The 72,089-nt window shown below is 42.6% G+C and overlaps 6 gene segments (V, D, J or C); all 6 read left to right on the top strand.

The window, feature by feature from the left end:
- The first annotated feature begins 4,138 nt into the window (after window positions 1-4,138).
- On the top strand, window positions 4,139-4,761 carry LOC128099687 (Ig kappa chain V-III region PC 7940-like). The segment is given in 2 exon segments: window positions 4,139-4,187; window positions 4,433-4,761. Coding segments are annotated over 2 exon segments (378 nt in total).
- A 7,372-nt stretch (window positions 4,762-12,133) lies between these two features.
- On the top strand, window positions 12,134-12,746 carry LOC128099686 (Ig kappa chain V-III region MOPC 63-like). The segment is given in 2 exon segments: window positions 12,134-12,182; window positions 12,418-12,746. Coding segments are annotated over 2 exon segments (378 nt in total).
- Window positions 12,747-19,363: 6,617 nt separating this feature from the next.
- LOC128099685 (Ig kappa chain V-III region MOPC 63-like) lies at window positions 19,364-20,578 on the top strand. The segment is given in 3 exon segments: window positions 19,364-19,412; window positions 19,859-19,995; window positions 20,387-20,578. Coding segments are annotated over 3 exon segments (378 nt in total).
- Window positions 20,579-31,947: 11,369 nt separating this feature from the next.
- On the top strand, window positions 31,948-32,567 carry LOC128099684 (Ig kappa chain V-III region MOPC 63-like). The segment is given in 2 exon segments: window positions 31,948-32,003; window positions 32,239-32,567. Coding segments are annotated over 2 exon segments (378 nt in total).
- A 10,609-nt stretch (window positions 32,568-43,176) lies between these two features.
- On the top strand, window positions 43,177-44,018 carry LOC128099683 (Ig kappa chain V-III region MOPC 63-like). The segment is given in 2 exon segments: window positions 43,177-43,225; window positions 43,690-44,018. Coding segments are annotated over 2 exon segments (378 nt in total).
- Window positions 44,019-63,838: 19,820 nt separating this feature from the next.
- LOC128099682 (immunoglobulin kappa variable 4-1-like) lies at window positions 63,839-64,505 on the top strand. The segment is given in 2 exon segments: window positions 63,839-63,887; window positions 64,090-64,505. Coding segments are annotated over 2 exon segments (465 nt in total).
- Window positions 64,506-72,089: the final 7,584 nt, after the last annotated feature.

Below are 72,089 nucleotides of genomic sequence, written 5' to 3'. Positions count from 1 at the left end.
CTGGGGTGGCTCTGTGGGTAAAGTGCTTGTCACATAAGTGTGAGGACCTGCTTCACATCTGGGGAACCACATAAAGCCAGATGCAGCTGCACCACATGACTGTACTTAGAGTGATGTTGTGACAAGATGAGAGATGGAGACTGGAGAATCCCCAGAAGATCCTGGGGAGGCAGCCTTTTATGAGAAGTGGTGAACAAGAGACCCTGTCTCAGATAAGGCAGAAGGCAACAGCCACACCCAAGGTTGGCCTCTTATCTCTACCCATGTGCCATGGCAAGGAGGTGGCCTTCAAATAAGAGCAGACACAAACATACAAACATACACAGAAAACATCACACTGTAGATGTAACCAACCATCTTATTAAATAAGAAACACAGAACCAATGCAAAGAAGAAAGCCAAGAGGTCAGAGCTAAGAGCTAAAACCTTACCCTTCCTCCTGTGGTGGTCCTACCTCTCTGAAAGAGAGATACTTCTGTTTTTTTGTTTTTTATTTTTTATTTTTTGGTTTTTTGAGACAAGGTTTCTCTGTGTAGCTTTGCGCCTTTCCTGGAACTCACTTGGTAGTCCAGGCTGGCCTCGAACTCACAGAGATCCGCCTGGCTCTGCCTCCCAAGTGCTGGGATTAAAGGTGTGCGCCACCACCACCCGGCGATACTTCCGTTTTTAAAGTCTTTATAAAGACTTTTGGTTCTGCCTTCTCATTGGTTGTAAACCCAACCACATGACCGCCTCATCACTGCCTGTCTGTACAGACCTCCAGGTCTTCTGTGGTTGGTATTGAGATTAAAGGCGTGTGTCTCCAATGCTGGCTGTATCCCTGAACACACAGAGATCTACCTAGCTCTCCCTACCAAGTGTTGGGATTAAAGACGTGCGCCACCACTGCCCGGCTTTCCTATGGCTTGCTAATAGCGCTGACCCCCAGGCAACTTTATTTATTAACATACAAATAACATTTTAGTACAAAATAAAATATCATCATATTTCCCCTTTTCTATTTTAATAAAAGGAAAAAAGGAAAAAGCTTATAACTAACATAAGAAAAACTATATACAAAAGTACAATAACTATATACAATATATACAAGTAATAAATACCTAAACAATGTCTAGTCCATTTGTATTTGACAAATTCAGAGAAAATAATTCCATTGTCTATCCTATTTTGGTAAGTCCAAAATGTATCTAATTCACTTTCTATCCTAATTAATCTTCAACTATAACTAACTAATCTTCAACTCCCTCAGAGACCCAAGAAGGAAATAATATTAGCTAACAAAAATAAAAACAGGAAGTACATGCAAGTAGCTTCCAAAAAATTGTGAGTTGACAGAAACAGCCAGCTGCCTGGACAGTCACCTGAGGTTTCTCCACAGTGTTGGGGCATCATCTTCAGCCTATAGGCTTAGCATATCTGACAGACTCATTTGTGAAGTAGGATGTACACAAGGTCAACAGTTCAACCTCACATCAGGTGAGAGCAGTCCATGTACCAGAAACACCTGAATTCCACTAGTGTCATGTCATGATTCAGGATTTTAAATTCTGTAAATAGTTGATGTTTTTTGAATTCAGCTGTCCATTCTTCTTGGCTGTGTGTGTATGTGGCTTCATCTCAGCATCCCATTCTTCTCCACATCCCTCTATTAAATGCCATTCTACTATTGAGAGGCGTGAGCTTAATTACTCTTCAAGAATAACTGTTTCAGCTGTTGTTCCATTGCACATCAGAGGCCATCGGCCCACTGCCTGTGTACCTTTTCCGGATTTCGAAGGCCACTTCAGGGATGGTGCCATATTGTCCTGGCCTCAGAAGATGTCTTTTGATAAAGCCATAACCACACTTGTTTTGGCAAAAATCATTAGTCCTTTTTTTCGTGTCCTGTCTGTCCTGTTTGTCAGCAGTTGATTCAAGGATACTTTGTTGTCCAGTGGCTAACTTTTGCCACAATGAAAGTTAACTCCAATTGCAGTTTTTTCAATGTCCATATTTTCTCTGAGGTAGATTGGTACTGCCAGGAGCCGACATGTCTCATATTCATAACAAAAAAGAAAAATTTTCTAAGTTATTAAAACATTTTAAATGGCATATTCTGTAGATCTCTGAAGGGTTTGAAGATGACCTGTCTATCTAAAATATATCTGCTCAATCTTGAAAACATATCTAATATGACTACAAGTTCTATTATAATGTCTAACTACTAACTTTCATTTCTTTATATCCTAATAGTTGGTAATAATAACATTCAAGGATCAGAAAGTTGCATTACATTGTTAAATGAACGGTATAAGTACAATTAGAAATACACATATAGCATTTTCTAACAATATCAATTTCAAAATATATAATTTGTATACAATATAAAACAATCCAATCCAATGTAAAATATTTACATCACATACACTGAAACATAGACTTAAAAAAAATCAGGAAATATGCCAAGAATTAATTATGTAACTTTTCTTCCAGTCTTTATTCTCCATTCCCTCTTAGATAATACTTTTATTGGGTGTGTACAATTTTGAAGGAGCAAGTTGTTACTGAAATAACTTACATTCTTTACATGGTACATCCATAGTACACTCCCCTGTATCACACCTCAGAAAGGCAAGAGGATAAAGATTCAATAGAATAGGCTGCAAAGCTCCTTTAAAATATACTTGCCAAGACCCAAAGATACCACTCTTGGGCTTATACCCAAGGAATGCTCAATCATACCACAAGGACACTTGCTAAACTATGTTCATAGTACAATTATTCATAGTAGCCAGAACCTGGAAACAACCTAGATGCCCCTCAACCAAAGAATGGATAAAGAAAATGTGGTACATATACACAATGGAGTACTACTCAGTAGTAAAAAAAAAAAAAACAATGACATCATGAAATTTGCAGACAAATGGATGGAACTAGAAAATATCATCCTGAGTGAGGTAAGCTAGACTCAGAAAGACAAACATAGTATGTACTCACTCAGAAGTGGATACTAGATGTAAAGCAAAGGATAACCAGACTACAACCCACAGCTCCAGAGAAGCTAGCTAACAAAGAGGACCCTAAGAGGGATGCAAGGATTGCCCTGGGAAGGGGAAATAGAGGAGATCTCCTAAGTAAACAGGAAGTGAGGGGGGCAATAGAGGTTAGGGAATGGTGGATGAGAACATAAGGGAATGGTATGTTTGAGCTGGAACTGGGACAGAGTGGGAGAGCAATGAAAGACATATCTTGATAGAGGGAGACATCATGGGGATAGAGAGAAACCTGGTGCTAGGGAAGTTTCTAGGAATTTACAAGGATGACCCTAGCTTAGACTACTAGCAATAGTGGAGAGGGTGCCTGAACTGGCTTACCCCAGTAATCAGAGTGGTGACTACCCTAACTGTCATCATAGAACCTTCATAGAGTAACTGATGGAAGCAGATTCAGAGATCCACAGCCAAACACCAGAAGTCCAGTTGAAGAGAGGGAAGAGGGATTCTAAGAGCAAGGGACATCAAGATCATGATGGGGAAACCTACAGAGACAACTTAACCAAGCTAGTGGGAACTCATGAACTTTAGACCAACAGCTGTGGGACCTTCATGGGACTGGACTAGGCCCTCTGCATATTCAAGACAGTTGTGTAGCTTGGTCTGCTTAAGGGCCCGCCCCCTGGCAGTAGGATCAGATTCCATCTCTGGTGCAAGTTCTGGCTTTTTGGAGCCCATTACCTATGATGGGACATCTTACACAGCCTTGATACAGGGGCGAGGGGCTTGGTCCTGCCTCAACTGAATGTACCAGGTTTTGCTGACTCCCCAAGTGAGGCCTTACCTTTTCAGAGGAGGGAATCGGGTGTGGATTTGGGGGGGCGGAATTTTGGGAGGGAGCAGGAGGAGGGAAGAGAAGGGGATCTGTGATCGGTATGTAAAATAAATAAAAATTTAATAAAGAAAAAAAGATACACTTGCCATGCTCTGGTAAGTTTTCTGCTGACACCAACTCCCAGTGGGTGAAACAGGAGCAGGTGACCCTTTGAGCACCAGCACACACTTTTCTGTGCTGATTTGCATATTGAGTCATTATGCAACAGCCCAGGCTATTTAAGGGCAGCTGCCAGCAGCTTAAGAAACATCCTCTCTTCAAGCTCCCAGAGATGGAGTCAAACACACTCCTCCTATGCATGCTGCTGCTCGGAGTTCCAGGTGAGAGGGTGCAGAGAAGTGTTGGGAGCATCCACAGTGGCCATCATAGTTTACCATGCCTCCAGTATCTTGATCACTAGAATTAAGGCATTTGTAATTGGTTTTAAGTTCCCCCATTTCCCTTGATTTTCTGGTATCTTAAAGTGATGCCCACAAGTATTCTAAAACTTTCTAAATGAAAAAATTTCTCTGCTAGGAAGGTTTCTGAACATGTATAACCATGGACTTTGTGTTAATATTTCCAGGTTCCACGGGGGACATTGTGCTGACCCAGTCTCCAGCTTCTTTGGCTGTGTCACTAGGGCAGAGGGCCACCATCTCCTGCAAGGCCAGCCAGAGTGTCACTTTATTTGGCTTTACTTATATGCACTGGTACCAACAGAAACCAGGACAGCCCCCCAAACTTCTCATCCATGGAGCATCCAGCCTAGCATCTGGGGTCCCAGCCAGGTTCAGTGGCAGTGGGTCTAAAACAGACTTCACACTCACCATCCATCCTGTGGAGGCTGAGGATGCTGCAATCTATTACTGTCAGCAGACTAGAGAGGTTCCTCCCACAGTGCTCCAGGGCTAAACAAAAACCTCCTGGGGTTGCTGCTCACTAAAGCTCAGTCTCTGAGCACCCTGTTAGTATCTAAAGTCTCAATGCAGAGCTCTAGGCCTGTTTGGGGGGAGATCTTAAACAATGAAACAAGCTTTTATAAACATATGCATGGTTGTATCATCCCATATACTTTATAATTTAATGAATTCCCAACAAAATATAGACCTTTATCAATGTTTCTTTATTATTATTCATTAATTTATTTTTATTAACACATATTTATCTTTTGATGATTTTTCTCTCTTTCTCCCCTGTCTCCCTGACCACATCTCTGCCTGTTCCCTCACACCTTCAGTATTCCGACTTTGAATTTCCTATCACTTAAGATTTACTGTTTCTTATTTTTTAATGTGTTTTCAGAGATAGTAAATGCAAATTACTTCACTGGGGAAAAATTTAACCAAAGACATTTATTGTGTGTGTGTGTGTGTGTGTGTGTGTGTGTGTGTGTGTGTGAGAGAGAGAGAGAGAGAGAGAGAGAGAGAGAGAGAGAGAGAGAGAGAGAGAGAGAGAGAGAAGAAGGTCAGAGGATACCTGCAGAAGTTAATTCATTCTTTCTACCATGTGGTGTCTGGGAATCAAACTCAAGTTCATCAGTATTTGCTGTAAGCACCTTTCTGTTACCAGCTGAGCAATCTTGCCAGTCTGACCTACTATTTCTTTTTTTTTTAATGATTTATTTTATTTTAAATTGGGATGTAGGTGTATACATGCATGAGTGTCCATATCAGTCAGAAGAGGGCATCAGATCCTAGGGTGCAGGACTTTCAGGAGGTTTTGATCTAGTTGATGTGGGTGCTGGAAACCAAGCTGCAAGAACAAGGAGTGATCTTAACTGCTTATCTGCTTATTCACCTCTGATCTACCATTTATTAAGGTCCATTTTAGAATTTCTAACCCTTCTGCCTTGGGACAATGGTAAACTTAATGGAAGCTTTGTTGATCATCAGCTAAGCTGAAAAGAGCTTTGAGTAGTTAAGATTGTCAGTTAATCTTTCAGATGCAGGCTTACATTCTCACCCCAGGGTTTTCATTCTCCAATTGTTCTTGTTTACACTCACAGGCAGCCTGCTACAGTTACTTAGAAACATAAGGCTGTGCTGCGGTTATTTTTTTCTGCTTCTTTTCTGCTTCCAATATCTCTATCACTGTGTCCACCCCAAAATTAAGTATTTAGCACAAGATTTATTGGTTGACTTTTTGTATTTATACAATATTCATCATTTTGACAACTTCTATGTTTGTGGTCAAAGTCTTCCCACTCTTTCCTTTTCTTTCATCCTTCCTTCTTTTCTTCATCCTTTGTGTATGGTGTATAAAATATGTGAGTGAATGTGAGTGTGACACAGAATGCACATGGGGAACAGAGGACAACATCAGATGTTGGACCCCAAATTCCACCTTGTTTGAGGCAGGGTGAAATCAGGGAACTTTCAACAAATGGGGTTGGAGAGAAGACTTAATGGATACCTTCTTCCCTTTTCAGGTGGGCAAAGAGCCCTTATCAGCATGGATATCTCTAGAGCACTGAGACACTAGAACTTCTTGGATCCTCAGTCCCTAAGGGAGAAGTACTTAGTATTTTCCTTTGCTGTGGCTTTCTATGGCTAGAAGCTGGAAAACAGACTATAATACTACCATCCAACTAGACCTATCCAACCATGAGGCTGGAAAATGATCTGAGGTCCCCTATATGCAAATAAATTTTTTTCGCTTTCTGGGAAGATTTAAATCTCTATGGACATTATTTCATAGAATCTACATTCTAGCCTCTGCTAGTACTACATCTGTGGTGGATCAATGCCTCCCTGAGAAACAATAGGTGGGATTCTCTACTAATTAACCCCGATCAAGTAGTCCCTGATTCCTTTACTTTCCCCTTAAAGGAAAGGTCAAGACAATTTTTGCTCTCTGTAATACAAGTCCCCTTTCTTTGCAAAACTTAAATCAGATTAAATCTCACTTGAGCAGATTTTCTGTTGACCCTGGCCAATGTACTGAAACTTTCCAAAATCCACCTTGTTACTGGATATAACCGAGGAAAAGAAAGGGTTAGTCCTAAATCAGACAAATGTAAGTATAGGAAAACAAGTCGTTTCTAGGCTGCTAAGTCTTAGGCTGATGACCTTCTTGTATCCTATGGTCCATCTCACCAGTTCTTTTCTGAAGAGGATACCGACCCCCGAGTCAAGGAGGCCGTTTCCCAAGAAACCCATTAAAGAGGCCATGATAGTCATTTCATGGAACAGTAAGATAAACATTTTCAAGCTTGTATCACAGCAGGATTAAGAAGGGCCAGGGTCAAATCTTAATCTACTCCAAATTGTCTATGACAGGTCAAACAAGGCCTTGTGAGAAAGTCCTGTGCCTTCCTTGAAAAGCACAGGGCAAGGGAAAGATGCCTTTCCCTTCTTGACCCTGCCACCTGAGGTAGGCAAGGGAGCTGATCATCCCCCTCACCAACTGCAGCACTCCAGAAAGTGGACCCTACACCTCACCTGAGCAACACAGTACAGCTGACCCTACTGATGGGTGGAGCAGATAAAGTGTCCTGAGATAGTGAGCATGGGAGATCTGGGCCTGCACCTCATCTGCCATATGGTGGTGTGAGCAGGGGATAGATGCCCTTCCCCATTTCAACCCCTGGTACTCTGGCTCAGTTTCAAGCATCCACCTGACAGTTCACAGCCATCTGTAATTCTAGTTTGAGAGAGAATTCCATGACTTCTGGCATCCAAAAACAGCAGGCACAAATGTGGTGCACAGACATGCAGACAAAACACTCATATACATAAAATAAAAATAAAAACATTTTTAAAAAAATTAATTCTGATCTAGGCTTGGCCGACTCCAGAGGAAAAGCACAGCTCCACCCCAGTTGTTTAGACTTGGTGCAGGAAGAATTTCCCCCACAAACCCGCCCATCAGGCAGTCAGGCACCCTTACATTGAGTGAGTACTACTGGCAAGATTGGAGAGAGAGAAATACAGAACAATTCATGAAGAGGCAAAGGCAGTGAGGAATAGGCTGACGTAGATACCCCACAGCCACCCAGGGACAGATGTCCAGGTCTGGGCTGCTTCTGAGGGCCATGACTTGGTACATGACCCTGATGCAGCTAAGGGTGTCTGTGTTGATGTCTGTGACTCCTGTTAACCACCTAGGGCCCTGTGTATACCCTGAGTCTGGGCCACTACCTGTGACCAAGTTGATGTTCAAGGCGTGTGCTCCCACAGGGGCCATGTCAATCCAGGATTTCTGTGCCAAAACCCAGGACCATGGTGATGTCCAGCCCAAACTGCTGCCAGGGGAGATGTCTAGGTCCATGGCCCTGCTGTGGTTGGGCTCTGAGTTTATATGCATGGCTCCTGTTGCCAAATGAGAGCTATTCAGAGACCTGAAGTCTCGGGCAACACCTGAGACCATGTTGGTCTTACATGATCTTAGAGGGTCAAACTTTCACTGAGGCCATACACACCTGGATGACCCATACTGCCACCATGGTGTCATTCAGTCTCAAACTGAGGAAATATGCCATGTCTGGGTCCATGGCCCTACCATGGCCAGGGTCTGTGTCAACATTGGTGGCTCCTCTTACCATTGAAGGCTGAGTGGATACCCAGGAGTCTGGGCTGCCACCTGGGGACATGTTGGCATTTGGGGGACATGCCAGAACTTGTTCCATGCCCATCTGGGTGACCTGCAATGCCAACTAGGGTCATGATGACTTCTGGGCATGGGCAGTTGCCAAAGACCATGTGTGGGACCATGGTCCTACTGCAGCCTGAGTCTGTGCTGATGTCCATGGCCTGTGTTGCCACCAAAGGCCAAAGTGATTCCCAGGATGTGGGCCTCCACCTATGGCCTTCTTGGTGCCCACAGCTATGCTGCTGCTGTGCCCAGGCAGACCTGAATAACACATGCTGCCACCCAGGGCCAGGGCATTGTACAGGCCTGAGATGCGTCCAGGGCCACGTCTGGGTCTGTAGCTCTGCTGAAGACAGGACCGGTACTGACGTCTGAGGCTCCTGTCACCAATGAAAGCAGTGTGGATGTCTGGAATCTGGTCCACACTTGGGGCTATGTCTTGGATCAAGTGCCATGCTGGTATTGAGTCCATGCAAATCTAAGTTGACCTGTGCTACCACCGAGGATCATGGTGTCGTCCTGGACTGGGCTGCTGCCTGTGACCATGTCTGAATCCATGACCTGAATGCAGCCATCTCTGTGTTGATGTCCTTGGCTCCTGTTACAACTGAAAGCGGTGAGGATGGGGCTGCACACAATTAGCCCTGCCCCCCACCACCTACACCACTCTGTGCCGGCCCTGTGCCTCCCGAGGGTGCTGGCAGGGATGCTGGTGAGCAGGCCCTCAATATGCAGAGTATGAGAGCTAGTCCCACAGTCTATCACCGGTGGCATGGACAAGGGAGAGACACCCCCTTGCCTCTCGCCCCTTGCCACCTACTACAAGCTGGAAAAGCTGGTCCCTGCATCACCAGAGTGGGAGAGCAGATCCTGCCCCTCACCAGCTGCAGCACTCAGGAGTGTAGACCCTGCTCCTAGCCCAGGCAGCATAGTCAATTTGACCCCAGTGCTTGTGGGGGATCTGGCCTCACCCTTCATCTACCATATGGTGGAGGGGCTGAGGGAGAGATGGCATCCCCCTCCCCAGCACCTCACTGCCTGTGTCAGGTGGGAGATCTGGCCCCAACCTTCATCTGCCATATGGTGGAGTCCTCCTTCCTAAAGCCCAGCCCATCTTTCCACCGTACCCAGTGCTCAGACCTCCTGTGCATTTCAAAGGGCTCATCTCTGAGCTGTTTATGGGCAAATCTCTTCTCTCAGGGCTGGGATCAAGTACCTACTTCTCAGTGATCATCCCTGTTTGCACATCTGGGTTGCATTCCACACAGCAACTTATATCCCTGTCCCTTACATCTTCTGTTCAAACATCTTGTCATTCTTTCTGTCAGAGGGTACTGACTGTCCTTTCCAGATGAGAGGGTAGTTCTGCTGCACTCAAGAAAAGTACCAATGTTAAGGAATAGTTAAGTTATAAGCCAATAAAAACAAGAATGAAGTCAGTATAAATAAAATATATATTGACAAAGGAATATACAAAAATAGATGAAGATGTGGGTCTTGGGGTGAGGTAGAAGATTCAGTCATCAATGTAACCCAGGCTATGAATCCTGGGCTACCTGAAAAGTCAAGATCCTCCTGCCTCAGCTTCCTACCTGTTTGGATTACTGGAATACATCACCATGTCTAACAGAAGAGTGGTTCTTGACACCATAATACAAGGGAATTCAAGAGCACCAAAGGGCAACAGGAGAATTTCATGGAAGCAGTAGAAGAATGAAATCACAAATATTCACTATTGCCTCCCACCACCACCGAACCATCCTCAAAGTAAGAGCTATGTGATTGGGGGATTGTTTGAAATTACACGGCCCTTTGCATGGACTGTATAATGTACATTGTATAATATAGGAATTATATACATTGTATAATATAGGAATGTTTTTATTATGAGCATAAATAAGAAATATCATCTTACTTTCCATATTATAACAGATCAACACTCTAGTTTTGAATATAAAATTCAACTGTAAGTGAGCACACCTCAAAAATAAAGACAAAATGTGAAGAATAACATGTTTATTTCATGAGATGTGTACTTCTTTTGCCATGTTTCTCTCTTCTTTGAACTCTAGTTGGTTCACACTGAGCAACAGTACAGTGAATGTGCACAATAAAATAAAAGGAGCCAACTCTATAGGGCGGAGACCTGGAAAAACAAACAGTGAGTGTGAGCTGAGGAGTAGGGAATTGTCCATTCTTCTCTTTCTTTCCTCACATCTTTCCTTTCTTCCCTTCTCTTTCTTTCTTCCTTCTTCTTCCTGCCTTCCTTGATCACTCTACCTGTCATTCTTCCCCTCCTTCCTCCCTCTTCCCCTTCACTCCCTCTCACATCCTCCCCCCTCACTCCTCTGCCTCCTTTCTCCCTCTCCCCCTCGCCCCTTTCTCTCTTTCCTCCCCTCCCTCCTCACTCCCTCAATCCTTTCTTCCTACATATCTTATTCCATGGCTTCTTCTTTCTCTCTTACTCCTTCTTGTCATTAACTTATAACTTTTTTCAATTTGTTATTTAATTAAAATACTACTATGTCATTTTTCCCCTTAAAGTCTTGCTAGAAAATCCATCCTTCTGGCTAGGTAAATCAAGAAAGGGGTGAGGGTTCAGAATGAGAAGAAATACTCACTTCTGTATCTACCTAACTGTCTATCCATCTGTCTGTCTTACAATGTTTCTGAGCAAGAATCCACAGTTCTGCTAATTAACTTTTTATCACATGACAAGATGCAAGATACCTCTCTTTCAACAATTATGAATGTTTTAAAGAACTGTACAAAAGAATCTTTTACATGTATGTGGGCCCATCTCCTTTACAAAGTTCTTTTTCTTCATTTCTGAAGTCCTATATTTCCTGAAGTTTTACTTATGTTCAGTCTGAACAATTTCCTTTCAGTGTTTTTATTTTTAAAAAATGGGCTGGGGTGGCTCTGTGAGTAATATGCTTGCCACATAAGTGTGAGGACCTGCTTCACATCCCAGGAACCACATAAAGTCAGATGCAGCGGCAGCACATGACTGACTTAGGGTGATGTTGTGACAAGATGAGAGATGGAGACTGGAGAATCCCCAGAAGACCCTGGGGAGGCAGCCTTTTATGAGAAGTGGTGAACAAGAGACCCTGTCTCAGATAAGGCAGAAGGCAACAGCCACACCCAAGGTTGGCCTCTCTCTCTATCCATGTGCCATGGCAAGGAGGTGGTCCTCAAACAAGAGCAGACACAAGCATACAAACATACACACACAACATCACACACTGAAACACAGATTTTTTTTTAAATAAGGAAATATGCCAAAAGTTCATTACATTATTTTCTTCCAGTCTTTTTTCTCCATTCCTCTTAGATAATATTTTCATTGGGTGTGTACAATTTTGAAGGAGCAAGTTGTCCCTGAAATAACTTACAATCTTTACATAGTACAGCCATACTTCAATCCCCTGTATCACACCTCAGAAAGAGGAGAGGGTAAAGATTCAATAGAATAGGCTGCAAGGCACCTTTAAGATACACTTGCCATGCTCTGGTAAGTTTTCTGCTGACACCAACTCCCAGTGGGTGAATCAGGAGCAGGTGTCCCTTTGAGCACCAGCACACACTTTTCTGGGCTGATTTGCATATTGAGTCGTTGTACAACAGCCCTGGCTTCTTTAAGGGCAGCTGCTAGGAGCCTAAGAAGCACCCTTTCTTCAAGCTCCCAGAGATGGAGTCAAACACACTCCTCCTATGCATGCTGCTGCTCGGAGTTCCAGGTGAGAGGGTGCAGAGAAGTGTTGGGAGCATTCACAGTGGCCATCATGGTTTTCCATGTCTCTAGTATCTTCATCATTAGAATTAAGGCATTTGTAATTGGTTTTAAATCTCCCATTGCCTTTGATTTTCTGTTTTCTCAAAGTGATGCCCACAAGTATTCCTACAATGAAAAATTCCTCCATTGGGAAGGTTTCTAAACATATTTAACCATGGTTCGTGTGTTTATGATTCCAGGTTCCACTGGGGACATTGTGCTGACCCAGTCTCCAGCTTCATTGGCTGTCTCTCTGGGACAAAAGGTCACCATCTCTTGCAAGTCCAGTGAAAGTGTCAATTATTATGGCACAGATTTATTGCAATGGTATCAACAGAAACCAGGACAGCCCCCCAAACTCCTCATCTATCAAGCATCCAATACAGAATCTGGGGTCCCTGCCAGGTTCAGTGGCAGTGGGTCTGAAACAGACTTCACACTCACCATCCATCCTGTGGAGGCTGAGGATGCTGCAATCTATCACTGTCAGCAGGGTAAGCAGGATCCTCCCACAGTGCTCCAGAGCTAAACAAAAACCTCTGGGGTTGCTGCTCACTGAAGCTCAGTCTCTGAGCACTCTTATAGTGACTAAAGTCTCAATACAGGGCTCTAGACTTGTTTGGGGAAAGACCTTAAACAATGAAACAAGCTTTTATAAACATATGCATGGTTGTATCATCCCATATACTAATTTAATGAATCCCAACAAAATATAGACCTTTATTGTTGTTTATTAATTATTACTTATTCATTTAACTTTTTATTAACACATATTTATCTTTGGATGATTTTTCCCTTCTTTTCCCTGTCTCCCTGACCAAATCTCTGCCTATTACCTCCCACCTTCAGTATTCCGACTTTGAATTTCCTACCACTTAAGATTTACTGTTTCTTTTTATAATGTGTTTTTAAAAGATAATAAATACAGATTGCACCATGAGGGGAAGGCCCTGCCCCTCACTGGCTGCAACACTCAGGAGAGTGGTCCCTAAGCCTTGCCTAGACAACACAGTAGAGCTGGTCCTGAAGATGTAGGTTCTGGGAGAGCCAACCTTGAGGGCATGAAAGCAGGAGAACTAGCCCAGCCCCTTGCTCATCACTGAAAGGGGTGAACTAGGTGGAGCAATGGCTGGAGACAGAGGAGAGCTGGCAGGCTGACATACTCTGCAATAACCAATGTTATGAATTGGCCCACCCCAACATCCTGGATGGTCATGGTGTCTGAACACTGAGGCCTGAAGATAAGAGCCTGAGACTTAATCATCCTATTAGGCCACTTTTGGGTAAGGGTCTGGATGCAGAGAATTCTGCCTCCAAAGATAGTCTAGCCTCCAATGTTCCCCTTTTCAAGTTGGATGCAGTCATGGCAGCTTCCTTTGCTTACAAGGGTAGTCTTTCTTCCAATTTCCAACACCTCCACTATCATGCCAGTCCAAATTCATCTAAAGAACCCCATTTCTTTCCCTCATCAAAGACAATAACCTCTAAAATTATAATCTTAGAAGGGACTAGAAATCACAGTAGATTACTTAAAGTTACAGGGTCTCAAAATCAAACAACAGACCCTGTAAAACCCCAATATTGGGTGTTCAAAAGGCTGATTAGTAATGGGAGCCAGTAAAGCACCTCCTCCTCTTTAACCAGGCCATAGTCCCTACTTACCTAGGAGCCCCCAACCTTATTCTTTGTAAACACAAATCCCTAAGAGGACCAAATGTTTCCGTCTTAGGTTTAAGCGATGAATTTTTCTGCTTATCTTTGCATACTGATTACCAATATCTTTTTGCCTTTGTGGATCCTTTAAACCAAACCACCCAACTCTCTTACACTATATTGCTCCAAGAGTATCAAAACTGTCTTCACTTATTTGAATAGATACTGTCACAGGATCTTTCTAAATTCTCTTACTTACAAGTTAATGTCCTCCAATATGCAGATAACATCTTCCCTTGTGCTTCCATTGATGACATCTCATAGGATGGAATCACACAAGTAACTGGAGACTGCACAGTATCCTCTTGAATTACCATTGATGTATTGAGGAAATCAGTGAGAAAACAATTCCTAGAATCAAATGAAAATGACAGCACAGCTTTCCAGCGTCTTCAGGATACTGCTAAGTCATGGTGAGAAAAGATTATGGCTGTAAATACCCTCTTTAAAAAGCAGGAAGACCCCAAATAATGACCAAATTCAGAGAAATCTCAAGTAAGTACCTAATGATGAGCCTCAAGGTCTAAGGAAATGTTCAAGCCAAACCCAAAGTCAGTCAATGGCAAGAGGTGATAAATATTAGGACAGAAATTAATGAAATAGATATTAAAATAACAGTGCATAAAATTATTCAAAGACTTTGTTCTTTGAATAAATCCATAATCTACAGCAAGAGAAGCAGACCTACATAAATAATATCAGAGATAGAAGAGAGGAGCTTGCAATACATTCAAACAAAATCCAGACAACCACTGGGTAGTACTTTAAAATTTTATATTCCCCCAAACTGAAAAATCTTGAAGAAGTGGATATATGTCTAGACACATACAACATAACCACATTAAATCAAAACCATGTCAACAACTTCAACAGAACCATAGCAAGCAACTCTGTTGACATGTTAATAAAATGACTCTCAAGAGTGAAGCTTACAACTGGAGGGGTCCACTGAAAATTCTGCCAGACTTTTAATGAAGAGCTGACATTAATGCCCTGGAACTGTTCCAAGCCATAGAGAAGGAAGAAATACCACAAGAAAATTTAAAAACACCACTGCTATGAAGCCAGCATTACCCAGATGACAACACAAAGACATATGGGACAAACGACAAAGAGACCAATGTCCCTGATTAACATAGCCTCCCCAAAACCCTGCAAGCCCAATCTAAGAACACATTAAGAGGACTGTACACTATAACATTAACTGCACTAACTACATAGCCATCCCTATTATCTCTAGGATACCATGATTTTGATAGTTCAAGTGGGGTTCCTCACTTCAAATATCCGTTTGCATAAGGATGGAACTGGAATATAAAGGGCTGGGTGCTCCCCATTCTGAATATGTCTCAGGAGAGTAACTCCTCAGACTGTGAAGGAGTCATGTGGGTCCAGAATTGGCCTTAGGTTGAGTGGGTGGAGAAGCATGTCTTACCCATGGTGAAGTCCATTCATATTCAAAGTTAGGTTTTCAGAGCCCATCTGCATGTCATTCTCACTGCTCACTGCCTTTCCTGCTCCTAACAATGATTGGAATCAAGGCTATCTAATGACTCCCACATCCCCTTCTAATTTGAACCACACCACAATCTTTTTTTTTCTTTTTTGTGAAACCTGATTGCTTTCTCTTGTTGAGAAGAATCAAAATGTGAAATACATTGTTGTTGTAAGATACAGAAAACAATTTGCAACCTGGACAGATAGGCCATTGTTTCAGAACCCATCCTGAACTTTCAGAGGACATTGGTTCAGTTTCCAGCATCCACATGGCAGCTCACAACCATCTGTAATTCTAGTTTGAGAGAGAATCTCATGCACTCTTCTGTATCCAAGACCACAGGCACAAATGTGGTGCACAGACTTGCAGGCAAAATACTCATATACATAAAATAAAAATAAAGGTATTTTTTAAAAGTTTAATTCTGATCTAGGCTAGGCAGACTCCAGAGGAAAAGCACAGCTCCATCCCAGGTCACTAACTCATTGCAGAAAGAATTTCTCCCCCAAACCTGCCCACCAGGCAGTCAGGCACCCTTATGGTGAGTGAGTCTAGTAGGCAAAATGGGAGACAGTAAGATACAGAACAATTCATGAGGGGAAAGGCAGATTTGAAGAGGCAAAGGCAGTGAGGAACAGGCTGATGTAGATGCCCTACAGCCATCCAGGTTCAGATGTCCAAGTCTGGGCTGCTTCTGAGGGCCACGACTTGGTACATGACCCTGATGCAGCTAAGGGTGTCTGTGTTGATGTCTGTGACTCTTATTACCAAAGAGGGTCCTGTGTACACCCTGAGTCTGGGCCACTACCTGTGACCAGGTTGATGTCCAAGGGATGTGCTTCCACAGGGACATGCCAATTCAGGAGTCATGTGCCAAAACCCAGGACGATGGTGATGTCCAGCCCAAACTGCTGCTAGAGGAGATGTCTGGGTCCATGGCCCTGCTGTGGCTGGGCTCTGAGTTGATGTCCATGGTTCCTGTTGCCAAATAAGGGCTGTGCAGAGATCTGAAGTCTGAGCTAACACCTGAGACCATGTTGGTCTTAGAGGGTCAAGTGTCACCTAGGACATACACACCTGGATGGCCCATACTGCCATCAGGGGCCATGGTGTCATCCAGTCCCGAACTAAGAAAGTATGTCATGTCTGGTTCCAAGGCCCTACCAGAGTCTGTGTGTCAGTGGCCCTTCTTGCCATTGAAGGCTTAGTGGATGTCCAGGAGTCTAGGCTGCTACATTAGAACATGTTGGCATTTGGGAGACATGCTAGAACTTGTGCCATGCCCATCTCTTCGAACTGCAAAGCCAACTAGGGCCATGATGACATCTGAGCCTGGGCTATTGCCAAGGACCATGTGTGGGACAATGGTCCTACTGCAGCCTGAGTCTGTGTTGATGCCCTTGGCCTGTGTTGCCACAAAAGGCCACACTGATGCCAAGGATCTGGGTCTTCACCTGTGGCGTTCTTGGTGCCTGAGGGCTATGCTGTTGCTGGGCACATACAGACCTGAAAATCATATGATGCCATCCAGGACCAGGGCATTGTACGGGCCTGAAATGCAGCCAGAGCCATGTCTGGGTCTGTAGCTCTGCCGAAGACAGGACCTGCACTGATGTCTGAGGCTCCTGTTACCATCAAAGGCAGTGTGGATGTCCAGAATCTGAGCCCACACTTGGGGGTGTGTGGGTGTTCAAGGGCCATGCTGCTGTTAGGTCCATGCCAATCTAAGTGACCTGCTCTGCCTCCTAGGGCCATGGTGTCATCCGGGACTGGGATGCTCCCTGTGACCACATTTGGTAGCCATGGTCTGTGTTGATGTCCTTGGCTCCTGTTACAACCGAAAGCAGTGAGGATGGAGCTGCACACAGATGGCCCTGCCCCTCACCAACTGCACCACTCTGGTGAGAGCAGGGCCCTGTGCCTCCCCAGGGAGGCACAGTAGAGCTGTCCCTGATGGCAAAGTTGCAGCTTAGCATACCCTGAATATGCAGAGTGGGAGATCTAGCCCCACAGTCTGTCACTCAGTGGCATGGGCAAGGGAGAGATACTGCCCCTCGCCTCTTGCCACTTGCTGCAAGCTGGAAAAGCTGGTCCCAGAGTCGCGAGAGTGGGAGAGCAGATCCTGCCCCTCACCAGCTGCAGCACTCAGGAGAGTGGACCCTGCACCTAGCCCAGGCAGCAGAGTCAAGCTGACCCCAGTGCTTGTGGGAGATCTGGCCCCACCCTTCTTCTGCCATGTGGTAGAAGGTGTGAGGGAGAGATGGCCCCCATCCTCTGCCCCTCACTGCATGGGGCACATGAGAGAGCTGACCCTGAGGTCATGAGAGTTGGAGAATTGGCACTGTCCCAATTGGCAGCAGCACTAGGAGGAGCAGGACCTGCATCTCATCTGGGAAACACAACAGAGCTGACCTCGTTGGTGAGGGGATCAGGTGTTCGGACTGGGGGTCAGGAGAGCAGGAGACCTGATCTCACCCCCTCATCTAACTCGTGATAGCATGGGTAAGGAAAACGGGCCCTCCCTCCCCTCACCCCTTGCCACCTGCACCAGGTGAGAGAGCTGGCCCCAGGACCACAGAGTGGGAGAACTGGCCCTGCCCCTCATCAGCTGCAGCACATGGGAGAGTGGCATGGCATCTCACCAGGGCAGCACACTAGAGCTGACCCTGTTGGTGGGGCTCAGGTGAGCCAGGCCTGTAGGCATGAGAGCAGGAGAGCTGCCCTCACCTCCTCCCTGGTATGCTATGGGATGGCAAGGGTAAAGGAAATAGGCCTTCCTCCCATGCCTTACCACCTGTGACAGGCAGGAGAGCCGACTGCAGGGGCATAAGAACAGAAGAGCTGGTCCTGCCGCTCCTCACCTGGTGCAGAAACCCGAGAGTGTGCCCTGCACCTCACCCTGACAAACCCGTAGAGCTGGCCCTGGTAGTCTGAGATTCAGTGAGCTAGACCCGAGGGTGTGAGAGCAGGAACACTGGTCCTGGTCCTTGCTGTCTGCTGCATTGGGGGAGCTGGCTGGGGCACTGCTAGAGAGTTTGCCTGGGTGGTGATGATGAGAGAAAGTTGGTAGGCTGACCAACCCAGCTGCCACCCAGGCCCAGAACCGGGACTACAGGTAGCCCACCCAGACACCCACCTCATCTATGAACTGCTGAAGCATGTGAAGGGGCCAGACACACAGACCCAAACCTACAGAATCTCCAGGTCACATGGTAAAAATAGGATATCCAAATGGAGTCCCAGTGAGGGCCTGATATTGAGGGTGTAACCAGAAGCCAGAGGCCTCCAACCTGAGCAATGACTCTTTGCAATAAATACTTAAAGTAAAGATATATGGACTAAAGGATATACTGTGTGACTCATCGGGCCACACTACAGTTTCCATGCCGAGATTTTTTAATTTTCTTTTTTCTTTTTTCTTTTTTTTTTTTTTTTTGTTTGTTTTGGTTTTGGGGTCTTGGGTTTTACTTTTAAATTTTGTTTGGGGGAGGTTGTAAGGACAGAAGGAGGAAGCAGGGATATGGGGAAATGGCTAGGATTGGGATTCGTGATGTGAAATCCACAAAGAATCAATAAAAAGGCTTTTTTAAAAAAATAATTCTAAGGAATAAAAGTGCTCCTGCATACAATATCCTCTACAGCAGAGCAGTGAGAGTGCACTTTCCACATGGAACCTCAAAATAACAGACCGTGATTCCATAGGGCAGCCCCAAAATCACTTGGGATACACTTAGAATACTCTAGGGAATCCTTTGCTAATCCTAACTGTCATAGGGTGATAGAGTGACACAGAGCAGGTGTCCTTTGACCACCAAGTCAAGCTTTTCTGAGCTGATTTGCATATTGAGGCTTCAGCCACAGTGCAGACTACTCAAAGCATCTTTAAAGGCAGCTTGCCAGTGTCCAAGAAGCAGCCTGTAGTCCAGGTCTCAGAGATGGGGTCAGCTGCTCTCCTGCTGTGGGTACTGCTGCTCTGGGTTCCAGGTGAGAGGGTGCAGTGTTGGGAGCAACCACTGTGGCCATGACTGTTTTCCATGCTTTGGTGTCCTGATCATTGAAATTATGGCATTTAATTGGTTTTGTGGTTCCTAGTCACCTTAATTTTCTTCTTTTTTAATTACTTTATGTGTATGGTTGTTTTGTTTGTATGAATATCTGTGTATCACAAGTAGGCCTGTTGCGTCCAATCCTCTGTAATTGCAGCTACAGACATTGTGAGACACTAAGTTGGTGTTGGGGACCAGACCTAGGTACCCTGGCCAGTGCTTTTAGTCACTGAGTTATCTCTTGAGCCCTGATTTACCTAGCTCCCTCTTCTTTTTTTTCAAGGTAAAGCTCAAGATTGCTGTTAAAGTCTGCACATACAACCGTGCTACACCAGGATGGTTTCAGTACAGCTGTGACAGTAATGTGTATGTTTATCATTCTAGGCACCACTGGGGACATCGTGCCGACCCAATCTCCAGCTTCCTTGACTGTGTCACTGGGGCAAAGGGTCACCATCTCCTGCAAGGCCAGCCAGAGTGTCAGTAACAACTTTTTCATTTACATGTACTGGTATCAACATGTAGCTAGAGTTTTCCTGCCTGGCCCACAGTCAGGACAAATCTCTCTCACCTGCCAGTCCCACAGCCGCTCAGAACCGACCAAGTAAACACAGAGACTTATATTGGTTACAAACTGTATGGCCGTGGCAGTCTTCTTGCTAACTGTTCTTACAGCTTAAATTAATCCATTTCCATTAATCTATACCTTGCCACGTGGCTTGTGGCTTACCGGCATCTTCACATGCTGTTTGTCATCGTGGAGGCTGGCAATGTCTCTGACTCAGCCTTCCACTTCCCAGCTTTATTCTCCTCCTTGTCCCGCCTACACTTCCTGTCTAGCCAATGGCCAATCAGTGTTTTATTTATTGACTAATCAGCAACACATTTGCCATACAGAACATCCCACAGCAGAAACCAGGACAGACCCCCAAATGCCTCATCTATGGAACATCCCACCTAGATTCTGGGGTCCCTGCCAGGTTCAGCGAAAGTGGGTCTGAAACAGATTTCACCCTCACCATCCATCCTGTGGAGGCTGATGATGCTGCAACCTATTACTGTCAGCAGGCTATTGAGTTTCCTCCCACAGTACTCCAGGGCTAAACAAAAACCTCCTGGGGTTGCTGCTCACTAAGGCTCAATCCCTCAGCTTTCTCTTTCCCCAGTACATCTCAGCCATAGAACCTAGAAGTTTTGCTTCCAAAAGGAGGAAGGTGTAACATAGAAATTTTTTAAACTGTTACGTGTGTTTGTACTACTCTGTGTGCTTCATAATTAACAACTTGTTTGCTGATAAAGACCTCTCTGGTACTATTTCAAAGCATTTCTATACTCAATAGATTGACTAGAAAGCAATTTTGAACTTACAAAACAAAAAATACTTTTTCTGGATCATTCAAAATAATAAGAGCTTTGAACATTGAAGGTTGTCAGTTGTCTTGCTGACTTTCTCATCCTAATGTGTTTTCACTTCTATGTGCTGGGGGTTAAAAAAAAATCCCTTTTCAGTAAATCACAGATGTGAGGCTTCTGTAGCTGTTTCTACTGCTTTGATTCTGACCTGCATCTCTGTGTCCATCATGAACATGTATCACAGTCTTGGATTTATCAGCTCTTCTCTTCCATGTCCAATGGTCTAGTCTTTTTCTGCAGTATCTTCTACATGTGAAGACACACACTCTTTTTGCTTTCCTTCATTTATAATTCCATTTTCACTCTCTTTTAGTGGGTGGGGATAAATAAGGTCTCACTCTATATCCTGCACTCACCTGGGAATCACTATCTAACACTCACTGACGGTGAACTTACAGCCCACCTGCCCCTTCCCCCAGCAGCTGGATCATGGAACCACACCCAGCTCCATTTCATTTTCTTGTTGTTCTACCATTGCAGATGCAGGAACTCCAGAGGACCAAGAGTGCACAGCCATGATCATGGACGGTTAACTTCCCAGACACCTTCTACTTCTACATGAGCCTTCTTTGAGCGTCTGTATCCTCCCATGTGGAACAGGAAAGTTCAACATAATGATTTTTAGCAACTTCTCTCAGATGCACATCTCCTGAGTTTTTCAAGTACACAGTCCTAGATCACCGTACTGAAACTGTATTGTAGTAGTTTTCTACCGATGCACAATAGTTAATGCAAACTCAGTGTCTTACGAGCTCAACACCTATAATCTGGGCAGCGTGTGTCTGGGTCCTCTGCTCAGGGTCTCATAGGATACAGTCAAGGTGCTTGCTGTCAGGGCTGCATTCTCATCCGGGTGCTCAGAGACTCTCCTTCCCAGCTCAGTCAGCATGTGTACACAGGAACTGTGTGGCTGAGTTGCTACACCCTTATTAACTGTGGGCTGGCAGCTTCCCTAAGGTCCTATAGGCACTGAGAGTCCCCTGATATGTGCGATCTCAGTTATCACCCCAGCAATGGGATGCCCAGCCGAGAGGAAATGGCTTCTCTTTAATGGCTTTGACCTGATTAAGTGCAGCATATCCAGGTCAATCTCCCTTTAAAGGAACTCCAAATACTCAGAATTTGTATATTTTTACATCTACAAAATCTCACTTCCTTTCTGTATTTTAGGGAGCATCAGGTACTGTCAAATCTGTTCACAGGCCAGAAGCAGTTGCTCCAGAGGCAGCATTAGGCTATCTGGGTCTTAGGAGTCACTTGGAGCAGAGAAAAATGAGCTGATCTGGGCTTTTCCTGAACTAGAAAAAAATCTTCCTGAGTGAAGTAACCCAGACTCAGAAAGACAAAAACAGTATGTACTCACTCATAAGTGGATATTGGACACAAACCTTAGGATAACCAGGTTACAATCCACAATCCCAGAGAAGCTAGGGGAAAAGGAGGACCCTAAGAGGGACACACATGGAGTGCCCAAGGAAGGGGAAATAGTTAAGATCTCTTGAGTAAACTGGGAGGGGTAGAAGGGACAGGATGGGGAATGGAAACCTGAGGGATCAACATGGCTGAGTTGGGGGAGGAACAGAGAGGGAGAGCAATGAAAGAGATCTCTTGATAGAGGGAGACATTATGGGGTTAGGGAGAAACCTGCTACCAGGGAAATTACCAGGAATTCACAAGATGACCCCAGCTAAGACTCCAAGCAATAGTGGAGAAGGTGCCTGAACTGGCCTTCCCCTGTAATCAGAGTAGTGTCTACCCTAATTGTCATCATAGAACTTACATCCAATAACTGAAGGAAGCAGATGCAGAGATCCACAGCCAAGCACAGGGCTGGGATCCAGAAGTTTAGTTGAAGAGAGGGAGGAGGGATCATATGAGCAAAGGGGATTAAGATCATGATGGGGAAAACCACAGTCAGCTGACCCAAGCTAGTGAGAGCTCAAAGACTCTGTACTGACAACTGGGAAACCTGCATGGGACTGACTAGGCCCTCTGAATGTAGGTGACAGTTGTGTGGCTTGACCTGCTTGTGGGGCCCCTAGTTGTGGGACCAGGAGTTATTCTGAATGCATGAACTGGATTTTTGGAGCTCATGCCCTGTGGTGGGATACCTTGCTCAGCCTTGATGCAGGAGGAAGTGGCTTGGTCCTGCCTCAACTTAATATGCCAGACTTTGTTGACTCCCCAAGGGAGGCCTTACTCCCTCTGATGAGTGGGTGGGGATGGGGGTGAGAGGCAAAGGAACAGGAGAAGGGGAGGAAAAGGGAACTGTGGTTGGTATGTAAAATGAAAAAAAATTTAATAAACAAAATTCTCTGTTTAGATCTGTGACCCATTTTTTTGTTGGATTATTTGATTTGTTGATGACTAGTTGTTTGAGTTATTTTTATGTTTTGGATATTAGCCCTCTGGCAGATATGGAATTGGTAAACATCTTTTTCCACTCTGTGGGCTGCATTTTTGTCTTATTGACAGTGTTCTTTGTCTTACAGAAGCTTTTCAGTTTCATGAGGTTCCATTTATTAATTGTTGACCTTAGTGCCTGCATGATTAGTGTTCTGTTCAGGAAGTTGTCTCCTGTGCCAATGCATTCAAGGCTATTCCCTGCTTTCTCTTCTATCACTTTCAGTGTATCTGGTTTTTTGTGAAGGTCTTTGACCCACTGGACTCAAGTTTTGTGCAGAGTGATAAATATGGATCTATTTGCAGACATCAAGTTAGACCAGCAACATCTGTTGAAGATGCTTTCTTTTTTCTATAGTGTACTTCTGCCTTCTTTATCAAAAATCAGGTGTCCATAGGTGTGTGGATTTATGTCTGGTTCTTCAATTTGATTCCATTGATCCATGTGTCTATTTTTATGCCAAGATCAAGCTGTTTTTATTATAATAGCTCTATAGCAGAGCTTGAAGTCAAGGATGGTGATGCCTCCAGAAGTTGCTTTATTGTGCAGGATTGTTTTAGCTTTCCTGGGGTTTTTGTATTTCCATATGAAGTTGAGTATTGTCCTTTCAATGTCTGTAAAGAATTGTGTGGGAATTTTAATGGTGATGGCACTGAATCTGTAGATTGCTTTTGGTGGGATGGCCATTTTGACTATACAAACCTACTGGTCCATGGACATGGGAGAGCTTTCCATCTTGTGAAATCTTTAATTTATTTCTTCAAAGAAGTTTTTGTCAAGCAAGTCTTTCACTTGGCTGGTTAGAGTTGCCCCAAGATAGTTTATATTAGTTCTGGCTATTGTGAAGGGTGTTGTTTCCCTGATTTCTTTTCAGTCTTTTTGTCGTTTGTATACAGGAGGTACTGAGTTGTTGTTGTTGTTGTTGTTGTTGTTGTTGTTGTTGTTGTTGTTTAAGACAGGGTTTCTCTGTGTAGCTTTGGAGCCTTTCCTGGAACTCACTCTGTAGTCCAGGCTGGCCTCAAACTCACAGAGATTCCCCTGCCTCTGCTTCTCGAGTGCTGGGATTAAAAGTGTGCAGCACCACTGCCTAGTGGGTTACTGAATTTTTGAGTTAATCTTGTATCCAGCCACTTTACTAAAGGTGTTTATCAGCAGTAGGAGTTCCCTGATAGAATTTTTGGGATCACTTATGCATACTCTCATGTCATCTGCAGATAATGATACTTTGATTTCTAGCTCATCTGAATTGTGTAAGTGAATACTTCTCTCCTCAATCTCTTCATCCTTGCCCTACCTCAAGTCCTCATCATCTCTCACATGCAACATTATGTTATATTTGTTTTCAAGATCCATCTATCGTCTACAGGTCAAGTAAGAACCTCCTGCATAGTTGATTCTACAGTACACAGAGTAATTTCAACATATTTCAGAGGATTGAGTTATCAAACTAAAAGTCCTGTTTTATATAAACATATTGTAAAAGTAGCAGAAATATGTTTGGGACGATTTCAGAAACTTTTGAAAATTCTGTCTTTGTCTGAGAACATTTAACAGCTTTTTATGTAATACAACTCAGGAACTGCAACTGCAACAGCAACCTTTAAGGTAAACATCCTTATTATATTTTCCTATCAAGGGTTGTGTGGGTTAAAGGTTTAAGGGAGATGGAAGCAGGGAGATGGGAGAAAAGTAGGGGACAGTTAACTAACACTAAGGATGTGTGAAGACACCTCAGGAAAACTCACTAGTCTGCAAGCCATTTATAAATATGTTTACAAGTGTTTGAAAAGAGATTCCGTGCGTGTGGACAAGTCTGCTCTCAGAAGCCATGGGATACTAAATGAAGATCTCAGTGCTAGGCATAGGCTCCTGTCCTATGAGTTATTGGTCAGGGGAGCCCTCAAAGCACCCAAAGCAACATGGGCTATACCATCTCTCTTGACTGCCAGCCATAACTAATTGGTTAAACGCTATTATACTGAAGGCACCATACACTTTGGATGTAGTACACAGAGAAGTCAGTCTCAAACAAGACTAGACACAGGAAGTCAAACTGCCTTTGAAATATTTATATTTACACCCCTAGATTACTGATGTTCTTAACCTTAGTCAGAGAAGCTTCTTTTTACAGAGAGCAGTGGAACATTACCAAAGCTACAAGCAACATTAGGGTTCATGTCTGTTTGGAATGTCCTAAGTTTTTATTGGATAGTTTTCACAGTGCTAGAAGACCCAATGCTGGATGCTAAGGGAGAAAAGGTGTCAGTGATCTCATCCAGTGCTACACACAGTGACTTGCCAGGCAAGATGTGTCCACTGGTGTAGGAGTGGCATGACTGCTATTGGAGAAGTCAACCATTTTCTGATTGGAGTTTAAGCATGCTCCACAGGAGGGATTTTATTCTTGGTACTGTAAACCTGGACAGAAAACCATGGCTAGGGAAGTCATAGACCATAGGGAAAGACATGCTGAAGATGTTTTGCTAAATGGTCTTGTTGTCAAACTGCCTTCTAAAGATTTATATTCACACCCCTAGATCGGTGCTGTTCTTAACCCTAGTCAGAGAAGCTTCTTTTACGATGAGCAGTGGGCCATCACCAAAGCTGCAAGCAACAGAGGGTTCAGGACTGTTTGGATTGTCCTAAGTCCTCACTCCACGTGTCACATACAGTACACCTTGCCCAGATTCCCTCCCATTATTACTGAACATGGCTGTGAACCCAGAAGTGACAGATCATGACTTTATTCAAATCTAATCAGTTTCTATTTGCATTTTTATAGAAGGAAATTCAGCCTTGGTTGTGTGGAAATGGAACCATTTAGGGAATAACTGTAGTAACATAAATGGCAGAGCTTCAACACACTGTCACTCACGCCATGGATGTCTGCAGCATCTCAGGCCATGAGCTCAGTGGGAAGATGTCCTTGGTACAGATCTCTAGAATGCCTAATAGCATGGGGTACATCATTTTCCATAACAAATCAACATTAACTGAGTAGCTCATTCATCCTCAAGCCTGTGCCCCTCAAGACTAGGAATGACATGGCTGGCTTCTCTGATCAGACTCATTTAAAGTCTAAATTGAAAGGAAATTGGAAATTTTCTTTTTAAATGTGGCCCCTTTTGTCCCCAAAGATGCCCTCAAAGATGTTGCCTCACATCAATTCACTTGCATGCCTTGAGTCTTTCTGATTTTACTTTCTGAGTTGAGACTTTATGGGTTCCTATGAATAGGTTAGGTACATTCAGGTAGTTGCTCTGTCTTTTTAGAAAATTCAAATATATTTTATCATATTCTTCCACTCCCCCTAGTCCTTCCACATCCTCTCCCTTGCCTACCCATCTAACTTTAGGTTTTTTCTCAAAATTCAAAAGTAATACAACCACAAAACCCCCAAAAACCAAGAAAATAAAATAAAACCACACCAAATAGAAAAAGAGTATACCCAAATAGAAGCACACACACATACACACACACACACACACACACACACACACACACACACACACACACACACATGTGGAATTCTATATGTTGGTCAAATATTCCTACCTGTCCTGGAGTGGTTGATATACCCAGTGTCATTATATTGGAGAAAACTGATTTTCCCTCTTGCAGAGTGTGTAAGTGACAGTTCAGTTGCTAAGATTTACCCTAATAGACAGGTTTTTATTCATTCATTTTTAATATAACAAAATGAAATATAATAAGATAAAACAAAAACTATCACATCAAAGTTTGACAAGACAAAATAACAGAAGAGCCCAAGGAAAAGCACAAAATCAAGACCCACTCATTTGCACACTCAGGAATCCCGTAAAAACAATACATTGAAAGCTATAATATATAGATAAAGGACCTAGTGCAGACCTGTGCAGACCCTGTGCATGCTGCTTCAGTCTCTGTGAGTTCATATGAGCTTTTCTCTTGTTGATTTAGACAATACAATTTCTTGGTGTTCATTATCCCATCTGGCTCTTACACTCTTTATCCTCCTCTTCTGCAGGGGTTCTCTGAGCTCTGAGGGGAGGTATTTGATGGCTAAGACCAACAAAATGATTAATAGCTCATGCTGGCAAGGATGTGGAGTAAAAAGAACACTCATAAATTGCTGGTGGATGACAAACAGGCTGAGAAGGAAATCAGAGATACATCACCCTTTACAATAGCCACAAATGATATAAAATACCTTGGGGTAACACTAACCAAGCAAGTGAAGGACCTATATGACAAGAACTTTAAGTCCCTGAAAAAAGAAATTGAAGAAGACATCAGAAAATGGAAAGATCTCCCATGCTCATGGATAGGCAGGACTAACATAGTAAAAATGGCAATCTTACCAAAAGCAATCTACAGATTCAATGCAATCCCCATCAAAATACCAACACAATTCTTCACAGACCTAGAAAGAATAATACTCAACTTCATTTGGAAAAACAAAAAACCCAGGATAGCCAAAAGAATCCTGTACAATAAAACAACCTCTGGAGGCATCACGATCCCTGACTTCAAGGGATCGCCCAGTGACAGAGAAATGGATGAGAGCTACATGAACAACCTGGACGTGAGTGGGTGTAATGAAGGACAAGCTTTGAGGGAAATAGAGCTTAGGGGAGTGGGAGATCCCAACTGGATCAAGAACAGAGAGGGAGAACAAGGAATAGGAGACCATGATAAATGGAGACCACATGAGAATAGGAAGAAGCAAAGTGCTAGAGAGGTCCACAGAAATCCACAAAGATACCTCCACAAGCCTGAACTGACCTTCTCTGGTGATAGGAGGGCCAAACACGCTAATTGTCGAGCTAGAAATCTCATCCAATGACTGAGGGAACCGGATGCAGAGATCTACGGCCAGGCCCCAGGTGGAACTCCAGGAGTCCAATCGGCGAGAATGAGGAGGGTTTGTATGAGCAAGAATTGTTGAGACCAAGATTGGAAAAAGCACAGGGACAAATAGCCAAACGAATGGAAACACATGAACTATGAACCAATAGCTGAGGAGACCCCAACTGGATCAGGCCCTCTAGATAAGTGAGACAGTTGATTAGCTTGATCTGTTTGGGAGGCATCCAGGCAGTGGGACTGGGAACCGTCCTCATTGCATGAGCTGGCTGTTTGGAACCTGGGGCTTATGCAGGGACACTTCACTCAGCCTGGGAGGAGGGGACTGGACCTGCCTGGACTGAATCTACCAGGTTGAACTGAATCCCCAAAGGAGTCTTTGCCCTGGAGGAGATGGGAATGGGGGGTGGGCTGGGGGGAAGGCGGGGTGGGGGAGGCGCGGGAGGGGGGGAGGACAAGGGAATCCATGGCTGATATGTAAAATTAAATTAAATTAGAAAATAAAAAGTATAAAAAAAATACACACGCACATACTCACACACATAAATAAAACCTCTTATTGTATATGAAGTTAAAAAAATTTAAAAATACAAATAAGAATATTAATTTAACAAAAAAAAAAAACACTTCTAACCCCCGTCTTTCCAACTTCTCCATCACCTCTCGATTTGGGAGCTGCTGTGGATCATGCAGTATAGAGATTACATTTCTTTTCTTTTCTTTTTTTTTTTCATTTTCAAGACAGGGTTGATTTGTCTAACAGCACTTTTGAAGTTGCTTTGTAGACCAGGCTGACCTCTGCCTCCCAAGTGCTGGGATTACAGGCAAGGTTACAATTCTTAATATCATTTTGTAAAATAGGAAAATGACAGGTAAAAAAGCTAACAGTTCAACTGGGACAGAAATGACAACAGTGTCCACACAGTTTTCTTCATTGTGTGTAAAGCACAACATCCACTAGATAGTATTCACATGAACTAATTGTGACCATTATTCCAGGAGTTCTCTTTGCACTATACATAAACCTCATCCTTCTTGGTCAAATTCCAGCATGTTAGCATCAGGTCAGGCTTTCATATATCAGTTCCATTGTCCTCCTTCCTAAAGCCCAGCCCATCCTTCCACCGTACCCAGTAATCAGGCCTCCTGTGCATTTTAAAGGGCTCATCTCTGAGCTGTTTATGGGCAAATCTCTTCTTTCAGGGCTGGGATCAAGTACCTACTTCTCAGTGATCATCCCTGTTTGCATATGTGTTGCTTTCTACACAGTTACTTATATCCCTGTCCCTTACATCTTCTGTTCTATCATCTTGTCATTCTTTCTGTCATTGAGGTGTGCTCATTTATAGTTGTTTTTTGAATTCAAAACTAGAGTGTTGACCTGTTATAATATGGAAAGTAAGGTGATATTTCTTATTTATGTTCATAATAAAAACATTCCTATATTATACCATGTATAATATCCATGCAAAGGGTACTGACTGGCTTTCCTGATGAGAGGGTAGTTCTGCTGTACTGAAGAAAAGTACCAATGTTAAGGAATAGAAAGTTAAGTTATAAGTCAATAAAAACAAGAATGAAATCAGTATGCATAAAAATAAATATTAACAGAACTATATACAAAAACAGATGAAGATGTGGGGCTTGGGGTGAGGCAGAAAATTTGGTCACCTGTGTAGCCCAGGCATTGTATCCTGGGCTACCTGAAAACTTAAGATCCTCCTGCCTCAGCTTCCTACCTGTTTGGATTACTGAAATACATCACCATGCCTGACAGAAGAGTGGTTCTTGATGCCATAATGCAAAAGAAGTCAAGAGGAACAAAGACAACAGGAGAATCTCATGGAAGCAGTAGAGGAATGACATCACAAATATTCATTATTGTCTCCCACCACCACTGAACCACCCTCAAAGTAAGAACTATGTGATTGGGAGCTGTTTAAAAATTACATGGCCCTTTGCATGGATATTATACATGGTATTATATAGGAATGTTTTTATTATGAACATAAATAAGAAATATCACCTTACTTTCCATAGGTCAACACTCTAGTTTTGAATTCAAAAATGAACTATAAATGAGCACACCCACACCTCAAAAATAAAGACAAAATGTGAAGAATAACTTGTTTATTTCATGACATGTGTACTTGTATTGCCATGTTTCTCTCATCTTTGAACTCTAGTTGGTTCACACTGAGCAACAGTACAGTGAATGTGCACAATTAAATAAAAGGAGCCAACTCAATAGAGCGGAGACCCGGAAAAAGATACAGTGAGTGTGAGCTGAGGAGTAGGGAATTGTCCATTCTTCTCTTTCTTTCCTCACTTCTTTCCTTTCTTCCCTTCTCTTTCTTTCTTCCTTTCTCTTCCTCCCTTCCTTGGTCCCTCTCTCAATCTGTCATTCTTCCCCTCCTTCCTCCCTCTTCCCCTTCACTCCCTCTCACTCCCTCCCCCTCCTCCTCTGCTTCTTTCCTCTCCCTCCCCCTCACCCATTTCTCTCCTTCCTCCCCTCCCTCCTCACTCCCTCACTCCATCCTTCCTACACATCTTATTCCATGGCTTCTTCTTTCTCTCTTATTCCTTCTTCTCGTTAACATAACTTTTTTTCATTGTCTTATTTAATTAAAATACTATTGTGTCATTTGTTAGAAAAATCCATCCTTAAAATCTTGCTAGAAAATCCATCCTTCTGGCTAGGTAAATCAAGAAAGGGGTGAGGGCTCAGAATGGGAAGAAATACTTCTATATCTGCCTAACTGTCTATCCATCTGTCTGTCTTACAATGTTTCTGAGGAAGAATCCACAATTCTGTTAATTAGCTTTTTATCACCATGACAAGATGCAAGATACCTCTCTTTCAACAATCTTGAATGTTTTAAAGAACTGTACAAAAGAATTTTTACAGGAATCTGAGCCCATCTCCTTTACAAAGTTCTTTTCTTCATTTATGAAGTCCTATATTTCCTGAAGTTTTATTTATGTTCAGTCTGAAGAATTTCCTATCAGTGTTTCATTTATTTTTAAAAATGGGCTGGGGTGGCTCTGTGTGTAATGTGCTTGCCACATAAGTTAAGGACCTGCTTCACATCTGGGGAACCACATAAAGCCAGATGCAGCTGCACCACATGACTGACTTAGAGTGATGCTGTGACAAGATGAGAGATGGAGACTGGAGAATCCCCAGAAGACCCTGGGGAGGCAGCCTTTCATGAGAGGTGGTGAACAAGAGACCCTGTCTTAGATGAGGCACAAGGCAACAGTCACACCCAAGGTTGGCCTCTTATCTCTACCCATGTCCCATGGCAAGGAGGTGGCCCTCAAACAAGAGCAGACACAAACATACAAACATACACACACAACATCACACACTGAAACACAGATTTTTTTAAATAAGGAAATATGCCCAAAGTTCATTACATTATTTTCTTCCAGTCTTTATTCTCCATTCCCTCTTAGATAATATTTTCATTGGGTGTGTACAATTTTGAAGGAGCAAGTTGTTCCTGAAATAACTTACACTCTTTACATAGTACAACCATACTTCACTCCCCTGTATCACACCTCAGAAAGAGGAGAGGGTAAAGATTCAATAGAATAGGCTGCAAGGCACCTTTAAGACACACTTGCCATGCTCTGGTAAGTTTTCTGCTGACACCAACTCCCAGTGGGTGAATCAGGAGCAGGTGTCCCTTTGAGCACCAGCACACACTTTTCTGGGCTGATTTGCATATTGAGTCATTATACAACAGCCCAGGCTATTTAAGGGCAGCTGCCAAGAGCCTAAGAAGCACCCTTTCTTCAAGCTCCCAGAGATGGAGTCAAACACACTCCTCCTATGCATGCTGCTGCTCGGAGTTCCAGGTGAGAGGGTGCAGAGAAGTGTTGGGAGCATTCACAGTGGCCATCATGGTTTTCCATGTCTCTAGTATCTTCATCATTAGAATTAAGGCATTTGTAATTGGTTTTAAATCTCCCATTGCCTTTGATTTTCTGTTTTCTCAAAGTGATGCCCACAAGTATTCTTACAATGAAAAATTCCTCCATTGGGAAGGTTTCTAAACATATTTAACCATGGTTCATGTGTTTATGATTCCAGGTTCCACTGGGGACATTGTGCTGACCCAGTCTCCAGCTTCATTGGCTGTCTCTCTGGGACAAAAGGTCACCATCTCTTGCAAGTCCAGTGAAAGTGTCAATAAATATGGTATAGATTTATTGCATTGGTATCAACAGAAACCAGGACAGCCCCCCAAACTCCTCATCTATGCAGCATCCAATACAGAATCTGGGGTCCCTGCCAGGTTCAGTGGCAGTGGGTCTGGGACAGACTTCACACTCACCATCCATCCTGTGGAGGCTGAGGATGCTGCAATCTATCACTGTCAGCAGAGTAAGGAGGTTCCTCCCACAGTGCTCCAGAGCTAAACAAAAACCTCCTGGGGTTGCTGCTCACTGAAGCTCAGTCTCTGAGCACTCTGTTAGTGGCTAAAGTCTCAATACAGGGCTCTAGGCTTGTTTGGGGAAAAACCTTAAACAATGAAATGAGCTTTTATAAACTGATATGCATGATTGTATCATCCCATATACTTTATAATTTATTGAATTCCCAACAAAAGATAGATCTTTATCATTGTTTCTTAATTATTACTTATTCATTTAAATTTTTATTAATACACATTTATCTTTGGATGATTTTTCTCTCTTTCTCCCCTGTCTCCCTGACCACATCTCTGCCCAGTCCCTCCCACCTTCAATATTCCCCCTTTGAATTTCCTATCACTTAAGATTTACTGTTTCTTCCTTTTTAATGTGTTTTCAGAGATAGTAAATGCAAATTACTTCACTGGGGAAAAATTTAACCAAAGACATTTATTGTGTGTGTGTGTGTGTGTGTGTGTGAGAGAGAGAGAGAGAGAGAGAGAGAGAGAGAGAGAGAGAGAGAGAGAGAGAGAGAGAGTAGGTCAGAGGATAACTGCAGAAGTTATTCTTTCTTTCCACCATGTGGGGTCTAGGAATCAAACACAGGGTCATCAGTCTTTGCTGGAAGCACCTTTCCTGTAACCAGCTGAGCAATGTTGCCAGTCTGACCTACCATTTCTTATTTTTAATGATTTTGTTTATTTTAAATTGGGGTGGGGAATGGTGGGTGTATATATATCTGTCAGAAGATAGCATCAGATCCTAGGGTGCAGAACTTTCAGGAGGTTTTGAGGTAGTTGATGTGGGTGCTGGAAACCAAGCTGCAAGAGCAAGAAGTGCTCTTAACAGCTCACCTGGCTTATTCACATCTAATCTACCATTTATTAAGGTCTACTTTAGAATTTCTAACCCTTCTTTCTGCCTTAGGACAATGGTAAACTTAATGGAAGCTTTGTTGATCATCATCTAAGCAGAAAGAGCTTTGAAAAGTTAAAATTGTGAGTAAATCTTTCAGATGCAGGCTTACATTCTCACCCCAGGGTTTTCATTCTCCAATTGACAACCTGCTCCAGTTACTTAGAATCATAAGACTGTGCTGCAGTTACTTTTCTGTTTTGATTCCAATGTCTCTATCTTTGTGTCCATCCTCAACATTGAGTCTTTAATATAAGATTTATTGATTGACCTTTTATCTTTAAAAATATTCATCATTTTAACAATCTCTATATTTGTGGTCAAAGTCTTCTCGCTCTTTTCTTTTCTTTCATCCTTTCTTTCTTTCTTCATCCTTTGTGTATGGTGTGTAAAATATGTGAGTGAGTGTGAGTGTGACACAGAATGCACATGGGGAACAGAGGACAACATCAGATGTTGGGCCTCAAATTCCACCTTGTTTGAGGCAGGGTGAAATCAGGGAACTTTCAAGACATGGGATTGGGAGAGAAGACCTAATTCACACCTTCTTAATTTTTCAGATGGGCAATGAGTTCTCATCAGCGTGGACTTCTCTAGAGCACTGAGACACTAGAACTTCTTAGATCCTCAGTCCCTAAGGAGAAGTGCTTAGTATTTTCCTGTACTGTGGCTTGCTGTGGCTAGAAGCTGGAAAAAAAAGAGGAAATGGCCTCCTAAGAGAAGTACCAACTATACTACTAACATCCAACTAGACCTATCCAACCATGAGGATGGAAAATGATCTGCGGTCCCCTATATACAATTCTTTTGCTTCTTTGGAATATTTAAATCTCTATGGACACTGTTATATGGAATCTGCCCTTCTAGCTTCCACTAATACTGCATCTGTGGAGGATCAATCCCTCTCTAAGAAAACAATAGGTAGAAGTCTCTACTAGTTGACCACAATCAACTTGTCCCTGATTCCTTTACTTTCCACTTAAAGGAAATGTCAAGATAACTTTTGTTCTTTAAAATACAAATCTTCTTTCCTTGAAAAACTTAAATCCAGATTAAATTCGACTTAAGGAGATTTTTTTAGTTGACCCTAACCCACATACTGAAACTTTCTAAAATCTGCCCTGTTAGTGGATATAACCTAGGAAAAGACAGTGTTAGTCCTGGGTCAGACAAATGTAAGTATAGGAAAACATGCTGTTTCCAGGCTGCTAACGTGTAGCCTGATGACCTTCTTGTATCCTACGGTCTATCTCACCAGTTTTTTTTTTTTCTGAAGAGGAAACCAACCCCGGAATCTAGGAGGCCATTTCCCAAGAAAACCAATAATGGGGCCGTGACAGTCTTTTCATGGAACAGTAAGATAAACATTTTCAAAGTTGTACAGTAGATGGATTAAGAAAGGCCAGGATCACTTGATCTGTTTGGGAGGCATCCAGGCAGTGGGACCAGATCTTGTGCTCATTGCATGAGTTGGCTGTTTGAAACCTGGGGCCTATGCAGGATTGTTTGGCTCGGCCTGGGAGGAGGGGACTAGACCTACCTGGACTGAGTCTACCAGGTTGACCTCAGTCTGTGGGGAAGGCTTTGCCCTGGAGGAGATGAGAATGGGGGGGGGGGGCGTTGGGGGGAAGGTGAGGGGGACGGGAGGGGGGAGAACAAGGGAATCCGTGACCGATATGTAGAACTGAATTGTATTGCAAAATAAATTAAAATAAATTTAAAAAAAAAAAAAAAAAAAGAAAGGCCAGGATCAAATCTCAGTCTACTCCAATAGGTCAAGGCCTTGTGGGAAGGAAGCCCTGTACCTTCCTTAAAAATCACAGGGCAAAAGAAAAATGCCCTTCCCTCCTTGTCCCTTCCATGTGATACTGGCAAGTGAGCGAAGCCTCTCCCTTACCACCTGTAGCACTCAGGAAATTGGACTATATACCTTGCCTGGGCAGCACAGTAGAGCTGACTCTATTGATGGGAAGTGGGAGTACTGATAAACCACCCTGAGAACGTGAGCATGGGAAATCTGGCCCTGCCCCTCATCTTCCATATGGTGGTGTGGGCAGGGGTGCCCCTGGCAGCTTGTGGCAGGTGGCAGAGCTAGCTGGACCTGAGGTCATAAGAGCAAGAGAGCTGGCCCTGCCCCTCACTGGCTGCAGCACTCAGGAGAGTGGTCCCTAAGCCTTGCCTAGACAACACAGTAGAGCTGGTCCTGAAGATGTAGGTTCTGGGAGAACCAACCTTGAGGGCATGAAAGCAGGAGAACTGGCCCAGCCCCTTGCTCATCACTGCAAGGGGTGAACTAGGTGGAGCAATGGCGGAGGAACTCACCCTGGTGGTGAAGACAGGGAGAGCTGGCAGGCTGAACAAATCCTGGAATACCCAGGCCTAGAACGTGGGTTATGCCTGAAGATGAGAGCCTGAGAACCTAATCATCCTGTTGGACCACTTGTGGGGAGGGGTCTGGATGCAGAGAATTTTGCCTCCAAAGATAGTCTAGCCTCCAGTGTTCCCCTTTTCAAGTTGGATGCAGTCATGGCAGCTTCCTTTGCTTACAAGGGTAGTCTTTCTTCCAATTTCCAGTGCCTCCACTATCATCCCAGTTCAAATTCATCTAAAGAGCCCCATTTCTTTCCCTCATTAAAGACAATAACCTCTAAAATTATAATCTTAGGAAGGATTAGAAATCACAGTAGATTACTTAAAGTCACAGGGTCTCAAAATCAAGCAACAGTCCCTGTAAAATCCTAATGTTGGGTGTTCAAAAGACTATTCAGTAATGGAAGTCAGTAAAGCGCCTCCTCCTCATTAGTCAGGCCATAGTTCCTACACACCTATAATCCCCCAACCTCTATTCTTCATTAACAAAAATCCCTGACAGGACCAAATGGTCCAGTCTTCATTTAAGTGATGTATTTTTCTGCTTATCTTTATATCCTGATTACCAATATCTTTTTCACTTTGGGAATCATTTAAACCAAACCACCCAACTCTCTTAAACTATATTGCTTCAAGAGTACCAAGACTGTCCTCACTTATTTGGACAGACAATGTCACAGGACCTTTCTGAATTCTCTTAATAGCAAGTTAATGTCCTCCAATATGCAGATAATATCTTCCCTTGTGCCCCAATTGATGACATCTCTTAGGAAGAAACTGCATAAGTAACTGGAGACTACACAGTATCCTCTTGAGTTACCACTGATTTATTGAGGAAATCAGTGAGAAAACAATTCCTAGAATCAAATGAAAATGACAGCACAGCTTCCCAGCATCTTCAGGATGCATCTAAGTCATGGTGAGAAAAGATTATGGCTGTAAATGCCTACTTAAAAAAGCAAGAAGACCTCAAATAATGACAAAAAATGACCAAATTCAGAAAAAATCTCAGTTAAGTACCTAATGATGAGCCTCAAGGTCTAAGGCAATATTTAAGCCAAACCCAAATTCAGTCTATGGCAAGAGATGGTAAGTATCAGGACAGAAATTAATGAAATGGATAGTAAAATAACATTGCATAAAAATTATTCAAAGACTTTGTTCTTTGAATAAATCCACAGTCCAGAGCAAGAGAAGCAGACCTACATTAATAAAATCAGAGATAGAATGGAGGGGCTTGCAACACATTCAAATGAAATCCAGACAACCATTGGGTAGTACTTTAAAATCTCATACTCCCACAAAATGGAAAAATTGAAGAAATGGATATATATCTAGACACAGATGACATAATCACATTAAATTTAAATGATGTCAACAACTTCAACAGAACCATAGCAAGCCACTCTATTGACATGGCAATAAAATGACTCTCAAGGGTGAAGCTTACAACTGGAGGGGTCCTCTGAAAATTCTGCCAGACCTTTAATGAAGAGCTGACGCTAATGCCCCTGGAACTGTTCCAAGCCATGCAGGAGGAAGAAACACCACAAGAAAATGAAAAATCACCACCACTGTGAAGCCAGCATTACCTGGATGACAACACAAAGACATAGGGACAAACGACAGAGACTAATGTCCCTGATTAAAATAGCCTCCCAAAACCCTGCAAGCCCAATCTAAGAACACATTAAGAGGACTATGTGCTATGATCATGTTGGTTTCAATCCAGGGATGAAAGGCTGGTTCCAAAAAGAAAACAGCAGGCCAGTGTGGAACATGCCTTTAATCCCAGCACTTGGGGAAGTAGGGGCAGGCGATTCTCAGTGAGTGCAAGGTCAGCCTGGTCTACAGAGTGAGTTCTAGGACAGCAAAGGCTATGCAGAGGAGCCCTATATTGAAACAAAAACAAAACAAAACAAAACAAAAACAACCAATAACCTCAGCTCAACCAAAACTGCTTCAGAACAGAAATTTCATAATCATCTCAGTCAGTGCAGAAAGTCATCTAGAGTTGTGACAAAAATCGCTGAAGGGACCACAAACAGAAGGATCATTCCTGAAAACAATACAGAAGGCAAATGACAAACTATCACCATAACTGTTCATGTGGAGGAAACGGAGAGTGTTGTTTCTCAAATCGGGAATGAGAAAAGGTTGCAAACCCACTCCCCCACTCTAATTCCATGAACTGCTCCAGGTCTCAGCACAGCGGCAAGGGAAGAGAAATAAATGAAAGAGCTAGAAACAGTAAATGAAAGCGTCAGATTACAAACATGTATACATAATGTGTTCTTAAACTCAACAGACTCTCCACACTCGACCAAAGTCCTCTTGGATCTGAAAATACTTTCAGCAAAGAGCAGGATATAAACAAAGGGTAGGATATAAAGTCAAGATACAACAGTCAGCAGCTTTTCTGTGTAATAGTAACAAACTTACTAGGAAAGAAGTCAGGGGTCAATTCCATTCACAACTTCAAAACAAATAAAATACTCAGGAGCCAATTTAAACAAGGAGGTTAGAGACCCCTACAATGAAATCATCGGGACACTCAAAAATGAAGATAATAGATAGTGAAAGTTTTGGCGGCGGTGGCCTGTGGCACCAATGGGATACAGGAACAAATCCATGTCAATATGCCAGTGACATTCCCTACAGAGCTGGAAAATAATGCTGAAATTCTTTACCTCACTAACATCAACGGAGTGTGTGTGTGTGTGTGTGTGTGTGTGTGTGTGTGTGTGTGTGTGTGTATGTGTGTGCGTGTGTGTAAGCATGTGTGTACGTGTGTGTATCTGTGTGTGTGTGTGTGTGTGTGTGTGTGTGTGTGTGTGTGTGTGTCCTTTTCAGTATTCAGTCCTGCAATCACTTCAGCACATTTTGCTCTGAATGCATTGAAAGGATGAAGCCAGCCCTGTGTGTGCATCACTGTTCCCATCACTGGAAGAAAAGGACATAACGAGCATAATATTGGCTCAGTTTTGGATGTTCTGCTCCATGAGAAGAAGGTTCTATATGAGTATGTGGTGAGGCAGTCTATTAGGACAGGAGCATGTGGAGCAAAGCTGAGCATCTTGTGGAGACCAAGGCTACATGGGCCTTCTGGACACAGTCAAACTGTAATTTACTTCAGTCTTGAGAGGGAAGCCCTGAGCTTCACTCAGCCCCTTGAGTTGTAGTAATACTGGATATCAGGGTCTGAGAACTTTTTATTCGTCTAACCCCTGGAAGCTGAGACTTAGGACTTCCCCTCACATTGAATATAACTTTCTCCTAAACGTGCCCTTGTCAGTGTCTCCAGGGCAGGTGATACGGAGAAGGGAAGTGCTTCTTACAAAAGAAGCTCATGACTCTGCTAATCTAGAGCTTGTGTTAAGGGTTGTGATGCTGTGTGGACTTGATGGTGAGTATCCAGAAAGCCACAAAGCCCAGTGTCACCAGCCCCTTGTATTTCACAGTGAAGACATTGTCAGGACATCTGGCACTCTCTCCACACACCAGGTTGGGAAAGGAAAGCTGGGTGTGATTGACAGGAATCCAGGATTCTGATCTGATATTGTTAGTTCTGGGTAAGCATTCATGCTTTTGGGGGCTGTCTGCATACTTGATGATGGCTTTCAGATGTTCAGACTTTACCATCTCTGTTAGTTTCTGTGGAATCAGGATTCAGATTTATAAAAAAAACTGTTCCTGTAACTGGTGTTTTCACTTATCTTCTCAAATATATTTTTGCTTAATAAAAGTGGTATCTTGTTGACTTTAAAAATATGAGTAAAGCATATGAAAATAAATTAACCCTCACATATAATTTAAAAAAAATATCTGTTATCATTGACTAGTGCATTTTCCCCTAAAGTTGTAATGACTGCTATGCATTTACCTTGTAGTTTTGGTTGTGAACCTAGCCTTTAATGGCTGAGACATCTCTCCAGCCAAGCTATGCATTTCTCTATGTGTATATTAAGTAAAATACCACTCTGATTTCTTTCAGTTGATTCCTTATCCAAAATCACCAAGACTTGATTTTAATTTGAAATTTTAATTTAAATGACTCTAGCATTTACTACATTAACTACATAAACATTCCTATTATCTGTGGGACACCATGATTTTGACAGTTCAAGTGGGGTTCCTAACTTCAAATATCCTTCTGCAATAAGGATTGAACTAGTGGAATGTAGAGGACTGGGTGCTTACCACTCTGAATATGTCTCCTGAGAGTGACTCCTCAGACTGTGAAGGAGTCATGTGGGCCCAGAATTGGCCTTAGGTTGAGTGGGTGGAGAAGCATGTCTTACCCATGGTGAAGTCCATTCATCTTCAAAGTTGGGCTTTCAGAGCCCATCTGCATGTCATTCTCCCTCACTGCCTTTCCTGCTCCTAATGATGATTGGAATCAAGGCCATCTAATGACCCAATGTCCCCTTCTAATCTGAACCACACCACAATCTTTTTTTTTCTATATTGTGAAACCTGATTGTTTTCTTTTGTTGAGAAGAATCAAAATATGAAATACATTATTGTAAGATACAGAAAATAATTCACAACCTGGGGCCGGGTAGTTAAGAGCTCATCCTACTCTTTCAGAGGACATAGGTTCAGTTTCCAGCATCCACATGGCAGCTCACAGATATCTGTAACTCTAGTTTGAGAAAGAATCCCGTGCTCTCTTCTGGCATCCAAGAACAGCAGGCACAAATGTGGTGCACAGACATGCAGACAAAATACTCATATATCAAAGTCCACACTAATTCCCAGGATCTGAGCCTCCATCTGTGGCCTTCTTGGTGCCAAGGGCTGTGCTGCTGTTGGGCCGATACAGACCTGAGTAAAACGTGCTGCCACCCAGGGACAGGGCATTGTACCAGTGTGAGCTGCAGCCAGGGCCATGTCTGGGTCGGTAGCCCTGCCAAAGACAGGACCTTCACTGATGTCTGAGGCTCCTGTCACCATCGAAGGCAGAATAGATGTCCAGAATCTAAGCCCACACCTGGGACCATGTTGGAGTTCAAGGGCCATGCTGCCGTTGGATCATACCAATCAAAGTGACCTACGCTGCTACTCAGGACCATGGTGTCATCAGGAACTGGGCTGCTGCCAGTGACCATGTCTGGTCCATGGCCCTGCTGCAGCTGTGGTCTGTGTTGATGTCGTTGGCTCCTGTTACAATCGAAAGCAGTGAGGATGGGACTACATACAGTTAGTCCTGCCTCTCACGAACTGCACCGCTCCAAAGAGAGGGGCCCTGTGCCACCCCAGGGCAACACAGTAGAGCTGTCCCTGTTGCAGGTGAGCTGGCCCTGAATATGAGAGAGTGGGAGAGCTAGCCCCACAGTCTGTCACTCAGTGGCATAGGCAGGAGAGAGATACCGCCCCTCACCCCTTGCCACCTACTACAAGCTGGAAAAGCTGGTCCTGGAGTCAGGAGAGTGGGAGAGCAGATCCTGCCCCTCACCAGCTGCAGCACTCAGGAGAGTGGACCCTGCACCTAGCCCAGGCAGTATAGTCAAGCTAACTTTAGTGCTTGTGGTGAGATCTGGCCCCACCCTTCTTCTGCCATACGGTGGAGGGAGTAAAGGAGAGATGACATACCCCATCCCCTGCTTCTCACTGCATGTGGCACATGAGAGAGCTGTGCCATGAGAGTCGGTAGCCCTGCCAAAGACAGGACCTTCACTGATGTCTGAGGCTCCTGTCACCATCGAAGGCAGAGTAGATGTCCAGAACATGAGAGTTGGAGAATTGGCACTGTCGCCCACCGGAAGCAGCACTAGGGAGAGCAGGCCCCGCATCTGGCCTGGGCAGCACAATAGAGCTGACCTTGTTGGTGAGGGGTGCAGATGAGCGGGGAGGGGGGTCATGAGAGCAGAAGGACTGATCCCAACCCGCTCATCTACCTTGTGGTAGCATGGGCGAGAAAAAGCATGCCCTCCCTCCCCTCACCCCTTGCCACCTGCACCAGGTGAGAGAGCTGGCCCCAGGACCACAGAGTGCGAGAAGTGGCCCTGCCCCTCATCAGCTGCAGCACATGGGAGAGTGGCATGGCATCTCACCAGGGCAGCACACTGGAGCTGACCCTGTTGGTGGGGCTCAGGTGAGCCAGGCCTGTAGGCATGAGAGCAGGAGAGCTGCCCTCACCTCCTCCCTGGTATGGGATGGGATGGCAAAGGTAAAGGCCTTCTCCCCACAACTTGCCACCTGTGACAGGCAGGAGAGCCAAATGAAAGGGGCATGAGAACAGAAGAGCTGGTCCTGCCCCCACTCACCAAGTGCAGAAACCCAAGAGTGTGCCCTGCACCTCACCTGGACAAAACAGGAGAGCTGGCCTTGGTGGTGGTGAGCATCAATGAGCTAGACCCGAGGGTGTGAGAGCAGGAACACTGGTCCTGGTCCTTGCTGTCTGCTGCATTGGGGGAGCTGGCTGGGGCACTGCTGGAGAGTTTGCCTGGGTGGTGATGATGAGGGAAAGCTGGCAGGCTGACCAACCCAGCTGCCACCCAGGCCCAGAACCAGGACTACAGGTAGCCCACCCAGACACCCACCTCATCTATGAACTGCTGAAGCATGTGAAGGGGCCAGACACACAGATCCAAAGCTACAGAATCTCCAGGACACATGGTACAAATGGGATATCCAAATGAAGTCCCAGTGAGGGCCCGGTATTGAGGGTGTAATAAAAGCCAGAGGCCTCCAACCTGAGCAATGACTCTTCGAAATTAATACTTACAAATAAAGACATATGGACTAAAGGATATTCTGTGTGACTCATAGGGCCACACTGCAGCATCCATGCCCAGTTTTTTTTCCTTTTCTTTTTGCTTTTTTTTTGCTTGTTGGTTTGGTTTGGTTTTGGGGTCTTGAGTTTTACTTTTGAATTTTGTTTTGGGGGAGGTTGTAAGGACACAAGGAAGAAGCAGGGGAACAGGGAGATGGATAGGATTGGGAGGCATGATGTGAAATCCACAAAGAATCAATAAAAAGGTTTTCAAAAAAATAATTCTAAGGGATAAAAGTGCTCCTACATATAATATCCTCTACAGCAGAGGAGTGAGAGTGAACTCCCCACATGGAACCTCAAAATAACAGACCGTGATTCCATAGGACAGCCCCAAAATCACTTGGGATACACTTAGAATACTCTAGGGAATCCTTTGCTAATCCTAACTGCCATAGAGTAACACAAGAGCAGGTGTCCTTTGAGCACCAAGTCAAACTTCTCTGAGTTGATTTGCATATTGAGACTTTAGCCACAGTGCAGATTGCTCAAAGCATCTTTAAAGGCAGCTTGCCAGTGCCCAAGGAACAGCCTGTAGTCCAGGTCTCAGAGATGGGGTCAGCTGCTCTCCTGCTGTGGGTACTGCTGCTCTGGGTTCCAGGTGAGAGGGTGCAGTGTTGGGAGCAACCACTGTGGCCATGACTGTTTTCCATGCTTTGGTGTCCTGATCATTGAAATTATGGTATTTAATTGGTTTTGTGGTTCTTAGTCACCTTAATTTTCTTATTTTTAATTACTTTATGTGTATGGTTGTTTTGTTTGTATGAATATCTGTGTATCACAAGTAGCCCTGTTGCCTGTGGAAGCAAGAACAGGCGTCCAATCCTCTGTAATTGCAGCTACAGACATTGTGAGACACCATGTTTGTTGGGGACCAGTCCTGGGTTCCCTGGCCAGGGCTTTTAGCCACTGAGTTATCTCTAAAGCCCTGATTTACCTAGCTCCCTCTTCTTTTTTTTTTAAGGTAAAGCTCAAGATTGCTGTTAAAGACTGCACATACAACAGTGCTACACCAGGATGGTTTCAGTACAGCTGTGACAGTAATATGTATGTTTATCATTCTAGGCACCACTGGAGACATTGTGCTGACCCAGTCTCCAGCTTCCTTGGCTGTGTCACTGGGGCAAAGGGTCACCATCTCCTGCAAGGCCAGCCAGAGTGTCAGTAACATCTTTTTCAGTTTTATGCACTGGTACCAACAGAAACCAGGACAGCCCCCCAAACTCCTCATCTACCGAGCATCCAACCTAGTATCTGGGGTCCCTGCCAGGTTCAGTGGCAGTGGGTCTGGGACAGACTTCACCCTCACCATCCAGCCTGTGGAGGCTGATGATGCTGCAACCTATTACTGTCAGCAGGGTAAGGAGCTTCCTCCCACAGTGCTCCACAGCTAAACAAAAACCTCCTGGGGTTGCTGCTCACTAGGGTTCAGTCTCTTAGCTTTCTCTTTCCCCAGTACATCTCAGCCATAGAACCTAGAAGTTTTGCTTCCATGGAAGGAAGCTGTGAAATAGAAATTTTTTAAACTGTTAGGTGTGTTTGTCCTACTCTGTGTGCTTTATAATATAACAACTTGTTTGCTAATAAAGACCTCTCTGGTACTATTTCAAAGCATTTCTATACTCAATAGATTGACTAGAAAACAATTTTGAACTTACAACAAAAACTTTTTCTGCATCATTCAAAACAATAAGAGCTTTGAACATTGAAGGTTGTCAGTTGTCTTGCTGATGTTCTCACCCTAATGTGTTTTCACTTCTATGTGCTTGGGGTTAAAAAAATCCCTTTTCAGTAAATCACAGATTTGAGGTTTCTGTAGCTATTTTTACTGCTTTGATTCTGACCTGCATCTCTGTGTCCATCATGATCACGTATCACAGTCTTGGATTTATCAACTCTTCTCTCCTCCATGTCCAATAGTCAAATCTTTTTCTGCAATATCTTCCACATATGTGGACACACTCTCTTTTTGCTTTCCTTCATTTATAATTCCATTTTCACTCTCTTTTAGGGGGTGGGGATAAATAGGTCTCATTATATATCCTGCGCTCACCTGGGAATCACTAACACTCACTGATGGTGAACTTGCAACCCACCTGCCCCTTCCCCCAGCAGCTGGATCACGGAACCACACCCAGCTCCATTTCATTTTCTTGTTGTTCTACCATTGCAGATGCAGGAACTCCAGAGGACCAAGAGTGCACAGCCATGATCATGACTGTTAACTTCCCAGACACCTTCTACTTCTACATGAGCCTTCTTTGAGCATCTGTATCCTCCCATGTGGAACAGGAAAGTTCAACATAATGATCTTTAGCAACTTCTCTCAGATGCACATCTCCTGAGTTTTTCAAGTACACAGTCCTAGATCGCAGTACTGAAACTATATTGTAGTAGTTTTCTACCGATGCACAATAGTTAATGCAAACTCAGTGCTTACGAGCTCAACACCTATAATCTGGGCAAGGTGTGTCTGGGTCCTCTGCTCAGGGTCTCATAGGATACACTCAAGGTGCTGTCAGGGCTGCTTTCTCATCCGGGTGCTCAGAGACTCTCCTTCCCAGCTCAGTCAGCATGTGTACGCAGGAACTGTGTGGCTGAGTTGCTGCACCCTTATTAACTGTGGGCTGGCAGCTTCCCTAAGGTCCTACAGGCACTGAGAGTCCCCTGACATGTGCGATCTCAGCTATCACCCCAGCAAGGGGATGCCCAGCAGAGAGGAAATGGCTTCTCTTTAATGGCTTTGACCTGATTAAGTCAGTCATACCTAGGTCAATCTATCTTTAAAGGAACTTCAAATGCTCAGAATTTGTATATTTTTACATCTACAAAATCTCACCTCCTCTCTGTATTTTAGGGAGCAGCAGGTAGTGTCAAATCTGTTCACAGGCCAGAAGCAGTTGCTCCAGAGGCAGTATTAGGATATCTGGGTCTTAGGAGTCACTTGGAGCAGAGAAAAATGAGCTGATCTGGGCTTTTCCTGAACCTCCAGATAATTGTTTCCAGATGTTGGAATATTCTTTTTTCCCTCTGTCATACATTAAGGTTACTGATTGATTTTGAATTGGTTCATGCACATTGTGAGACAAGAATCTCCTTTCATTCCTCCACATATGGACATCTAATTTCCCATCACCATTTTGGAACAGGCTGTCTTTTCTGCAATGTATGTGTTTCCATCTTTCTCAAAAACCAGGTGACTGTACCTGTGCAGACTTCCCTGAGTCCTCTGTGTTACTGAATCAATCTTCATTAATTTTATGTTGATACCATGCTGTGATTTCTGAAAAATAAAATCATTTTATTGTGCAAAATTAACATTCAAGGAATATACATTCTTTAATCCTTCATTCCCCTGCAGCAGCACCTGAAGAGGCCATGTGCTTCAGATGGTGGAACTTAAGTCAGGGGCCTTTGAACGAATGTATGGGACGAACCATCTTCATGAGCCCTGTGGAGAAAGATGGGGTACAGAGCGTGGCTAGAGAAGGTGTTGTGCGCTGAGTTTGGGACATGACATTACCTACTCTGTCCCGATCAACATAATTCATCTAAAGAAAATTTAGGAGAGAGTAGTAAGAGATACTTATGTGTTGAACTTTTCTTATAAAATTGTTTTGTCAATCAAAATGTAGTAGTGTTTTTGTTTTAAAAAAAATAAGATCTTTTCATTCTAAATGCTTTTTTCTGATGTATCTAGAAGCTCACATCTCCCTCAGGCATGCAATACATAGGGCAACATGTGCATAAAATTCATGTCAGTGGGAAACTGAGGATTCAAGATTGTGATGTCCACAAGAGCCTGGGCTCTGATGTTCACTCTTATTTCAACAGTCCCAAGTAAGACCACTTCCTCCCCTGAATGATTTAGAGGCTAATAATGGTCTACATGCACCTTAGAAATCATCCACTGCACCCTTGGTATGAGGAAATAGATGCCAGGGCACAAATATCTCAACCAGATCAGTTATGTAGTCCATGGCAAGACTGAGGCTAAAATCAGATCCTCAACTTCTGCTTTTGTCTTTTGCCACCTCTGAACATTTCTCCAGTCCCAAGTCTGGAATCACAGGTTGATAAACACCTTATGTGACTCTGCTATATGACTCTGCTATTGAAAACAATCTGAATTCATTTTAGGTTCTTTAAGGTGGGGCTTCTTCTCTATTCACAGAGACTCTAGCAGGAAGTGAATGAATACCTTCCCCACTGCTGTTTGCATAGACGAAAGCATATCTTTTAAATTCTATCATTTCTCACAGCAAATAACACTTTGAACTTGCTGGGGTACACATGTGCGTGTCAATTTTTGCATAACACTTTTTTTATTAAACATTGAAATGGGCACTACAATCAACTGTTCAGTGGAGTTGCCTGCCTTTACAATGCCTCTCTTATGATATATGAATTATAGATTTCAGTCATGCTAATTTGAGAAAAGCAAGGAAAAATCCCAAAAGCAGCTATAGCAAGCAGCAAGATCAGAGTCTAGGCAGTACCCTGAATCCAGCAGCAGTAATGTCACTGGTTCTAGCCCATGACCACATCTAGCATATCCATGGTGTAGGGTAAAAGGGCCAGCCAAAGAAACACACCCTGACCCTGAAACCAGAGTCAGTGAAAGAAACACACTTTGTCCATGAAACCTGAGCCAATAAAAGAAACACACCCTGCTCCTGAAACCAGAGCCAAATGGTTGAAAAGGGCCAGTCAAAGAAACACACTTTGTCCCTGAAACCAAAACTAAAGAAATACACTCTGTCCCTGACCAACTCAGCACAAAAACCAACCAATCCCTGAGCACAAAATCCAGCCAATCTCTGAGCTTGTCCAAGCTCATGGATTGAAATCCAACCAATTCCCACCCTGAAAATCTTCACCTTGGAAAAAAAAATGCCAACCCTAAGGAGCCCTATAGAAGTCCTCTGCCTGTTCAGTTGGGAGCTGCCTTTTTCCACCCTGGCAGAAGCAGTCACTCACCTGGATTCCTCCCTCCCAATAAATCTCTTGAATGAGACAGGACTTTGTGCAGAACGCATTAGAATTCTGAGGTGCTGACAGAATGCCAGTCAGCAGTGTCACACAGTCTAGGGGAGCAGGCTGAGTCAGAGGTGCAAATTTAGGACACAGGGTGAGGTCACCAGACAAGGCCTATAAACAGATGAAAACAGACCGAGTCCTACAAGATAACCCACTACAGAGAAGTTAATACATGAGGAGGCGTTACCATGGAGAAAGGCACAGCTACCAAGAAGGCTTGAACCAATAATGTTGTCCAAGATTGTCCTTTCAGTTTTAATGTAAAATTAAAGTGTTAATGAGAAGAAAAATGTAAGACTTGTTGCTACTAAATGGTCAGACATCAAATATTCTAACACATTCCATTGAGGGACTACAAGTCTCCCTGGGCAAGTACAAGATTTGGAAGACTGGACTGGAGAGATGGCTCGGCCGTTAAGAGCACTAGCTGTTTTTCCAGAGGTCCTGAATTCAATTCCCAGCAATCACATGGTGGCTCACAACCTTCCGTAATGAGATCTGGTGCCCTCTTCTGACCTGCAGGCATACATGCAGACAGAACACTGTATACATAATAAATAAGTAAATATTTTTTAAAGATTTGGAAGATCATTATAATAATAATAATAAAAATAAACACTAGTTGGGTGATCTGTTTTAGGCAAATCTAAAGGGGTGGTAGCTCATCATCCTTTAAACCATCTTGAAATCCTTTCCCTTTCCTGCAGTGACCCAGCTTAAGTGCTGCAGGATTGCTCTCCGTATTTCAGAGTATCAAAGCTATGGAGTCAGACTCATCTCATCTATTATTCTACACATGAGAAACAGGCTCACCCAGAGAGGAGGAAATGGAAGGTTGTTTGCTTAGGTTATCAAACTTGATTCCAAGTGCTCTCCTCATCATTTGACCACCCCTCCCACTCAGCCATATCAGCAGTCCACCAGCAGACACAGGCCACTCTGCACATCACAGCATGCAATGGTCACAGACTCTTTCCATTATGAGCTGCTAATGCTTCCCTCAGCCTGTACACTGACTACACCTAGTGGCAGGAACACAGCATGAGCATACACAGAATCAACTTAACCTTTTTTTTTTTTTTTTTTTTTTTTTTATTAATTTATTTTGCAATACAATTCAGTTCTACATATCAGCCACGGATTCCCTTGTTCTCCCCCCTCCCGTCCCCCTCACCTTCCCCCCAACCCCCCCCCATTCCCATCTCCTCCAGGGCAAAGCCTTCCCCACAGACTGAGGTCAACCTGGTAGACTCAGTCCAGGTAGGTCTAGTCCCCTCCTCCCAGGCCGAGCCAAACAATCCTGCATAGGCCCCAGGTTTCAAACAGCCAACTCATGCAATGAGCACAAGATCTGGTCCCACTGCCTGGATGCCTCCCAAACAGATCAAGCCAATCAACTGTCTCATCCATTCAGAGGGCCTGATCCAGTGTGGACCCCTCAGCCATTGGTTCATAGTTCATGTGTTTCCATTCATTTGGCTATTTGTCCCTGTGCTTTATCCAACCTTGGTCTCAACAATTCTCGCTCATATAAACCCTCCTCATTCTCGCTAATTGGACTCCCAGAGATCCACCCGGGGTCTAGTCATGGATCTCTGCATCCAGATCCCTCAGTAGTTGGATGAGGTTTCTAGCACAACAATTAGGGTGTTTGGCCATCCCATCACCAGAGTAGGTCAGTTCGGGCTGTATCTCGACCATTGTCAGCAGTCTGTTGTGTGGGTATCTTTGTGGATTTCTGTGGGCCTCTCTAGCACTTTGCTTCTTCCTATTCTCATGTGGTCTTTATTTACCATGGTCTCCTATTCCTTGTTCTCCCTCTCTGTTGTTGATCCAGCTGGGATCTCCCGCTCCCCCAAGCTCTCTTTCCCTCAACCCTCGCCTTTCATTACCCCCACTCATGTCCAGGCTGTTCATGTAGATCTCATTCCATTTCTCTGTCATTGGGCGATCCCTGTGTCTTTCTTGGGGTCCTGTTTTCCAGGTAGCCTCCCTGGTGATGTGAGTAGCAGACAAGTCATCCTTGTTTCATGTCTAGTATCTTGCTATGAGTGAGTACATACCATGTTTGTCTTTCTGAGTCTGGGTTACCTCACTCAGGATGATTTTTTCTAGATCCATCCATTTGTCTGTAAACCTCATGATGCCATTGTTTTTCTCTGCTGAGTAGTATTCCATTGTGTATATGTACCACATTTTGTTTATCCATTCTTCAGTTGAAGGGCATCTGGGTTGTTTCCATGTTCTGGCTATTACAAACAATGCTGATATGAACATAACTGAACAAGTGCTCTTATGGTGTGGTTGAGCATTTCTTGGGTATATGCCCAAGAGTGGTATAGCTGGATCTTGGGGGAGATTGATTCCCAATTTTCTAAGAAAGCGCCATATTGATTTCCAAAGTGGTTGTACAAGCTTGCATTCCCACCAGCAGTGGAGGAGAGTTCCCCTAGCTCCACATCCTCTCCAGCATAAGGTGTCTTCAGTGTTTTTGATCTTAGCCATTCTGACAGGCGTAAGGTGGTATCTCAGAGTTGTTTTGATTTGCATTTCCCTGATGATTAGGGATGTTGAGCAGTTCCTTAAATGTCTTTCGGCCATTTGAGTTTCCTCTGTTGAGAATTCTCTGTTTAGCTCTATAGCCCATTTCTTAATTGGACTGTTGGGCATTTTGATGTCTAATTTCTTGAATTCCTTATATATTCTGGATATCAATCCTCTGTCAGATGTGGGGTTGGTGAAGATCTTTTCCCATTCTGTAGGCTGTCGCTTTGCCTTGTTGACCGTATCCTTTGCTCTACAAAAGCTTCTCAGTTTCAAGAGGTCCCATTGATTGATTGTTTGTCTCAGAGTCTGTGCTACTGGTGTTCTATTTAGGAAGTAGTCTCCTATGCCAATGCGTTCAAGACTACTTCCTACTTTCTCTTCTAGCAGGTTCAGAGTAGCTGGATTTATGTTGAGGTCCTTGATCCACTTGGACTTAAGTTTTGTGCACGGTGATAGATATGGATCTATTTGCAGCCTTCTACATGTTGATATCCAGTTTTGCCAGCACCATTTGTTGAAGATGCTTTCTTTTTTCCATTGTGCACTTTTGGCTTCTTTGTCAAAAATTATATGTTCATAGGTGTGTGGATTAATGTCAGGGTCTTCAATTCGATTCCATTGGTCCACATGTCGGTTTTTATGCCAGTACCAAGCTGTTTTTATTACTGTAGCTCTATAGTAGAGCTTGAAGTCAGGGATCGTGATGCCTCCAGAAGTTGTGTTATTGTACAGGATTCCTTTGGCTATCCTGGGTTTTTTGTTTTTCCATATGAAGTTGAGTATTATTCTTTCCAGGTCTGTGAAGAATTGTGTTGGTATTTTGATGGGGATTGCATTGAATCTGTAGATTGCTTTTGGTAGGATTGCCATTTTTACTATGTTAGTCCTGCCTATCCATGAGCATGGGAGATCTTTCCATTTTCTGACATCTTCTTCAATTTCTTTTTTCAGGGACTTAAAGTTCTTGTCATATAGGTCCTTCACTTGCTTGGTTAGTGTTACCCCAAGGTATTTTATGTCATTTGTGGCTATAGTAAAGGGTGATGTATCTCTGATTTCCTTCTCCGCTTCTTTGTCCATTGTATATAGGAGGGCTACTGATTTTTTTGAGTTGATCTTGTATCCTGCTATGTTGCTGAAGGTGTTTATAAGCTGTATCAGTTCCTTGGTGGAATCTTTGGGGTCGCTCAAGTATACTATCATGTCATCTGCAAATAGGGAAAGCTTGACTTCTTCCTTTCCAATTTGTATCCCCTTAATCTCCTTATGTTGTCTTATTGCTCTGGCTAGAACTTCAAGTACTATATTGAATAAGTATGGGGAGAGTGGACAGCCTTGCCTCGTTCCTGATTTTAGTGGAATTGCTTTGAGTTTCTCTCCATTTAATTTGATGTTGGCTGTTGGCTTGCTGTAAATTGCCTTTATTATGTTTAGGTATGTTCCCTGTATTCCTGATCGCTCCAATACCTTTATCATGAAGGGGTGTTGGATTTTGTCAAATGCCTTTTCTGCATCCAGTGAGATGATCATATGGTTTTTTTCTTTGAGTTTGTTTATATGGTGTATTACATTGACGGACTTTCGTATGTTGAACCACCCTTGCATCCCTGGAATGAATCCTACTTGATCATGGTGGATAATTGTTTTGATGTGTTCTTGGAGTCTGTTTGCCAGTATTTTATTGAGTATTTTTGCATCAATGTTCATGAGGGAGATCGGTCTGTAGTTCTCTTTCTTTGTTGTATCCTTGTTTGGTTTAGGAATTAGGGTAATTGTAGCCTCGTAGAAGGAGTTTGGTAATGTTCCTTCTGTTTCTATTGTGTGGAACAATTTAGAGAGTATTGGTATTAACTCTTCTTTGAAGATCTGGTAGAATTCTGCGCTGAAACCATCTGGTCCTGGGCTTTTTTTGGTTGGGAGACTTTTAATGACTGTTTCTATTTCGTTAGGGGTTATTGGACTATTTAAATAGTTTATCTGGTCTTGATTTAACTTAGGTATGTGGTACCTATCCAGAAAGTTATCCATTTCTTTTAGGTTTTCCAGTTTTGTCGAATAGAGGTTTTTGAAGTATGACCTGATAATTCTCTGGATTTCCTCAATGTCTGTTGTTATGTCCCCCTTTTCATTTCTGATTTTGTTAATTTGGATGCTCTCTCTCTGTCTTTTGGTTAGTTTGGATAAGGGCTTGTCTATCTTGTTGATTTTCTCAAAGAACCAACTCTTTGTTTCATTAATTTTTTGTATTGTTCTCTTTGTTTCTATTTTATTGATTTCAGCTCTCACTTTGATAATTTCCTGGCGTCTATTTTTCCTGGGAGACTGTGCTTCTTCTTGTTCTAGAGCTTTCAGGTATGCTGTTAAGTCTCTAGTGTGAGATTTCTCCAACTTATTTATGTGGGCATTTAGTGCTATGAATTCCCCTCTTAGTACTGCTTTCATAGTGTCCCATAAATTTGGATATGTGGTGTCTTCATTTTCATTGATCTCTAGGAAGTCTTTAATTTCTTTCTTTATTTCTTCCTTAACCCATTGGTGATTCAGTTGGGTATTATTCAGTTTCCATGAGATTGCAGGTTTTCTGTAGTTTTTGTTGTTGTTGAAATCCAACTTTAGACCATGGTGGTCTGATAGAACACAGGAGGTTATTCCAATTGTTTTGTATCTGTTTAGATTTGTTTTGTGGCCAAGTATGTGGTCAATTTTAGAGAAGGTTCCATGGGGTGCTGAGAAGAAGGTATATTCTTTTTTGTTAGGATGGAATGTTCTGTAGATATCGATTAAGTCCATTTGAGTCATGACATCAGTTAAGTCCTTTATTTCTCTGTTAAGTTTCAATTTGGGAGATCTGTCCAGTGGTGAAAGTGGGGTGTTGAGGTCTCCCACTATTAATGTGTGGGGTTTTATATGTGATTTAAGCTTTAGTAATGTTTCTTTTACATATGTGGGTGCCCTTGTGTTTGGGGCATAAATATTCAGAATTGAGACTTCATCTTGGTGGATCTTTCCTGTGATGATTATGTAATGCCCTTCTTGATCTCTTTTGATTGATTTTAGTTTGATGTCTATTTTGCTGGATATCAGGATGGCTACACCCGCATGTTTCTTAAGACCGTTTGATTGGAAAGTCTTTTCCCAGCCTTTTATTTTTAGGTAGTGTCTATCTTTGAATTTGAGATGTGTTTCTTGTATGCAGCAGAAAGATGGGTCCTGCTTTCTTATCCATTCTGTAAGCCTATGTCTTTTTATAGATGAATTAAGTCCATTGATATTGAGGGAAATTAATGACCAGTGATTGTTCATTCCTGTTATTTTTTGGTGGAGATGTGTGGGTGCTTCTATACGTTGGGGTTTACTGCTGTGGCTTTATCTGTTGCCTGTGTTTTTGAGGGTGTATCTGACTTCTTTAGGTTGGAATTTTCCTTCTAGTGCTTTCTGTAGGGCTGGGTTTGTGGATAAGTATTGTTTAAATCTGGCTTTGTCATGGAATGTCTTCTTCACTCCATCTATGGTGATTGAAAGTTTTGCTGGGTATATTAGTCTAGGTTGACATCCATGGTCTCTTAGTGTCTGCATTACATCTGTCCAGGTTCTTCTGGCTTTCAAAGTCTCCATTGAGAAATCGGGTGTTATTCTGATGGGTTTGCCTTTATATGTCACTTGGCCTTTTCCCTTTGCTGCTCTTAATATTCTTTCTTTATTCTGTACGTTTAGTTGTTTAACTATTTTGTGGCGAGGGGACTTTTTTTGGGGGTCTAGTCTGTTTGGTGTTCTATAAGCTTCTTGTATCTTCATAGGCATTTCCTTCTTTAAGTTGGGAAAGTTTTCTTCTATGATCTTGTTGAATATATTTTCTGTGCCCTTGAGTTGGTATTCTTCTCCTTCTTCTACCCCTATTATTCTTAGGTTTGGTCTTTTCATGGTGTCCCAAATTTCTTGGACATTTTGGTTCATGATTTTGTTGGCTTTAGTGTTTTCTTTGACTGATGAATGTATTTCTTCTACTGTATCTTCAATGCTGGAGATCCTCTCTTCCATCTCTTGCATTCTGTTGATTATACTTGCATCTGAAGTTCCCAATCGTTTTCTCAGATTTTCTATTTCCAGCATTCCCTCTGTTTGTGTCTTCTTCATTTTTTCTATTTCCCTTTTCAGGTCTTGGACTGTTTCCTGCATTTGTTTCATTGATTTTTCTTGATTTTCTCTCAGTATTTTATTGTTTTCTTCCAGGACTTTATTGATTTCTTCTAATTTGTTTGCCCTTTCCTCTAGTTGTTTACAGCGTTCTTCACATTTTTTTGTCTTTTCCTCTACACAAGCCTCTAGCTTCTTCATGATGTCATTCATAAGGCTGTTTTCTTGTGCTTCTTCCAATTTCTGATGTTCAGGTCTAGGTGTTGGAGGAGGGCTAGGGCCTGGTGATGCTGTATTGCTATTCATTTTGTTGTATATGTTTCTGCCTTGACGTCTGCCCATCTCCTTGTGGTTCGTTCTTGGCCTTATCCGCACACTTGGTTCAGACAGACCAGTGTTCCAAAAGGGAAGTCAGTGTTCCAAAAGGGAAGTCCGGAGCAAGATGGGACCTGGGGGCCGGCCTCTAAGTCTCAGGAAGAGGCTTGGGGCTCAGGCGGATGGGCGTGGGGGCAGGGTCTGGAGACTGCAGGGTCTGCCAGGGGTCTTGGAGAAGGGGATCCTTCCCGGTGGGGCTAGCAGGGAACCTGCCTGGTGGCCAGAACCTGGGGCCGAGTTGGGCAGGTCTTCCCTGGAGTGGCTGGTGCCCAGGGATGGGGTCTGGGGCAAGGACGGGCACTCACCAGTGTTGTAAAAGGGAAGTCTGGAGCAAGATGGGGGCCGGCCTCTAAGTCTCAGGAAGAGGCTTCTGGCTCAGGCGGATGGGCGTGGGGCCAGGGCGTGGAGACTGCAGGGTCTGCCAGGGGTCTTGGAGAAGGGGATCCTTCCCGGTGGGGCTAACAGGGAACCTGCCCGGTGGCCAGAACCTGGGGCCGAGTTGGGCAGGTCTTCCCTGGAGTGGCTGGTGCCCAGGGATGGGGTCTGGGGCAAGGAAGGGTACTCACGAGTGTTCCAAAAGGGAAGTCCAGAGCAAGATGGGAGCTGGGGGCCGGCCTCTAAGTCTCAGAAAGAGGCTTGGGGCTCAGGCGGATGGGCGTGGGGGCAGGGCGTAGAGACTGCAGGGTCTGCCAGGGGTCTTGGAGAAGGGGATCCTTCCCAGTGGGGCTAGCAGGGAACCTGCCCGGTGGCCAGAACCTGGGGCCAAGTTGGGCAGGTCTTCCCTGGAGTGGCTGGTGCCCAGGGATGGGGTTGAACTGTATTTCTAAACACAGCAATACAAGTATTGTTTTCAAAATCCCAATGAGTCTTTCTTGAAACAGTGACATATAGTATGTGCATTTGGTCACATTTACACATTAAACAATATTGACATATAACATCATTAAGCTATAAATAAATATATCTGAAAAATTTTCCAATATTTGGTCACTCCCTATCTGTTTTCAAATAACTCACAGACCAATATAATAAGATAACATTTGAATCTGATTGAAAATATAAGTATGTGGGATGAAAACTAGTGGGTTACACTAAATCAGCACTCAAATGGGAAATTGAGCAGTGAGTCTTCACAAAATAAAGAATGGTTCATAGTCCTAATTTCATGTCCTATGTCAGGCAACCAAAAAAGGAAATAAGTATTAAATAGCGAAATGTAGCAAAACAGCAATTAAATAGACCTTCCTGCCTGTAAAGGACAGTCAGGAAATGATGACTGTAGCCACAGAATAGACAGTGCTGAAGACATTGTCACACCCTTTTAACGACATAAGATTCAGGTATTCAAAGGAAACAATGAATTAAGTGATGAGATAGAGTGAAAGATGGGAGAAATTTTAGGCTCTCAAGTTTGAGTAGACGCATAGATTGCTTTATTCGTAGTAGAGCAGGAACATTTTAAATATCAGTGATTGTGTCATGAAATCTCTAATGTGTATGTATCACATTCATCTCTTCTCAGTTGCATGTGACTATGGTGATATTATGATGACTTAGTCTCCAAACTCTATGGCTGTGTCAGCAGGAGAGAGAGTTTCCATCAACTGTAGTCCAGTCAGAATCTGTTTTGAAGGTCTACCCAGAAGAACCACTTGGCCTGGTACCAGCAATAAACCAGGGCAGTCTTCCAAACTGCTGGTCTCTTAGGCATCTTGAGCTCCTGATAAGTTTACTGGCAGTGGATCTAGGATAGATTTCACTCTCACCATCATTGCTGTCTATTCTGAAGCCCTGAATGTTATTACTGTCAGCAGCATTACAGCTCTCCTCCAACACAAACCTCATCTGAGAGTCTCACCGGCTGCGTGCATCACACACACACACACACACACACACACACACACACACACACACACACACACACACACATGGACACTTCCTTCATCTGCCTTACAGTCAGTGAACCTGGCACATTGATGAATAAACTTGTGAGACCCATCAGAAAATTAATAAGCACATTGTCTACTAGATTGCTGGAGCACAGTGTATTTAAGTTCTCACTTTAAGTGGCTATTTTTCTGTAACAATTTACCACAAACTATGGCTTGAACTAAGGAAATTCATCATTTTGTAGTACTGCAATCCCGAAGTCTAACACAAGACTCAATGGCCTGAAGGTAATTGTTGGCAGCCTGTAATCCCAGGTGAAGGCTTTAATATTGATTATGTAATTTTTATGTGCATGGGTGTTCTGCCTGTATGTAGTCTTGCACCTTGTGCATACAGTGCCCACAGAAGCCTGAAGAGGGCATTGAGTCCCTGGAACTGGAGTTACAAATAGTAGTAAACTGCTATATGGGTGCTAGGAATTGATCCTAGGTACTCAGGAAGAGCAGCCAGTGTTCTTAGCTGCTGAGACATCACTCCAGTCCCTACATTTCCATATGGAGGCTCGGGAAGACACTACACCTTCTTTTGTTTTCCATCTCTTGGTGGGCTCCCTACTCTCACATTGTGACTAGTACCTCCACTCTTTCTGTTTTTTTAGTTTGGTCAAAAATTTTGCTGTAATATATTAATTGTCTTAAAAGCATTTCAATTCCTTTAAAATATAACATACATTTTGAAAAATATTTGCCCTCTTCTTATCCTTTCCCTTTTCTACATCCTACTTGGTGCATTCTTTCTCTAGTTTTGCTCTGCTTTGCTCCCCCCTACTTTCTAATTAAGACTCATATACATATGAGAATTTAGATTTCTATAATATCTAGGGTCTATAAATTATACTTAAGGTGTGACCCCCCCACACATACATACTCAACAGCATTTCTTCTTTCTTCCCTTCTTTTATGGGCCCCATTCTCCTCTGATGTCTATCCATCCTCTTTTGAATTGTGAAGACTGAGAAATTTCACTTGTCTATGTTTTGTGTGTTTAATTGAAGGTGGCAGATGTGACATCCAAATGACACAAACTCTATCCTCCCTGTCTACATCTCTGGGAGACAGAGTCACCATCACTTGGAAGTCCAGTGAGGACGTTTATGCTATATTATCATGGTACCAGCAGAAACCAGGGAAAGCTCCTAAGCTCCTGATCTATGGGGCAAACAACTTGGAAGATGGGGTCCCATTGAGGTTCAGTGCAGTGTATCTGAGACACAATATTCTCCCACAGTTAGCAGCCTGGAGGCTGAAGATACTGCCAGTTACTACTGTCATCAAGGTTCTGACACCCCTCCCACAGTGACACATGTCATGTCATAAATCATCCAGAGAAGCAGAAGTGTGAACCTGGGCTGCCTCACCTGCTCCTCCTGGTGCCTGCATCAGCTGAGAATGTTTGTGAGGTACTGTCTGCCCTTGAAGGACACTGTGAGCTTTAGTGTAAGCAGCCAGGCGAATCTCGTGAATCCCAATTCTTCATCTTTTCAGCATGTGTAGCACAGAAACAACTACTATCCTCTCAAGTGCAGTGAATACGTAGGTTACTACCCTTAGTGGTCTGAGTTGTATATTCAGTTGACATTCTGAAACAAAGCAGAAGACACTATAGACACAAGGAGCTAGAATTTGAGATCTACTCTGGGGCCATTAACTTGCTTAGGTAAAGTAGTGTCAGGTGTTCAGGAAGCTTGTAGATGTAAATGAGGAATATTCTGCTTGCCTAGAAGTTAGAGTTCATTTGCCAAAGAACTTGTGGACTGGGTAAACATGTGCTCCTGATACTTGCCTTGTGACCCAGGGTTGGAGTGCCATGGCTCCCATCTGCCTGCAACAGCATGATGGTATTCTACAATCCTTACATATATCCTTGCATCTGTCTGAAGTTGTTGCTGTTTATTGTATTGTGCTTTTCTGACTCTCAGATCTAATGTGAGAGCTCATAAATATGTACCTTTGAGAAAACATACACAGTCCATAATTCACCAGCAATGGTTATATAGCAATCATTTTATGGAAATGCAGATTAAGTTAGCACTCTGCATTCTGGAAAATTTTGAGCATCAAGTCATTTGCATACTAAGAGAAGGAATCTATTTTTTTTCACTTGCTTGCTTTTCTTTTTTTTAATTTTGCAATACAGTTCACTTCTATATATCAGGCACGGATTCACTTGTTCTCCCTCCTCCGCCCCCCTCACCTTCCCCCAAGCCCACCCCCTATTCCCACCTCCTTCAGGGTAAAGCCTCCCCTGTGGACTGAGATCAACCTGGTAGACTCAGTCCAGGCAGGTCCAGTCCCCTCCTCCCAGGCCGAGCCAAGCGACCCTGCTTAGGCCCCAGGTTTCAAACAGACAACTCATGCAATGAGCACAGGACCCAGTCCCAACTGCCTGGATGCCTCCCAAACAGATCAAGCCAATCAACTGTCTCACCCATTCAGAGGGCCTGATCCAGTTGGGGACCCCTCAGCCATTGATTCATAGTTCATGTGTTTCCATTTGTTTGGCTATTTGTCCCTGTGCTTTATCCAACCTTGGTCTCAACAATTCTCGCTCATATAAACCCTCCTCATTCTCGCTAATTGGACTCCCAGAGATCCAGCCGGGGCCTAGTCATGGATCTCTGCATCCAGATCCCTCAGTCATTGGATGGGGTTCTAGCACAATAATTAGGATGTTTGGCCTTCCCATCACCAGAGTAGGTCAGTTTGGGCTGTCTCTCAACCATTGCCAGCAGTCTATTGTGGGGGTATCTTTGTGGATTTCTGTGGGCCTCTCTAGTACTTTGCTTCTTCCTATTCTCATGTGGTCTTCATTTACCATGGTCTCCTATTCCTTGTTCTCCCTCTCTGTTGTTGATCCAGCTGGGATCTCCTGCTCCCCCAAGCTCTCTTTTTCCCTCGACCCTTGCCCTTCATTACCCCCACTCATGTCCAGGCTGTTCATGTAGATCACATCCATTTCTCCATTCTTATTCAATATAGTACTTGAAGTTTTAGCCAGAGCAATAAGACAACATAAGGAGATTAAGGGGATACAAATTGGAAAGGAAGAAGTCAAGCTCTCCCTATTTGTAGATGACATGATAGTATACTTGAGTGACCCCAAAGATTCAACCAAGGAACTGATACAGCTTATAAACACCTTCAGTAACATAGCAGGATACAAGATCAACTCAAAAAAAATCAGTAGCCCTCCTATATACAATGGACAAAGAGGCTGAGAAGGAAATCAGAGATACATCACCCTTTATTATAGCCACAAATGACATAAAATACCTTGGGGTAACACTAACCAAGCAAATGAAGGACCTATATGAGAAGATCTTTAAGTCCCTGAAAAAAGAAATTGAAGAAGATGTCAGAAAATGGAAAGATCTCCCATGCTCATGGATAGGCAGGACTAACATAGTAAAAATGGCAATCTTACCAAAAGCAATCTACAGATCCAATGCAATCCCCATCAAAATACCAACACAATTCTTCACAGACCCGGAAAGAATAATACTCAACTTCATACGGAAAAACAAAAAACCCAGGATAGCCAAAAGAATCCTGTACAATAACACAACCTCTGGAGGCATCACAATGCCTGACTTCAAGCTCTACTATAGAGCTACAGTAATTAAAACAGCTTGGTACTTGCATAAAAACTGACATGTGGACCAATGGAATCGAATTGAAGACCCTGACATTAATCTGCACACCTATGAGCATAAAATTTTTGACAAAGAAGCTAAAAGTGTACAATGGAAAAAAGAAAACATCTTCAACAAATGGTGCTGGCAAAACTGGATATCAACATGTAGAAGGCTGCAAATAGATCCATATCTATCACCGTGCACAAAACTTAAGTCCAAGTGGATCAAGGACCTCAACATAAATCCAGCTACTCTGAACCTGCTAGAAGAGAAAGTAGGAAGTAGTCTTGAACGCATTGGCATAGGAGATCACTTCCTAAATAGAATACCAGTAGCACAGACACTGAGAGAAACAATCAATCAATAGGACCTCTTGAAACTGAGAAGCTTTTGTAGAGCAAAGGATACGGTCAACAAGGCAAAGCGACAGCCTACAGAATGGGAAAAGATCTTCACCAATCCCACATCTGACAGAGGACTGATATCCAGAATATATAAGGAACTCAAGAAATTAGACATCAAAATGCCCAACAGTCCAATTAAGAAATGGGCTATAGAGCTAAACAGAGAATTCTCAACAGAGGAAACTCAAATGGCTGAAAGACATTTAAGGAATTGCTCAACATCCCTAATCATCAGGGAAATGCAAATCAAAACAACTCTGAGATACCACTTTACACCTGTCAGAATGTCTAAGATCAAAAACACTGAAGACACCTTATGCTGGAGAGGATGTGGAATAAGGGGAACTCTCCTCCACTGCTGGTGGGAATGCAAGCTTGTACAACCACTTTGGAAATCAATATGTTGCTTTCTTAGAAAATTGGGAATCCATCTGCCCCAAGATCCAGCTATACCACTCTTGGGCATATACCCAAGGAATGCTCAACCACACCATAAGAGCACTTGTTCAGCATGTTCATATCAGCATTGTTTGTAATAGCCAGAACCTGGAAACAACCTAGATGCCCTTCAACTGAAGAATGGATAAACAAAATGTGGTACATATACACAATGGAATACTACTGAGCAGAGAAAAACAATGACATCGTGAGGTTTGCAGACAAATGGATGGATCTAGAAAAAATCATCCTGAGTGAGGTAACCCAGACTCAGAAAGACAAACATGGTATGTACTCACTCATAGCAGGATACTAGATGTGGAACAAGGATGACTTGTCTGCTACTCAGATCACCAGGGAGGGTACTTGGAAAACAGGACCCCAAGAAAGACACGGGGATCGCTCAATGACAGAGAAATGGAATGAGATCTACATGAACAGCCTGGAAATGAGTGGGGGTAGTGAAGGGCAAGGGTCGAGGGAAAGAGAGCTTGGGGGAGCGGGAGATCCCAGCTGGATCAACAACAGAGAGGGAGAACAAGGAATAGGAGACCATGGTAAATGAAGACCACATGAGAATAGGAAGAAGCAAAGTGCTAGAGAGGCCCACAGAAATCCACAAAGATACCCACACAACAGACTGCTGGCAATGGTCGAGATACAGCCCGAACTGACCTACTCTGGTGATGGGATGGCCAAACACCCTAATTGTCGTGCTAGAAACCTCATCCAACTACTGAGGGATCTGGATGCAGAGATCCATGGCTATGCCCCGGCTGGATCTCTGGGAGTCCAATTAGCGAGAATGAGGAGGGTTTATATTAGGGAGAATTGTTGAGACCAAGGTTGGATAAAGCACAAGGACAAATAGCCAAACGAATGGAAACACATGAACTATGAACCAATGGCTGAGGGGTCCCCAACTGTATTAGGCCCTTTGAATGGGTGAGACAGTTGATTGGCCTGATCTGTTTGGTAGGCATGCAGGCAGTGGGACCGGGTCCTGTGCTCATTGCATGAGTTGACTGTTTGAAACCTCGGGCCTATGCAGGATTGCTTGGCTCGGCCTGGGAGGAGGGGACTGGACCTGCCTGGACTGAGTCTACCAGGTTGATCTCAGTCTGTGGGGGGAGGCTTTGCCCTGGAGGAGATGAGAATGGGGGGCGGGCTGGAGGGAACGTGAGGGGGACGTGAGGGGGGAGAACAAGGGAATCCGTGGCTGATATGTAGAACTGAATTGTATTGCAAAATAAAAAAAAGAACGCCTGTTTGTAATTAGTTGAGTATTCAGAAATAGTCATATTTTTAAGAAATGAATTGCCTCTATGAAGAAAAGCAATATTCTGTAATATCCTGTTTTTATCACACTGTCTTATATTTTTATAGTTATTTCACTAAATTATATACATGCATCCTTTATATAAATGCATATACATGTTGTACTGTCTACATTCATGTCAACTTGACAAAACTACATTTATTTGAGAATAGAAAACTTCTATTGAAAATATTCCTCCATCAAACTGGACTGTGGGCAAGCCTGCGGTACATTTTCTTGTTTGTTGTGGGAAGGAATTACAGTCCTGTGTACTGTAAGAAAGCAAGCTTTTCAAGAAACCGGGAGCAAGCCAGTAAGAAGTGCTCCTCCATGGTCTCAACATCAGCTTCTTCCTCCAGGTTCCTGCCCTGACTTCCTTTAGTGATAGACTGTAATATGAAACTGTAAGCTGAAATAAATTCTTTGTTTCCCATGTTGCTTTTGGTCATGGTATTTTATCACAGCATAGAAACCTTAAAGGAGACACATGGATATTTAAAATTTATTTATGAAGTGCAAAGACAACCCACTTTCTTTTCCTATTTCCATTCATTTCCTCATCTACCTATGTACAGGCATTTGGGTTTTCTTGATAAAAGCAAAACGTAGCTTTCATCTTTGTGAATTTTTCCTGTAGTATATTAAGTGTTTTGTTCTATTTCACTTTTCTTATATTTTAATTTAATAATGTATATATTGACTTAAATTTGCTCTTGTTACCCTAAGTTTAAAAAATATTTTACATCATTTATTTTACCAATTGTTGTTTTCTTTCAAAGACAATAAATTATAGTCACAATTTTTCTTTTATACCCTTGTTTTGCAAATTTTCATACCAATAAATATTTTTCACCTAAAAAAAAAAAGAAAAGAATTACTTTGGAGATGGAAGATAATGAAAATAATTAGTGTTAATTCTCTCATTTTTGTCTTTCCTTTTTTCTTCATTCCATCCTTCCTTTCATTAATTGCTCATTTTCTTTATTGTATGTTTCCTAATTTGTTGTTGTAATTTTTTGAACATATCATTTCCCTAGGACTGTCAATCTACAATAGCTCTCCTAATGTTTTTGCAAAATTCACCTGATTTAAACAGGTCTTGGATTTTAACCAAAGCATCTATCAGAGATCATAGTAGATTTCTCTTGGAGAGCTGTAAGTCAACATCTTTCAGTGATTGCTCATGCTCTCTGTGATGGTACATTTGCCTGTTGATTGACAGCAGCCACTCTCAGGCACACTGCCCAGGCATCCGCCTTTGTGTTTGCTGACTGCTTTGCATGGGCCCCTCCAGCCCAGCCCAGCTGCTCAGAATTTATAAACCAGGGCTTTTCAGTGAGAACAGAGCTGCATCAGACAAGCAGGGGGAGCAGGATGGAGTCACTGACCCAGGTCCTCATGTCCCTGCTGTTCTGGGTGTCTGGTGAGAAATTTTAAAGTATTATAACCTTTTTAGAGTCACTTTTTGTATATAAAAATTTACAATGTGTGTCAGGCTGTAATAATATTTATGCAATAATACTCTGACAATATAGCATTACGAGGACATTAAATGAAAAATTTAATTTGTATTGAATTCTGTAGTTTTTTTTATTATGCATGATCTTTGATATTCCTGATTGTAGGTGCCTGTGCAGATATTGTGATGACCCAGTCTCCATCCTCCCTGCCTGTGTCAGTAGGAGAGAAGGTCACCATCAACTGCAAGTCCAGTCAGAGTCTCACTTCAGGCTCTAGTCACTACTTGGCCTGGTACCAGCAGAAACCAGGGAAGTCTCCTAAACTGCTGATCTACTGGGGAAACACTCGGTACACTGGAGTCCCTGATCGCTTCACAGGCAGTGGGTCTGGGACAGATTTCACTCTCACCATCAGCAGTGTCCAGGCTGAAGACCTGGCAGATTACTACTGTCAGCAGCATTATAGTACTCCTCCCACAGTGCTTCAGCCTCCAACAAAAACCTCCTCTGAGAGTCTCACCAGCTGCCTGCACCACACACAGCCCTGGACCTACACACTTCCACTTCCCCCTTCTGCCTGAGAGCCAGTGAGCCTGAAACACTGATGAACAAGTTTGCAGAGCCCAGCAAAATATAATGGGTTTAATGTCTCTTATGTCTTTTGGTATCAAAAACCTTTATATGACAATGCAAAGGAGAACTCAGTATTGTCTTGCTATTCCTTCTGTAACACATTAGTACAAACTCTGCTGCTTGACTATGAGGGATTTATCTTTTTATAGTTCTGGAATTTGGTGTCCAACATAAGAGTCTATGGGCTGAAGTGATGATGATGGCAAACTGTATTTCTGTTGGAGCTGTGGAAAGAGTGTTTCCTGCTCTTTCTAGATTCTGGAGAGCTTTCTTACTTCCTTACTGATGCCTATTTCCTCTATAATAGGCATCAGTAAGGAAGTACTTTTTTTTCTTTTCCTTTCCATAAATTCCTTTAACCTTTATTATATTTTATTTAATATATATGTGACTGTGCATGTTTCTAGGTGTACATGTGACATGGCATTTTTCTAGAAGTCAGAGGATACTTGGACTTGATTGTCTCTTCATTATTTGGGCTCTGAGGATCAAGCTCAGATTTGATATCAGGCTTGGTGTCAAGTGCCTTTGCCATCTGATCCGTCTTGCTGCTTCTTAAAATCTTTTATTGATGTAAAGTTATTCTACACAATTTTCTTGAAAGCTATGTTTTTCTAGTGTATCAGGTACTTTCACCATATGCACTAACCTTTGCCATTTCCTCTTCCCTTTCCTGCTGTCTTTTCTTCCCTAGCTTCTTTTACTTTTATCTCTCTGTCTCTGTCTTACATACAGACACACCCACACTCACCCATCCTACACTTACATATACATAAGCATATATGAAAATCACACATATACATACATAGATACACACATATCCACATGTATACATATATATACACACATGCAGTCATGAACTCACATACCCAAAATCCATATACTTAGGATCCAAAAAAAGAGAGAAAATGTGATATTTCTTGCCCTAATTTCTCAGGCCACATCTCCCTCTAAGGTCTCCATATCTGATTTCCAAGTGTGGAAACTGAGAAAGCTCCCTTCACACTAATGTTGGATATAATTCTGTGTCAGCAGATGCTACTTTCCAGTCTTTACATTTTATATCAATTAATAAAGCTTAATGTTTCCAGAAAGGAATACTTTGTGCTTCCATGTAATATCAATGTGCTAACTAATTGTGTGCATATTCTGAATAAGAAACTTACTGAGTACCTATTTTGGAGATATGGCAGGGAACAAATGTGTTACAGAGTATGTAAAATTTCTGTAGAGTGCCAGATACCTTAAAGCTGAGTGATTCTTGGCAGTGAACCTTGAGTGTAGGTTGCTAAATTTAGAAAAGCCTCAAATAAACCAAAAGGGGTATGTAAACCAACAGATACAAATCATAACACAGAAACACATGATCCTTACAAACAGATAAAAAATGATGTTTCAAAGGACCATAATTCCCATATAGATTCAACTCAAAGATCTGAAATAGGTAAAATGTTGGGTGAAGATTTCAAAAACATACTCATAAAAATGGTGAATCACCATAAAAGATACTGTAGTCAGAAGGTTTCCTGTGTCCAGCCTGACCCATGATTGGAACAAAGCTCTCCCATCTGCAGTCACTCACCTGCTTATAAAATATTCATTAAGAGTCTTAATATTAGTTCCTAATTGCATGGCCTATGGCAGGCTTCTTACTAGCTAGCTCTTATAACTTGACCCATTTCTATTAATCTATATGTCGCCACATGGTCGTGGCTTACTGGTACTTTTACAACTTGTTCCTCCTGGTGGCTGCTAGCGTCTCCTTTTTCTCCTTTCTCCTCTGACATCTCTTTTGGATTTTCCCACCTTGCTCTATCCTGCTCTGCCATAGGCTAATGCAGCTTTATTTATCATCCAGAGTAACACATACTCACAGCATACAAAAAGACATCCCACAACACTTCCCCTTTTCTGTCTAATCAAAAAAAAGGTTTTTTTTCCAAGTATCACAATGTTTATTGATAGATACAAGTATATAAAATCAGGGCATGAACATGACTTGATAAATTAAGTAGACTTAATTTCAATACTATAATAAGAGGGACCAATTCAAATTCTCACCATTTGTTTCACACCCACAAAAACCACTTCAAGGGCATTAAAGATCTCTCAAAACTGATCAGTTTTGTGCAAGTAAACCATGTTTCTTTAAAAAGACTTGTGCACTTGCCCAGGCTCAAGGATATTAAAATCTAGCACATAAAGCCCATTACTAGAGGTAGAAATACAGGCAATATACTATTATGGCACCAGCCATCAATTACAGTTAAGAGTTTTTCTGTAACAACCAAATGGATAATCAAATATTGCAACAACTCAAGCATTACTGAGCAAAGTGCATCTCTACAGTATTCAGTGTTGCTATTCAGTTTTCTAACTTAAAACAGCCTATGGTAACTGGCAGCAAAGAGGGTCCTTGCAGTAGAGTGCCTCTGCTTGAGAACTTAGGATGCAATTATTGCATGCTGCTAATAGTCTATCTAAACATTACGAATACTCCTAAAGTATTTGATGGTAGACTATGATTAAGACATCACACTACAAAAACCTTATGCAGAAGGAAACCTTACTGACGTGCTTCTACTCAAGAGTTTCCAGGAAAAGGCAAGGCTTTGTTCCAGGTAAATCAGTGGCTAACCTGGCTAGAAACTGCTGAAGATGAAGAATCAGAGGAAGAAGCTGACTAAAGAACCAGCCAAAGCCTTAAATTGTGCAAAACATACTGTTGCTATGATGTAACTGCATTTGACCTAAGCACTGCGAAAATTCATTCTGCTGTAACATATTTTTTCAAAAAGGAAGGTTTTAACTTTAACATAGTAAAATTATATGTAACAAACAGCTATTAAGCAAGAATTACAGTTACAATATCTGGTGTTTGTATTTGTCAAAATTAAAGGTAATATTCTATCTATCCTATATTTGTGAGTCTAAGGTTTCATATCTAATTTATCTTTTGTCATGACTAAGGAAAACTATAATTATAACTATCTAGTCTTCAACTACTTCAAAGACCCCAGAAGGTTATAACAATACCTGAGAAAACAGGAGATGAATGCAAGCAACTTTCAGGAATCTTGCTAGAGTAGACAGAGACAACAGGCAGCCTGGAGAATTAAAGTTTCACAGCATCGATGGTGTATTCAAATTGGCTATAAGCTTAGAATATCTGATAGACCATTTTTAGAAGCAGGAATTTTGAAAGATCATCTTACCCTGTCTTGGCAGAGTTCAGAAGTCACTTTTCCTTGTGTCCTGCTTGTCCAGAAAGGACAGTATTCATACTGTCAGCAGTTGTGGCAAGGGCAATTCTTTGCCCAGTAGGCCATTTTGTGCCAAGAATAAGATAAACTTCCAAATGGAAATGTCTCAGAAGCACAACATTCTCTCAAGATCAGATTGGTGCTGCCAGGGGCAATTGTGTCTCACATCAAGAGAATTCTAAGTAATCAAAACATTTAAATGCCATATTCTGTAGGTCTATGAAGTGTTTGAAGATTACCTATCCATCTGACATATGTTTCTGTAAATCTGGAGAACCTAACTTACATCACTATAGAAATGACAAGTATAGGTGACTATAAATCTGTAAGTCTTATCTACCTAAATAACCTAAGGACTGACGCTTCACATAAACAAGGTAAACAGTCTGTAAGCCAATGTATGGTAAAAGGACAATGATCTCAAAATTGTGATAATGCATAAAATAGCTCAAGGAGAGATAGGAATGTATAGTGCAATATTCAATATGACATAATCCTATATATGTATCAATATACAAAATATTCTAAATTGGTAGAACATACATACAGTATGACAAATATAATTTTACATTTGTATCAATATACAAACATTTCAAATAGGAGCAGAAATATATAATCATTACAACAAATATAGTTCTGTATTTGTATCAATATACAAATTATCCAGATACAAACAAAAATTTATTCAGTCAGAAAGCTAGTGATATATACAGGCAAACATAAGCTTGATAGATAAAACAATCAGTTACACAGCAGAAAAAGTGAGTAAGGGGAAAACACAATTGAAATGCTGGAAACTAAATTTTAATGCATTAAATACAACACACAGAACAAAGAACTCACCAACAGTCTCATTAAAACAGAAGAAAGATATCCTGGATCAAGGTTGCAGTAGAAAAAACAGCATTGAATTATCATTGGTTAAAAAATTATCATGACTATAATGTCAAAGAATTCTAGCACATGATGAAGAGAACCATACCAAGAACCATAGGATATAGAAGAGCAGAGATGAAAACCAAAGACATAGGGGACATGTTGAATGAAATGAGTACATGAGTACAGAAAATTTCATATAAAGAGAAAAAAGTGACAAACACAGAAAGGCATTTAGTTGTCTAATGGACAACACCAGAGAAACACCTCCCCATGTCATGGATTGTGTCTGTAATGTAAAAAATACAAAGGAAAAAAATCAAAGTCTAATGATATAATGGACAAATGCCAACTCAACTCCAAAGACAGACACATCAGAATGACATCTGAACTCTCATTTGAAACTGTAAAGGCTAGAAAAGCATGGAACAGTGTATTTCAGGTCTTGATAGTAAGTAATTGTTAAATAAGTTAGCCATGTCCAGTATAATTGCATTTTTTATTCAAAATTTTTTAATATACTTACCATAGTTTCCCCTCCCTCCCCTCCTCTCACTCCTTCTATCTTCCCTACCTCCCATCCACTCCTCAGAGAGTGTAAGGCCTCCCATGAGGAGTCAAAAATTCTGGAATATCAAGTTGAGGCAGGGCCAAGCCCCTAAGCCCTGCATCAAAGCTAAGCAAGATATCCCTCATGAGGGAATGATCTCCAAAAACCCAGTTCATGTGCTAGAAATAAATTCTGGTCCCACTACCAGGGGCCCCACAAACAGATCAAGACACACAACTGTCACCCACATTCAGAGGATCTAGTTAGGTCCTTTGCAGCTTCCCCTGAGCTCCCACTAGCTTGGATCAGCTATCTCTGTGTATTTTCCCATCATGGTCTTGACCCCCCTTGCTCATATAATCCCTTCTCCCTCTCTTATACTGGACTCCAGGAGCTCAGCCCAGTGCTTAGCTATGGATCTCTGCATCTGCTTCCTTCAGTTACTGGATGAAGGTTCTATGATGACAATTAGGTAGGGTAGTCATCAATCTGATTACATGCAGTTCAGGCACCTACTCCACTATTGCTTGGAGTCTTAGGTGGGGTCATCTTTGTGGATACTTGGGAATTTCTCTAGCACCATTTTTCCCCCAACCCCATGACTCCCTGTGTCAAGATATCCCTTTCCTTGCTCTCCCTTTCTGTCCCTGCCCCAACTCAACAATTCTGTTCCCTCAAGTGCTCATCTGCCATCTCTTCCACTCACCCATGCCCTCCCCACCATGCATGCTCCCAGTTTACCCTAGAGATCTTATCTCTTTTCCCCTCCCAGGGAGATTTATGTATGTCCCTCTTAGAGTACTCTTTGTTACCTAGCTCTCTGGGGTTGTGGATTGTAGCCTGGTTATCCTTTGCTTTATGTCTCATATCCACTTATGAGTGAGTACATACTGTGTTCATCTTTCCGGGTGTGGGTTATCTCACTCAGGATGGTTTTGTGTAGTTATGATAGCCAGAACCTGGATACAACTCTATGAATGGATAAAGAAAATGTGGTACATTTACACAATGGAATATTACTCAGTGGTTTAAAAAAAGCAAAACTGTATTATAAATTGAGGGAAAAATAAGGACATTGCAAGACAATAACAAAATAAGGTATTTCATGACCATGAAAGACAGCACTGCGGAAGATAGTATAAAATACTATGCACATAGGAGAAAGAGTGTTTCAATCATGAGAGCACAGGCAAACGTTGATGTCATGGGAGGAATAGATGAACAATGGCTATTAGGAAAGAAGTCCAGTGTGTCCAACACTATAAGACAGAAAACTCCAATATAGTTGAGTAGGGAAATGGAAAACAAACAATCTAATAAATCAAGTAACCCCAACAATATTATAAGAATTAATAAAACATTTCTTTGTTTTTGTTTTTGTTTTTGTTTTTCGAGACAGGGTTTCTCTGTGTAGTTTTGCGCCTTTCCTGAAACTCACTTGGTAGCCCAGGCTGGCCTCGAACTCACAGAGATCCGCCTGGCTCTGCCTCCCGAGTGCTGGGATTAAAGGCGTGCGCCAAACATTTCTTAATAACCATATGTGACCACAATTTAGCAATAAAGATACAGATATTGTTGAACTAGGTTAAAAACTATATCTAACTGTCTGTTTTATCCAGGAAACACACCTAACTGGTAATGACACACAGGTACTGAGAGTCACATGATGGACATAAATCTACCATGAGAATGGGGGCTCAAGCACAGCTCTGCTGTTATCTGGTACAGTAGACTCCAAACAAAGATTAATCAAATACATAAAGACAGCAATACAGTGAATGAGTCACAGAACATATGCAACAATTCCAAATGCATACACACCAAACTTTGGGGCTCAAATTTTATAAAACAAACCAGGATGCAATGGACATAGAAGGTCAGATATGTCTTGAGACAATAGCAGAGGGTATTTCCAGTGCACCACTCTTTGGACTCAAACTGAAAACCACCAAAAAATTTTAAAATTAATCTGCATGAGAAAGAATGGACGAATCAGACATCTAAAATATATCTTATCTATCTTGTATATATGTATATAGTATGCATGTATATTATATACATGTATACATGATTAACATAAGGATCACCCCAATTCTTGCAAATGAAATCTAGGATTAACTGAGAGGTGTGTAACCTGTAACCAAGTTGGTTTTGATTCAGGGGTGAAAGGTTGGTCCGCTTTCATTCAAAATCACTTAACTGTAGGTCAGCACAAAGTGCTTAAGAAGCTGAAATCCTATCATCCTTTCCATGAGTGCAGAAAACTCTTCTAAACTCATAATAAAATCCCTGAAGGGATTAGTAATAGAAGGATCGTTACTGAATATAATAAAGAATATAGGACATAGTTGGTGGCATCTTGAAGCTATGTTTGCAACTTCTGTTGGAAGAAGGTGGAACACTTGGTTTCCATCCAAGACAGACAAAGTTAACTGTTCATCTGCTTTCAATTTTGGAGCATGTCATCAAGGAGATAGATGTTCTTACTGCTCAAAAAATGACATTTTGCTGCACCATCTTCATTGAAAACATCAAAAATTCTGCAAACAATGCACAGAGAGCTGATGGCTCACACTGTTCTGTGAATGATGTGGAGACACAGGAGCACTGTGATGGGTTCTTTGATGAAATCTTTACTGAGGTGGAACAAAAGTTCTGGGATGTCGAGGAGATGGATATTTGCAACAACATGGGGGACCACCTTGTCAGAACATGTATGCCACATTTCTCCTTGAAGAGAATGCTGAGAAGACTGTGGTGGAGCTGAATTACCTTAGGTTTAATGAGCTGCTGATCAATAAACAGCTGTCTCAGAATGAGTAATTTTTAAAAAGCCTGGTGCC

Source organism: Peromyscus californicus, unplaced genomic scaffold (assembly GCF_007827085.1).
Source record: "Peromyscus californicus insignis strain IS unplaced genomic scaffold, ASM782708v3 Scaffold_6__1_contigs__length_162567912, whole genome shotgun sequence".
NCBI classification, from domain to species: domain Eukaryota; kingdom Metazoa; phylum Chordata; class Mammalia; order Rodentia; family Cricetidae; genus Peromyscus; species Peromyscus californicus.
The sequence above is the reverse complement of the archived record's forward strand: the minus strand, read 5'-3'. Positions and strand labels throughout refer to the sequence as shown.